This window comes from Sturnus vulgaris, unplaced genomic scaffold (assembly GCF_052056855.1).
Source record: "Sturnus vulgaris isolate bStuVul1 unplaced genomic scaffold, bStuVul1.hap1 Scaffold_84, whole genome shotgun sequence".
NCBI classification, from domain to species: domain Eukaryota; kingdom Metazoa; phylum Chordata; class Aves; order Passeriformes; family Sturnidae; genus Sturnus; species Sturnus vulgaris.
In genome coordinates this window covers 854478-925283 of record NW_028276728.1, presented here as the reverse complement: position 1 = coordinate 925283, position 70806 = coordinate 854478, and the positions used below count along the sequence as shown (strand labels likewise).

The 70806-nt window shown below is 49.3% G+C and overlaps 3 protein-coding genes across 3 annotated transcripts; 2 read left to right on the top strand and 1 right to left on the bottom strand.

Moving 5' to 3' along the window:
* Nucleotides 1-31919: 31919 nt before the first annotated feature.
* Nucleotides 31920-33427, bottom strand: LOC148217426 (serine/threonine-protein kinase pim-1-like). The gene is made up of 3 exons (XM_088158622.1): nucleotides 33278-33427; nucleotides 32510-32560; nucleotides 31920-32315 (listed from the first exon to the last, which is right to left on the bottom strand). The coding sequence occupies exons 1-3, from the start codon at nucleotides 33425-33427 to the stop codon at nucleotides 31920-31922; spliced, it is 597 nt and encodes a 198-aa protein (XP_088014748.1).
* Nucleotides 33428-46076: 12649 nt separating this feature from the next.
* On the top strand, nucleotides 46077-47009 carry LOC148217425 (olfactory receptor 14A16-like). The gene has a single exon (XM_088158621.1). It carries the CDS (start codon nucleotides 46077-46079, stop codon nucleotides 47007-47009), a length of 933 nt encoding a protein of 310 aa, XP_088014747.1.
* A 3491-nt stretch (nucleotides 47010-50500) lies between these two features.
* LOC148217424 (serine/threonine-protein kinase pim-1-like) lies at nucleotides 50501-53144 on the top strand. Its single transcript, XM_088158620.1, is given in 7 exon segments — nucleotides 50501-50919; nucleotides 51043-51505; nucleotides 51597-51647; nucleotides 51987-52240; nucleotides 52242-52348; nucleotides 52741-52917; nucleotides 53041-53144. Coding segments are annotated over 7 exon segments (1575 nt in total).
* The last annotated feature ends 17662 nt before the right edge of the window (nucleotides 53145-70806 follow it).

Genomic DNA, 70806 nt, shown 5'->3' with positions numbered 1-70806 from the left:
ATGCAGCAACGATACCAGCAGCTGCCAAGAGGGATCCCAAGGGGAAACCTGCATTGAGCAGGGGCTGTCCCCAGAAGAAAAGAGCAGTCACCAGGAAGCACACCAGGGGGAAGCCTGCATTGAGCAGGGGCTGTCCCCCTCCGAAACCAACATCTACCCTGAAGAGTGCCATGAGGAAAGGTGCTCTGGGCAGGATCTCTCAGAACCAGAAGAAGATGGAGATGGAGTCAGCGTCCTGGAGCTGTGTGAAGAGCAGGCAGAGCGAGAGCGCAGATGGGCAGGTCTCTCAGCAGGCGGGTTCCCTGGGGCCTGTCACGATCCGCTATTAATGCAGAGCAGGGGTCGTGATGGTTCTTTTGATCTCAAAGGTGCAAACAGGCAAAATGCAGGGGACAAAATCAGTTTATTCAACAACAGCAAATCAGTTTAGTCAACAACAGCAATGCATTTCATCAAATGCCAACAATTCAGTTACGGTAAAGGGGAGAGGTACAGGATAAGGAAAGGGGAAGGAAAGGAAGGGATGGGAGAATAGCTACCAACAGACGAGACGGGCGTCCTCACGGGTCATCCCATAGACGAGTCCTCGTCTGTGGGGAGATCTCAGGGGTCTTCATCAGTGGAGAGATCTCAAAGGGTCTTTTCCAGAGGGTCGCTCTTTTATAGTCCTTCTCCAAAGCGAGTGGCCTCTAGCCAAAAGGTGGGAAGATTTATGGACCATTGTGTGGTGCTGCAGGAGACAGGTACGGACAAGCAGTCCTCAGTTGATGCAACACAGTCTCTGGTTGGTGCCAGGACAGCACGGTCCAGTGAACACAATACACCAGCACACAGTCATGAGCATCCACCTTGGCCAGGCCAGTAAACCATTGTTTGGAGTCAGCCTGGGTGGGGTCCTCGAGGTCTCCTTGCGACGGTCGGGAGGCAAAGTCGAGGGGAACTTCGGACCGACCCTTACACCACCCCGTGACTCACGATCGTCGTCAAGGGCGCCCTTTTGTAGAGTTGTAGTGAAGTACTCAGTTGTGATGTCTTCAGGACTTGTCCCCATTGGTAGCATATCCCGGAAAAAACAGAGACAGGAGAGTAGGAAAAAGATAAGGGACAGGATAAGGAAAAGGAGAAAAGGGAAAACAAAACAGATTAATTATGTTCAATTTTGTTGATTGCTAACGACTTCAAACAATTTGTTCAATTTTTGATTAGAAATAAATCAATTTTTAAAGCAAGTTTTTGATTAACCAATTCTCAATTCTTTAAATTTTTTCAGTATTGATTAGAAATAAATCAATTTTTAAAGCAAGTTTTTGATTAAACAATTCTAATTAAAAAAAAAATATTCATTTTTTTTATTTTATCTGAAACCTTGTGTCAATAACCCTGGGGATGTCAACAATAGCCGATCTGGGTATATCTGTCACAGATGCCAATTGTGTTAATCGTTTCGTTATTCTCCAAGTCATGATGTATAGAATTGCTGACAAAACAAAACCAATTAAAACTAAAATCAAGAGAACAATGGTGGGATGACACCATTTGTTCAGGACACCTGTAGCAGTAGGTGACCACCCAAATAGAGTATCCCAGCACCTGTGTTCAGCATCTGTCTTTACACTTTCCAAAACACAATGTATATTTCCACATTGTGATGAACAGCTATTAGAGTTTTCTGTTCGTTTTTCTTGATCTTCTCCAAAATTTCGATCAGATCTTGGTGGAGCAACAATTGCTTCACCAGAGAGAGGTTCATTCCAATTGGAGTGGGCAATAGATGGTGGATCAGTGTGTAATTTGACTGCAAAAGATGGTGAGAAGTAACTGGGGCTACATAGGAAATATCACATCCTGAAATCCTAGTAAAGTTGCAGACACAAAAGTTTGAATGATTTTTAGTATTCAGTACCACATTTTCTATAAAAACACTATCACAAGCAGTTCTAAAGCATGCACATCCATTGCCTATATATACTAATACAGTTTCAGGAATCTCATTTGGATGGATTTCAAAGTTACAAACATTCTGTTCTGTGTCCAAGCAGATATCTTGAGCTCTGATTGCATTACTTTCACAGATAAACCCTTGTTGTTCCCGGACAATGCAAGTTTCCAAATTAACAGTTTGCCACCTCCCACCAATTTGACAGGCCCATTCCCTATGCTCGAAAGGATAGAGAATAGCACCATCATGATTCAACCCCAATGCAATGATGGGGAATATTGAATGCACTGAAGCATTACGAATCGTCAGTACAAAGGCTGTGGCAATGTTTGTGCTGGGATCATAGGTAAAATTTACTAAGTTCCACCAGGACTGGAATTCTTTTTCAAAATCAGTGGCACTGTCCCAGACTATTTTTCGGATTTCAGTGGGAAAAGTGCCTTCCTCACCTTCTCTTATAATTAAGGCAGCAACTGACTGTATCCACAACTGGGCCTGGATACAACTGAGAGCCAAAGAGATGTTATTTTGAGTAGCACCAAGGGCATCGATTATCAATTTGTGGTCATTTACGTTTACCTTTTCCCAACTTGGTAATATGTTTGATAACAACCATTGTTGGGTCCCCAAAGCTGTTAAGGCTGTTTGCAGGCGCTGTTGTAATTTGGTTACATCTCCAGCTGTGGTAGCCAATTTATTCATTAGTACTTCTGAATCGATGCTATTCAAAATTCCCAATCCTGTTCCCACAACACCGGTTATGTCTGTTACCATTCGTTTTTTAGAAGGATTTCGTTTCCGCAGCCAGGTTGTCCATCCCTCAAAAGAAGTCTGTAGAAAGGGTGAACAAGCTGGTTGAACTTCTGAGACATTATTTTGCATCAATAATTTGATTTGTTTGAGAGACCATGCCGGATTAAACAATATTTGTTGTTGGCCAGTTTTTCTAATTACATAAGGTCCAAATTGAAAAATCGTAGGGCTTAGCACAACCGGTGGTTGGGTAGTAGGTGTTACAACATTAACATCAAGTTCTCCCCAGTATTTTGTATCATTTTTTCCACACATGATTTTATAGGAAAATTGTACAGCAGTTAGGTTTAGCCAACAGTCTTGCTTTTGGGTTTTGCAATATAAAGTCCAGCCATGAGATCCTATGCCATAACTGTATGCAGGTTCGGTGAGGGATCCAGTTGCTAATTTACAAGTTACTGCGACATCATCACCTTGTGTCACCATGAAAGGAGGAAAAACCTTGTTTTTGTCATCCAACACTAAGGGGGGTGCTTCTTCATGTCCCTCGGTGTTCTTCTGTGAAAAGTAAACACAAACAGAGTCTGCCTCCAGGAGGCAGGAGATTAAAATGATGGAACTATCCAGTGTGTAGCGTGGACTGGAATTCTGTTAACTTCCCAATCATTTTGCTGCTGAAAAGAAGGCCACTCTGTACCTCCTTTAAACACAGCATAGGAGTCAGTGTAGATGTAAACAAGAGAGATATTCTGTACCTCAAGTTGGAAAACACTCCAAACAACTGTCAGCTCACCGGTCTGAGAGCTGCCTTCTCCCTCAGTAATAATTTGTTCATCAGCAGAAGTGGGGAGGGCTACTGCCCTGTATTTCCCCACCTTTCCCTCTCGTTTGGCAGAAGCATAAGTGAACCAAGAATTTGCTGATTGTTCAGGGGAGAAAGGAGTGGCTACTTTACTTACCAAGGCAGGTTTGTCATGGCTATTTGCCAAGCTCTCAGTTTCTTGTATTGCCAGATTTTTTACAGCTCTTTCTATCACTAAGAAGATGTTACAGTAATGTTTTATCTGGGCATACCACTTCCCAACTGAGGATCTCTGGGCCACCCCGTCAGGGGGAGGGGTCTCAATAGTGACTGTGGTGTGTTTTCTCCAGAACACTAATAATTCTAGAGCCTGTTGGATCTCTTTCTTGGATTCAGGCAATTTAATTTGATCCAGAGAGGTTAGAGTATCAGGTGGAATATATGTCATACTTCCTTTCCACCAAATTCCCAAAAACTTCACATCCTGAGAAGGTTTTTGAATTTTCTCTGAGGAAATTTGCAAATCAGGGTTTTCCAAATGAGAGATTATTTTTTGTTTGGTATCCCCCACTACTTTTATTTCATCCCCTCCCACCAGAATATCATCAATGTATTGATAGACAGCTGTATTGTCAGGTTTGGGTATCTTTTCTAATTCCTGGGCTAAAGTGTGGTGGGCTGAAGTGGGGGAATGTTCAGACCCTTGGGAAAGCCCAGTGCAGGTGTACTTCTTTGGCTCAACTCCAGAGCCTGTGGAGGAGATTGATTTGGTGCATTGTTCAGAACTTGTGGAGAAGTTTGCTCTGGTACACTGCCCAGAACCTGTGGAGAAGGTTGCTCGGGGGGTGCATCACTGATATAATCATATTCTATTTTAATCACAGGTTTCAAGTTGGGGCAGCAATGTTCCCCACAATTTTTCATCAAACTTGGGTCTTTTGGAGAGTACATTGGATTAATGTGAATAGCTTCCTTCTCCTGTGTTCCTTTTGGTGAATCAGCACGTTTTGAATTTTCATCCCATTCTTCTCTTAAGGCAGCTTTTAACAAATTATTTTCATCTCGCAACAAATGGTTCTCATTCCTTTCTTGATCTAATTGTTTTTGCAAAATTTGAACAAGATTTTGTAGAGAGTCTATAATTGTTCTTTCCTCATTTCTGCGCTCAGAGTGAGTTTCTATAGCTGCCGTAAGACAAGCTCCTAAAACCGAGCAGAGCATGGTTTTATCTTTGCCCAGTTTGAACTTTGACTCATGTTGCAAAGAATATGTTCTATCAATCACATTCTCCAGATTAAACCAATTATTGTTCACCCATTCCTCCCCACCTTGGGACGGTCTGGCGCTATACTTGGCTAATAGAGCATAAAATGCAGTTTTATCTGTTACAGTGGAATTCTCAGTCATTTTGTGAAGGGATAAGTAAAAACCACAACAGGGAGGTCTATTGCTTAAGTTACCACACACAAGGAAACAGCTTCCGCTGTGTGCCCCCCTTCGCTTCCCTGTGTGGGTGAAGAGACCAAACTACTTGGGAGGCACTCCTTAGTTACAAAACACCAGGTTGTCTCTTCACTGCACCAAGTAGTCAAACATCATAAAAAACAACAACAACAACAACAACAACAGCAACAACAACAACAACAACAGTGTCCCACCTTTTGCACCAGTAGATCTTTTGTGAAATTCTGACGACAGAACCCTCAAGCGAGTCTGGGCATGCTCCACACCAAGGTGTCTGCAGTCTGCGGGAAATCAGAAAAACCCCCCTTGCTTTCTAGACAGGCTCACCCATCCAAGGCGGCCAGCTAGGTGCGGCTGGAGTAAGACTTCCTTCCCCTGATACAGACTACAGACAACCTTGCATCCCTTCTGTCTGCCAGAAAATCCTGTCCGTGACGCCAGTTTAATGTCACGATCCGCTATTAATGCAGAGCGGGGGTCGTGATGGTTCTTTTGATCTCAAAGGTGCAAACAGGCAAAATGCAGGGGACAAAATCAGTTTATTCAACAACAGAAAATCAGTTTAGTCAACAACAGCAATGCATTTCATCAAATGCCAACAATTCAGTTACGGTAAAGGGGAGAGGTACAGGATAAGGAAAGGGGAAGGAAAGGAAGGGATGGGAGAATAGCTACCAACAGACGAGACGGGCGTCCTCACGGGTCATCCGATAGACGAGTCCTCGTCCGTGGGGAGATCTCAGGGGTCTTCATCAGTGGAGAGATCTCAAAGGGTCTTTTCCAGAGGGTCGCTCTTTTATAGTCCTTCTCCAAAGCGAGTGGCCTCTAGCCAAAAGGTGGGAAGATTTATGGACCATTGTGTGGTGCTGCAGGAGACAGGTACGGTCAAGCAGTCCTCAGTTGATGCAACACAGTCTCTGGTTGGTGCCACGACAGCACAGTCCAGTGAACACAATACACCAGCACACAGTCATGAGCATCCACCTGGCCCGGCCAGTAAACCATTGTTTGGAGTCAGCCTGGGTGGGGTCCTCGAGGTCTCCTTGCAACGGTCGGGAGGCAAAATCGAGGGGAACTTCGGACCGACCCTTACACTGACCACACCTATTACGTTAATTGGGTCATGGTTGGAGGCAGAGACGACATGAACTCTCAGTTACCCATATGACAAAAGCTTTCTTTATTGTTCAGGACCCTTCTGAAATCGAGGGTTTGAATGTCCTGGATATACCCATGTGATTGGTTGAGGTCTCAACACAGCCATTTCCCTGGCCAAGGATGCATCTGCACTTAGGGTTCAATGAATTGGCTGGGATCCTTTGTACGTGTTCAAATCCATCTGATCATTGCCCACCCAGGGACCTGTTTACTTCTAGGCTGGTGTGAAAAGGACCAAGATGATGATACACACAGAAACAGCATGAAAACACCAAGGTCAGACAAAAGGAAGAGTCAGATCCCAGATGAAGGAAGAAAGAGAGTCATGGAGTGAAATTTTCTCTTTTTAAGTACGGAGAAGAGACTCTTGTTTCCCTATAACTCATAGATATTATGGCGTGGATGTGAATGTTTTAACTGTAGATATGAGCAGAGGCATTTGTGCTAAAGTGAGCAGATGTTGAAATGGCTGTGATCCCATCAGTTTGAATTGAGAAGAGAAGATTCTGCTGCCCCCCGGAGGAGGAGGAGGAGCAGAAGAAGAAGAAGAAGAAGAAGAAGAAGAAGAAGAAGAAGAAGAAGAAGAAGAACAAGAACAAGAACAAGAACAAGAACAAGAACAAGAACAAGAACAAGAACAAGAACAAGGAGGAAGACTTCTGTTTTCAAAGATGAAAAGAGCTTTTGTTCAAACTGTTATAATCCTTAAATTGTGCCCCATAAGTTAATATGGTCCTCAATAATGCTTGTGGAGAAATCTCCATAGACTGAAGAGAGAAGTCTCCACTCCCAAGTAAATTAGTGAAATATTTTTTTAAAAAAGATGGCAAACTGACTGAATTGTTTCTGTACATTGTCAGAGAGAAACAAAAGATGTTATGGGGGTAGGTGGAGTGTTCTAAAAGTTTTATTCTGAGTTTTATTATTTTTTCCTATAGTTTCCAATAATAAAGTTTTTCTTAGTACTCTTTAAAGTTTGAGCCTGTTTTGCCTTCCTCCTAATCACATCTCACGGCAGGAAATGAGTAAATAATTCTAATGGGTGCAATGGCAATTTAGCCAGCGCTAGACTCATAAATTGGTATATTGTCTGGGAATTCTTCAATTGGCAAACCAAAACCACTACACTGGGGAAGGGAGGTGACAGAATCCCCCTGGGAGGGACAGGTCCCCATCCAGCCCCCTGGGCACCCTGGGACCTGCGGGGATTGGGGACACCGTGGTGAGGGGTGGGCAAAGGGGTGGGCACAGGGGGTCCTGGGGTGTCCTCGAGAGGGACCACAGATGTCTCTGCCCTTGGCAGGGCCAAGTGGGATGTGACTGAGCTGGAGGCGGCCGGGGGTGCCCCGGGGGTGTCCCTGCTGTGCCACAGCCCCCAGGCCTTGGACAGTTCCCAGGTGAGACCCCCATGGCACCCCCGGGGGTCTGGGGGGCCGGGACTGTGCAGGGCCCCATCCCCAAGAGGGAAACACAGCCCTGCCACCCATGGGGACAGTGACACAGGGACGGGCACAGCCCTGGGGCTGCCAGGGGCACCTGTGGGGCAGGAGGGGTTTGGGGGCTCCCGGGGGTCTCCACCTCTCTGAGCCCAGTGGTCGCTCCACAGCCGCGCTCCAGCCAGGATTCCAAGCGGTGCCAGGTCCATTGGGATGAGGACAGACACCTGTGGCTGTCGGGGGTGGCTCAGAGGTTCTGCAGGCTGCGGGAGCTGCTGGGCACCTCCAGGCACTGGGGGCTGCAGGCACAGGGGCCCAAATGCACTTGGAGATCGCCCTTCCCCCACGCCACAAAGGTGACACTGGGGATGTCCCAGAGAGGGTGCAGTGACCTCAGAGAATGGCTGTGATGTCACAGAGGGGCTGTGTCATCACAGAGTGGGTTATGTGAGGTCATTGATCACCTATGGCATGATAGAGGGGACTGTGTGACATCACACGGTGGTGGTGTGACATCAGAGAGCCAGCTGTGACATCACAGGGTAAGTTGTGGCATTACAGAGCAGGCTGTGACTTCACATGGAAGACTCTCACATCATAGAGGGAGGCAGAATGACATCACAGAGTGGGCCATGAGATCACGGAGTGGGCTGTGACAGAGTGCAGCTGTGTTACATCAGAGTGCAGAGACATCACAGAGCAGGCTGTGACATCAGCAGGGCTGTGTGACATCCCAGGGGGATGCCTGAGGTCACTGGGCTGGTCACTCTGCCCCAGCCCCCCCTCACAGTTCCCCCCCAGAGAAGTCTCCCCTGCTGCTCGTGCCCAGCAGGGTCCCCTGTTCCCCTGGGTCCCCCCTGGCCCAGCTCTGCAGCCTCCCCCAAGGATGTTCCACAAATCAACCCCAGAGCCTGACACGGGGACAAGGGGCCAGGGCTGTGTGACCAGGACATCAAGGCCGTGGATTATCCAGGTCACTGGGGCCTGGTTTGGGTTGCCCAGGGCAGGAAAGATGTCTGGCAGCTGGAGCAGGGTGAGGGAAGGGCCTCCAAGGTGGGGCTGGAGCCCTTTGGCTGTGAGGAGAGGCTGAGGGAGCTGGGCTTGTCCAGCCCGGAGCAGGGAAGGCTGAGGGGCTCCTCATGCCAGCAAGGACAGGAGGAGTTAAAATGAGTCAGGCTGCTTTCAGCATTTCCTCAACACCAAAAGCAGCATGAACTCCCTTTCCCCAGCCATCACTGAAAGCTTTGCAAATAGAACATTCTTCAAGCTGTTTTAACTGCACTCCAGGCAGAGCAGGCTGGTACAACACCTTGATTGTGTTTATATCTATTATAGGATCATCTTTGCCTAAAATTGATTTTGTACAGAAATCTCTTCTGGTTGGTGGATGTGTCACATGCTGCTGGGATGTCTCACATTGTTGAGGGAGGAGTTTCAATGTCCGTTTTTGGACATCAATTCTGTGATTTTACTTTTATTTTTTTTAACAATGAAGAGAATCTTTTGCTTTCCTCTTAAGTCTTACCAGTTCCTGACCCCAAAGGACACAAACCTGATGAGGCTGTGGGGATCAGGGGCAGGGCACAGCCAGGGATTTGGGGTGGTTGTGAGCCCAGGGCAGGTCCCAGCCCTTGGCCTTGCTGAACCTCATCCAATTGTCCTGGGCCCATGGCTCCAGCCTGTCCAGATCCCTCTGCAGAGCTTCCTGCCCTGCAGCACAGCCACACTCCCACCCAGCTTGGCCTCACCTGGACACTGACTGAGGGTGTCCTCCATGGCCTCGTCCACATCAGCAACAAAGAGATTTCACTGCCCTGGCCCCAACCCTGAGCCCTGGGCACAGCCCTGGATGTGGCTCCATTGCCCAGCACTCCTTGGGCCTGCCCATCCAGCCAGATTTCTGCCCAGGGAACAGATGCTGCACAGGCTGTGGGATCAAGTTCCTGTGAGCCCAGAAGATTGGCATTAGTGCAGCTGTAGCTGTGCACAAGAGAGCTCTTCAGCCACTTTCTCTCTTTTCCTCCCTCTGGCCATGCAGGGAGCTCGGGACTTCAGCGTGTGACTCGAGTGTGCAAAGAGCAAATCTGGGCAGAATCGGGGCAGGGAGGGTTTGGGACATCTTGGGATCTGTGCTGGGCACAGAACGTGTTTTCCATTGCTCTGAGACTGTCTGCTGTGGAAAGTGGATGAAATATCCAGCAGAGGAATGACTTTTGTTTGTTATGGAGCTGTGCCTTCCCTTGTTTTGTTTGCTGACAATAAATGAAGATCCCTCTGTGTCTGGGGCAGCTCCTTCTGCAAGGAAAGCAGGTGGGAGTTGGTGCCAAGGAGCTGAAAGCTGCAGGCACAGCCTGGGGTGCAGGAAGCTCAGATTTGCACAAGGCTGCTCTGAGTGCCAGGGGTTGGATGGGGGAAATGGTGGGGTGGGGGTAGGGACAGAGTGTGATTGATTGTCAGCCATAAAGGGTCTTGATTTTTATATGTGTTTAGACTTCATTAGGAGGTTTTGGGGATCAATATCAACAGGAGATTGCTGATACCAATGTACTAACAGGCAAAGAAAACAAAACAATTTTTTCTATATTGTTTTCAATATAGTATATTCTCTTTGAATGGACTTCTGAAATCTTTCGAATTAACCACAGAAGTATTGAAGATTTGAATTATTCCCAGGAGCTTATTTTATTTGGGTGTTTTGAACAAATGTTAATTAGTCGTTTTCACTGAACTTCTCAACTGAAGACCTCAAGAAAGAAGAGGCCTCTGGAGTAGTGAAATTCATCAGCAACCTCCAAGTGGCTGAGGATCCATCCTCATCAGAGCAGCAATGAACAGAAATGGGCACAGCTTTGTGGCTGCCCCAGCTTTGGGATGGGCCCTGGGCCTGGAGCAGGAGCAGTTCTGGAGGGCCCCAAGGCCGGGGCTGTTGTGCTGGCCTGGGCAGATGGGATGGCAGGAGGGGCTGCAGAGCTGTCAGGAGCTGAGGGAGAGGGGAGCAGGGCACCCAGGGAGCCTCCTTTTGCCTTGGCCAAGCAGCTTGGCCATGGCTGGGGCTGAGTCCTCTCTGAGCTGCAGCTGCTGCTGTGCCCTTGGCAGGGGCTGAGGCCGTGGGGCCACTGCCCAGAGCCCCCTGGCCTGAGCAGAGCTGTGGGGCCAGAGCCGGCTGGGCTGTGCTGGGGAGAGGCCCTTGGTGCTGCACAGAGCTCAGGGCAGCTGGCACAGCTTGCAGGGAGCTGGGCTGGCCTGAGAGAGCCTGCCAGAGAAAGCAGCAGTGTCCATGTCAGCCTGGCTGAGCGGGCAGGGGCACGACTCAGCCCAGGCCTTGTGGGGCAGGGCCAGCGCCTGGGCAAGGCATTGCAAACAGGCAAGTGGCCCAGAGAGGAGGCTGCTCTGTGCCCTTGGTGGCATGCACAGAGCAGGGAGGGGGCCCAGGACATTTGTCAGCGCCAGCCTCTGTCCCCAGCCCTTGCCAGCCCTGGCTGCTGAGCCCAGCTTTGGCCTGGGCTGAGTTTGGCTGTGGCCCAGCTCCATCCTCCTGCGGGGCTCAGGGCCTGTTGCCGGCCATGGCCAGCCCTGCCCGGCCTCTGTGCTGGCCCAGAGCCCGGCAGAGCCCGGGGCAGGGCTGTCAGTGCAGGCCCACAGGTGCCACGGGCTGTGCAGGAGCTGGCAGAGGCTGCCCAGCAGGGAGGCCATGGGGCACAGAGCCCCAGGGCTGCTGTGGGCACCACGGCTGCACCTCCAGCTCCAGAGGAGATGGGACAGATGGGAGCAGAGACAAATCATTCCTGCTGCATTCTTAATGTGTTCGCATATACAGGTGACCTGCATCCATATGTAGAGGAAGTGCTTTGTTTCAGATAACACTGGTAGAGTTATAAGAATATTATTTATCTGAAACATTTATTTTATTCACACAGTGAGAAACAAAGACACATAAAATCAGAACAGCATCTGAATTTTGCAGATGATGAGTGACTCACTGATGTTCAAACCTGTTTAAATACTTCCCTCAGGGCTTCCTTGAGAGGAGACCACCACAGTCTAAGACCAGCCAGAGTTGTCTGTCCTGGCAGCTTTTGAATAGGAGAACATTTGCATTTAGGGAATTTTTCAGGGGAAGTATCAGTTTTGGCTGTGGTTACCTTGAAAGATGGATGGCTCTTCTCCACAGGAAGGAAAGCACAAGGTCCCAGTTTTCCAGGGTCTGGAGGTCAGCCTGACCTGTCAGGAGGCCCCTAGGAAGTGAAACCATTCATGGGCCCTTGGTTCCATGAAGCCCCACAGTGTCACAATGGCCCCTTTCTTCCATGAGACCCTGCAGGGTCACAATGGCCCTTTGGGTCCATGGGGCCCCACAGTGAGCTCTGTGCTCAGGAGCTCATCCCAGCCCTGCATCCAGGGATTCCCAGGGGATGTTACTCTCTGGGAACTCCAGAACAGCTGCAGGTGTTTGTGCTCACTGGGTTTATGTCCCCTCACACACACACAGGGTGTTCAGGGTTGTGCAATGTCCCTGCACTGCAAACACAGACTCCTGACCTGGTCACTTGATGTCCCTCCAGGGAGGGAAGAACAACCTCTGTGCCCTGGGGTGAGAGGCCACTGCTGGGAGCGGCGCTGGCTTTGCCAGGGCACTGCTGGGACAGCCCCACCCTGAACACTGCCACACTTGTGCTGGTCACTGCTGCTCTCCTCTCCAGGGCGCTGTGCTGGGAACATCCATGAGAGCAAACTGGGAAGGCGATTGAAGCTTTCAGGCCCTGCACTGGGGAGTTGCCCTTGCATGATGGAAATGCTGTTGCAGAGCCCAGCTCTGTCCCTGCAGTGCCCACGGCCTGTCCCTGCCTGCAGTCCCTGGACAGTCACACAGCAGGACTGGGGCTGAGGTGAGAGAGCCCTGAGGCCTTAAACCAGCCCAGGGGCTCTGAAGGGGAATGTGGAAGAGAAGGATGGGGAGGTTATGGAGCAGAAGCCCTGGGGCTGCCAGGCAGTGAGGAGCACTGGGGTTCCCTTTTCACCCCAGCTCAGCCCAGAGGCACCGACCCTGCAGCTCCAGAGAAGTCAGAGAGGAAAGGTGTCAGGGGAGCATGGCAATACAGAGTTCTTTAATTTGTGTAAGCACATGGGTAGTATAGCTCCTGGCTTATACAGTCTCTGGGTTTGCTGGAAGGACAAACACTGAATTAAACATTGTAATGTCAAAGACTTCAGTACAAACAAACTGTCAGTAGTGTAACGCCTGTTTGAGCACCGAAACATACAGGACATAGAGTGAGAATACATGTAACAAAACCACAGCTATGCAGCAGGATGAGAGTTTATTGCTTCTGAGCAGCATTCAATAAAATTTTCCTCAGGCCATCCTTGAGCTCCTGGTTCCTCAGGCTGTAGATGAGAGGATTCAGGGCTGGAGACACCACCGAGTACAGAACTGACAGGGCCAGATCCAGGGATGGGGAGGAGATGGAGGGGGGCTTCAGGTAGGCAAACATGATAGTGCTGAGGAACAGGGAGACCACAGCCAGGTGAGGGAGGCAGGTGGAAAAGGCTTTGTGCCGTCCCTGCTCAGAGGGGATCCTCAGCACAGCCCTGAAGATCTGCACATAGGAGAAAACAATGAACACAAAACAGCCAAATACAAAACAGGCAGTAACAGCAAGGAGCCCAAGTTCCCTGAGATAGGATTTGGAGCAGGAGAGCTTGAGGATCTGGGGGACCTCACAGAAGAACTGGCCCAGGGCATTGCCATGGCACAGGGGCAGGGAAAATGTATTGGCCGTGTGCAGCAGAGCATTGAGAAAGCCACTGGCCCAGGCAGCTGCTGCCATGTGGGCACAAGCTCTGCTGCCCAGGAGGGTCCCGTAGTGCAGGGGTTTGCAGATGGACACGTAGCGGTCGTAGCTCATGATGGTCAGGAGGAAATACTCTGTGGAAAAGAAAAAGGTAAAGAAAAAGAGCTGTGTAGCACATCCTGCAAAGGTGATGATTCTGGTGTCCCAGAGGGAATTGTGCATGGCTTTGGGGACAGTGGTGCAGATGGAGCCCAGGTCAGTGAGGGCCAGGTTGAGCAGGAAGAAGAACATGGGGGTGTGCAGGTGGTGGCCGCAGGCTACGGCGCTGATGATGAGGCCGTTGGCCAGGAGGGCAGCCAGGGAGATGGCCAGGAAGAGGCAGAAGTGCAGGAGCTGCAGCTGCCGCGTGTCTGCCAATGGCAGCAGGAGGAAGTGGCTGATGGAGCTGCTGTTGGACATTTCTTCACTCTGGGCATGGGGGACTGTTGAAAGAAAACATTGACAAGCTTGGACAGGTTTCCATTTGTGAATCCCATGGTATTTTCTTACATATTCACTGAAAATTCTCTTGGGGGCAATTTCACTTTCCTTTTTCTTTTTTGTTTTGACTTCAGCTTTTTGCTGCTGAGTTACTGCCTCATCTTCAGCATTGCTCTCAGACTGAACACTGTGAAGCCCAGAGAGAAAACAGGGCTCCCTGTGCCCCAGTACAGTCACACCTGCTGATGACACACAGGTGCCGTTTGCTCATTACACCTGCCACTATTTCAGGGTGACCTCAGTTAAAACATATTTGAAAATAAAGTGGACTTTTTGACAACTCATGCTTAAAAATTGTTTTCTTCAAACCCTGTCTCTTTCCTTGTGCAGATGGACAGGTAGGGATACAAATGTTTGCTCTGGCTCTCTGCTGCCTGCAGTTGTGCCTACTGGGAGCTCTTTCTCTCTATCCAAGCCTTGTCCCTGCCATTGCTCCCAGATCCCAGCCCAGCCCTGGGGGCTCAGCTCTGCCCTGCACACCCCTCCCAGCACAGGGCACTGCCCAGGGCCATCTCCCTGCCAGCAGGGCCTTAAGGGCAGCTCACACAAACTGAGATGCTGCAAGCCAAGGTGCTGCTGCTGCTGTCTGTAGGCACAGGAGGGTGAGGAGGCACTTTGTGAGGGAGATGGGAGGCAGATGTGCTGATGGCCAGGGGGACAGTGCAGGAGTGTCAGTGACACAGACACACCTGACAGCCCCTTTGCCTTGCCTTGAGGAGAAAGCTGAGAGCAGCCCTGGCCATGCAGCACCATCTCCACAGCAGGAGGAATCTGCCCTGATGGGGGTAGCTCCTTGCACCTCCAACTTCTCCCCACAGTCCATTGGGAGCTGCCAGGCAGGCTGAGAGCTGTCCCTGGCAGGTGGCACATGGCCTGGGCTGGCCAAGAGCCCTGAGGGCTGCAGGAGCTGCTGTGCAGGACAGCCCTGGGCAGCCCTGGCTGCAGCCCCAGCTTCAGCCCCTGCAGCCGTCCCTGGCAGCAGGAGCCGTCCTGCCCTGTCCCTCTGACGGTGCCCAGGGCAGACCCGCTCTGCAGCACATCCTCATCTCCCTCCTCCTCTGTCTCAGAGAAACTGGGAGAGTCCTCCTGACACATTCTCCAGGCTGTGGGCTGTGCTGGCTCCAGGAGATCCCTCCAGGAGCACAGGGGACATTGCCCTGCACCCACACACTCACCATGTCGAGGGCTGTGAAGATGTTTCCCCAAGTGCAGTCTCAGCTCAATGTCTTCCCAGTCCTGATTGCCTTTGGCCTGTCTGTGCCTGGCTCCTGTCCCCTCAGTGCCTGCAGGCAGTGCCCTCAGCCCTGCTGGGCTGGGAGAGGAGCTGCTCCTCAGCAGAAATGTCTTTATGAAGCTTTTCTTGGTTGCCAGGAGCTGCCTTTGTGCCAGGAGCCCAGCCCAGCTCATCAGCACAGACACAGCACAAGGACTTTAATGACCCTCTCAGGGCTTTGGTGCTGAGTCCCTGGACATCAGTCCCTGAGAGAGAGCTTTAGAAACCTCTCAAGAACTCAAATTCAGCTTTAAACTCCAAAGTTTCTTGAAGTTTTAATGGGTCTCAGTGAGGGACACAACTCAGAAAGTGTCCCCAGGTTCCAGTTAGAGCTGGAGGCAGTGATCACAGGTGGGGACAAACAAGGGAAAGATGTCTCTGATGCTGAGCAAACTTGAATGTGTTTCAGGAATCCAAAAGGCCAAGGGTTGAGCCCCAGCCCCTGGCAAGGCAGATCCTGTCCCTCCCTCATTGCTCAGGGCTCTTCCCGGCCCACTGGGCTCTGGCCATGTGCAATGCCAAGGGCAGCACCATGGGGCGGCCCCTGCCAGGCTGCTGAGCAGGGACAAGGAGGCAATGAGGCCCCAGCACAGCAAGGTTCACTTGTCCCCTGCTGGCCTCAGGCCCAGGGCCAGCCTGCATGGCCCAAGTGCTGCAGGAGTTGGCTGTGTCAGGGCCTTTCAGCTGCTGCCCATCCCTGTGCCCTCTGCAGCCCAGGCTGTCCTACGGTGTCCATGCCCTGCGCCTCTGTCCCTGCAGGCTGTCGTCATCCCCCGGCTGCCCCACCTCGCTGGCCCCTTCCTTTGCTGACAGCTCTGCCTCCTGCCTGCCTCTGCCTGGACACACAAAGCCTTGGCCTTGATGCCAAAAGGGGTAATTCAAGTTTTACTGTCCCTGTGAACTTTAACCAGAGGAACAAGGCATGCAGGGGCTGCTTTCCCTGCAGGGACTGCCAGAAGAGAAGAAGAAGACATCTGGCTCATGGGGGCGGTGACAGAAGAAACAAGGATTGAATTGGGAGATTGGGGTGGGTTTTATAGGAATGGGTAAATTGTAATACATGTGTAATGACTGAATATACGCCACACACTTAGAGAATAATGTGTGCATGTAACGTTAGGAGTTATCCCACATTGGACCTCAGGCCTGAAAAAAATGATGTCCTTTTTAACATCAAATTAGTGTTAAGGAGTCTTATTCTGATATTTTGGAGATTTGGTGACAGTTGGGACTCACAGAATTAAGGAGTCAAATATTCCACTATGGAACCTCAAGGAACAAAGGGGCCTTTTGACACTGTGGGAGCTCATGGAACCAAAATCCTTTTTGACAGAATGGGACCACATGGAACTTATGGTCCACTGTGACACGGCAGATCCAGGGAGACCTTTGTGACACTGAGAAACCTCCTGTAACCAAAAGTCCATTGTGACAGAGAAAGGCCTCATGGAACCAAGGGGCCATTGTGACACTGCAGATCCAAGGAGGCCATGGTGACACTGTGGAACCTCCTGCAACCATGGGTGCATTGTGACACTGTGGGGCCTCACAGAGCCAAGGAGTCCAATGTGACACTGCAGAACCTCACAGAACCAAGGTGACCATGTTATAGCACAGAACCTCATGGAACAAAGGGTCCATGGTGACACTGCAGAATTATTGCTGAGAGTATGAAAGCTCATGGAACCAGAAGTTCATTGTGACCAAGGGGCCATTGTGACACTGTGGATCCAAGGAGACCATTGTGACACTGAGGAACCTCAAGGAACCAAAGATCCATTGTTACACTGTGGGGACTCATGGAACCAAAGGTCCATTTTGACATTGCAGGGCCTCATGGAACAATGGAGACTATTATGAAAACGAATCACAGAGGCAATGAAGTTTGGAAAGACATTTGAAATCATCATGTCCAACCTAACATCACCTCATCAACTAAACCATGGCTCTGTGTGCCACGTGCAGTCTGTTTTTAAATGCCACCAGAGACAGTGACTCCAGCACCTCCCTGGGCAGAAGATTCCAGTGCCAAATCACTCTCTGAGTGAAGAATTTTTCTCCTGATGTCAAACCTAAACTCCCCCTGGCTCATCTTCAGACTGTGTCCTCTCACTATGTCAGTGGTTGCCTGGGAGAAGAGACTGACCCCCACCTGACTACAACCTCTGTTCAGGGAGTTGTAGAGAGTCCCACTGGAGACCATTGTAGCCATTGGGGCCATTGTAGCACAGCAAGGCCTCATGGAATCACAGGGACCACAGTGACAGTGTGGGGCTCCATGGGAAGAAGGGACCATTCTGACACTGTGGAACCAAGGAGATTTTTGTTGCAGTCCAGGGCATCATGGTACAAAGGAGACCATTTTTACAGTTTGAGGCTTTCTGAAAGTCAAGAGCTATTGGGGCATTTTGGAAACAAGGGGACCCTAGTGACACTGTGGGGTCTCATGGAATCAATGATCTGTTGTGACACTGCAGGGCCCTATGGAATCATGGAGACTATTGTGACACTACAGGGGATGCCTTGGAGTGGCTACCTAGAACAGAGGCTAGACAAGGTTAAGAGAATAAAGTGAGTATTTATTACAGGCCTTCAATAGATTCACCTTGGGCAGTGTAAAGCCTCCCAGAGGCTACACCCAAGATGGACAGTGGTGATGAGTTTTTCAGACAGATTTAAGTTTGGTTCATTTGGTATCAGAGGTTAATCCTCCAATTACAGCTTTAGGTCATGAAGCCATATTCCCTCAGTTTTCTCAGCCCTGAACTCACTTTTGTTGATATTTTTCAGAGCCTGAGGCTGTAGGGTGTCCTTAAGTTTCAGGCCTAGAGGAATTGTTTTGTCTGACCACAATGTGAAGACAGTTAACTAACATTTTGTATGGAGTTTAGAGTTATGCACTATTGAATATAAGATTTGAAAAATATAAAGGCTAAAATCTTAAGGCATCACAGGCCTCATTGAACCAAGGGGCCACTGTGACACTTTGTGGCCTCATGGAACCAAGGAGACCCTTCTGACATTGTGAGTCCCCACGGAACCAAGGGTCCAGTGGGATACTGTGGCACCAAGGAGACCCCTGTGACACTGCAAGGGCTCATGGAAACAAGGGACCATTGTGACATTGTGCAGCCCCAGTGAAACAAGAGGCCAGTGTGACACAGCTGGGCCTCATGGAACCAAGGATCCAATATGACACAACCATGGTGGCACTGCAGGACCACATGGATCCAAGGGAACAGGTAACAGGTCTGCTTGGCTTGGCCTGACTGGTCCAACTGCCCTTGGCATCTTGAGGGTCTCTTCTAATGTGCCCCTGAAACCCTGGCCTTTCCTTCACATGGAAAAGAACTGTCCTTCTCATCCAGGCACCCCTTGCCAAAATGAGATTTCCCCCTCCAAAAGTCTCAATATCTGTGATTGCTCCCAAACAAAAGTTGCCATTTCCAACATTCTGGCTGCCCTTGGCTTCCTTAGGGCTGGGTCTCACTGGTCTTCAAACACTGTGGCTCCATGCTTTCCTTCCTATGGAAAAGAACCATCCCTCCTGTACAGGTACCCATGGCGAAAATTGGTGCTTTTCCTCCAGAATTCCTATCTGCAAGGGTTTCTCCCAGACAGAAACTGCCAGGACAGTCATATCTGTCTGGCCTTTGCCTCTGGTGGCTGCAGTTCCTGAGGCCATGAAACACGGGGGATTCATGGATTCCTTCCTGTGGAGACCATGGTGAAACTGTGGGGCCCCATGGAGAACCATGGAGACCATTGTGACACTGTGGGGCGTTCTGAAATGAAAGGGCCATTGTGACACTGTGGGGACACCAGGGATCCAAGAGATTATTGTGACACTGTGGTGACCCTGTGGAACCACGGACATTATTGTGGCACTGCTGGGCTGTATGGAAGCAAGGCACCATTTTGACACTGTGGGATCTCATGGAACCAAGGACATCACTGTGGCCCTGCTGGGCCGCATGGTGCCAAGGGCCCAGTGTGAAGCAGCAGGGCTTTGTGGAACCAAGAGGCCACTGTTGCATTCCAGGGCCTGGTGCAGCCCAAGGGCCCTTGTGATCCTGCAGGGCACCGTGGATCCATGGAGACCATTGTGGCATTGCAAGGCCCCACGGAATCATGGAGACCATTGTGACACTGTGGGGAACCAAATGGCCATTGTGACCCTGCAGGGCCTCATGGCAGCAAGGGACCATTGTGACACTTCAGAAGCAAGGAGAGCATTGTGGAAGTCTGAAGCCCCATGGAATTAAGGCGAGAGCTCAGGAGATAAAACCCACTCGTGTCAGCTGAGCTGTGTGACTCTGCAGGGCCAGGACGTTCCAGCAGGTGTGTGCTGCTGTGCCAGTTCCCTGGCAGGGATCTCAGACAGGCAGGGGCAGCACTGAGGAGCTTGGTCTGTGGCCTTGGTGGCATGGCCAGTGTGAGAAGGTGCCCCAGGGCTTTGAGCATCCCTCCAGCCTCTTCCATCAGCCACTTCCAGACCTGGGCTCTCACCCCAGTGTCTTGGTCTATTTGTTCTGTGCTTATCTCCTTCCTCCTGCCCATTTCAGCACTGCTCTAGGGGCAGCATCAGCCCTGCCCGGGCTCCCTCCTCACCCAGCCCTTGGCAGAGCCCAGAGCAGGGCTCTCTGTGACCCCTGGCACAGGATGTGGGTGCTGGGACTGGACACTGAGGTGTGGAGTGGACACTCTGGTGGGGAACATTTGCCCACCCAAAACACTCCCTGTGCTGTGCCGTGTCTGATGAGGGGATGTGGGGCCTGTGCTGGCCAGGGGGGCTGTGCTGCCTCAGGGACAAATGACAGGCATGAGCCACAGCACAACGACCAGGAGGTGGAAGTGAGGACAAGCTACAGAGGAGGAATTCAGAAATCTGCCCTGAGCGTGTGTTCATGTGTTCAGGAAAGGCAAAGCCCAGCTGGAGCTGATGGAGGCTGCAGGCAACACCCAGAGCAAACTCAATTCATGGCTGTGTTAGAATTCAAAATGCAAGGGTCTGTAAGCCAAAGCTTAGAATTAAACACAGTTAAGTAGAGATAGCTTTAGCTTTGGAATTTAAGATCTAGAAGAAATAAAGGTACTTACAAAGGGAACAAGAAGTTTTAGAGTGCAGCAATGTAAGTTTGTGTGTCAGGATATAATTGGCTAAGAAAGTTCACTCTGTATTATGGGTCAGTAAGGCGAAATATCTTAGTATTGAATTAGAAACCTAAATATCTCTGTTAACAGTGTTTTATTGGTTAATAAATCCTGAAAAGACCTTGTAGCCATAAGTCTTCTGACTTCTAAGCCATGCTGTGAACATCTGTAAGACAAACTTACCCTTTCTGCCTGGATAGAAAATTAAAAAAATAAATCACACATTCTAAAGCAACTCAGAAGTCCTGTCTCTCTGTTTCATTCAGAAAAGAAAAAATCCCCACCAAAAAATTGTAACATAAAAATAATAAGCCCACACTTTAAAAACAAGTCTTAAAAAATAAACTCACATTTTAAAAATATATTGTAAATACAATAAACCCACACCTGGGGACACTTTCTCAGTCATGTCCCTCAGGGGGACCCTTTAGAACTTCAGGAAACTTTGGACTCTGAATCTGACTTTGAATTCTTGAGAGGTTTCTTTTCCTCCTTTACCCTATTTTTGCCTACCTGACATCATTGTCATCAATGTTCTGCTCTAATTCAACCCTTGGGAGACTTTCTCCTTCATATTTATCAGTGGGACTCACTAAAAGTAAGAGAAACTTTGGAGTTTGAATCTGTCTTTGAATTCTTGAGAGGTTTCTTCAGCTCCCTCTCAGGGACTGATGTTCAGGGCCTCAGCCCCAACCCCGAGAGGGTCATTAAAGTCCTTGTGCTGTGTCTGTGCTGCTGAGCTGGGCTGGGCTCCTGGCAAGGGCAGCACTGCAGAGAGAGCCAATCTTTCCAAAATATTATTTGGAGCTCCTTGGCAGCACCAAATGCACCACGGGGCTCACTGGGATCAAGCAAGTCCTGACAAACAATGGTTCTGCAATGATTTCCCTTTGGTCCAGTGCAGTTCATTAGGAAGGTTTTCAACACCAGATATGGAGAAATATTAGAAAGAGCTTCTTAAAAATATCCATTCCTATTTTCAAGGGCGTATTTTATTACTGTTCTCTTTAGAGCAGAGGTGATTGCAGCATTCTGTGATTGATGTTGATCCAGGGTCTCTCCTCAGAAGGTCTGGCAAAGAGGAGTTTTGTATTTTTGGTTTTTTTAAAGCAATCTAAAACTCCTAATATTCCCCTGTGCAAACAGACACACCCCTCAGGTGTGTGCCAGCCCAAGGTTCCACCAAAACCACTGCAGAGCTGCCCTGGGCCAGCTGTGAGGGTGGATGTTGGGGCTACACAGAGACACACTGAGGACATTCCAGGATGTACTGGGAGTGATACTGGGCCATACTGGGGCAAACTGGGGATAATGTGAGTAATACTTGGACAAACTAGGGACACTGGGAACACTGTGGGGAAGTCTGGCAGACACTGGCACATACTGTGGATGACACTGGGGGGAACTGGAAGGGACTGGGCATGAACTAAGTTGTACTGGGAGAGACTGGAGAGTACTGGTAGGGCCTCGAGGGGCAGTGGGAATGGACTGGGCTGTGTTAGGGATGAACTGGGCTGTACAGGAAGGGTCTGGTGGTGCACTGGGATTCTACTGGGCTGTACTGGGGATGAACTGGGCTGTACTGGGAAGGCTTGAATGGTCTGTTCCTGCCTACGCCGCCTCCCATTTGTCGAGGCTCCCGCCCATCATCGCCCGCAGCCAATCAGCTCCAGAGTCGTGGCATCATGGGCGGTGCCTAGACTCGACGCCATCTTTTCTTTTTGCCTATAACTCCCATCATGCCCCACACACCAGTTGAGCCCCATTGGAGCCGGGAGTAAAACACCCATCATGCACCGCGCTCCCCAGCACCCCGGTATCTGCCTCCGACATGTCCCGTAAGTGTCCCCCAGAGCCTCCAGGATTCCTAAGGTCCCCCTCAGCGCCCATTCGGGACCACCCCAAAAGCATCCCCAGATCCTATGGAAGCTCCCAACCCCACAGATTCCTGTTACAGTCACTTCTGGGAGTTCAACTTCTGTCATTCCCTGGGTCCCCCAGACTCCCTCAGAACACAGGTCTGTGCCTAAAACTCCTGCCCTTCCCTGCGCCCTAAAGAGCCCGGTTAGAGCTTCCCAAGCTCCCCCCAAGTGCTCCCAAACCGTTCACGTTCCCTCCTAAGCACCTCAAGTTGCGACTTGGACGCAAAAGTGTCCCCCAGGTGCCTTCCGGGACCCCCAAACATCCACTTCCAGGACTACAGCTCCCATCATGCTCTGCGGTTCCCATAGAGTGCTATTGCATCTGTGACTTCATCTCCCATCATGCACCGCGCCCCACCAAGAGACATTGTAGCTGCACCTACAACTCCCATGATGCTCCGCGGCCCTATTGAACCGTGTTATACCTGTGCCTACAACTCCCATCATCCCCTGCGCCCCAGAGAGCCCCTTTAGAGCCCCCCAAGTGCCCGCCCGGACCCCAAATGGCCCCAGATTCCCCTCCCTGACCCCCAAGTGCCCCCTGGACCCCCAAGAGCTCCCCTGGACTCCAAAGTTTCTGTCAGAATCCTTAAGTGACCACCTGGCTTCCTGAAGTGTCCTCCAGACCCTCAAGTTCTCTCTAAATTCCCTCCCCAGACCCAAAACTTCCTGAAATATAACCCAGAACATATCTTCATGGGCCCCAAAGTGGCCCTGTTTTATCCTGTCTGTGAAAATGATTAAAAAGATGACAAAGGGATTAAAATAGGATTAATTATCATAAACAGGGAGAAATCAATGGCCAATAGTGATCAATTAATTAATGAAGTGAATTGCGTTACTTAGAATGAATGACCATTAATTTTTCTGATTGCTAAAAATGCATAGATTTTTTCATATAAATAGAAAAATTAGGTATAAAAAAGTAATAATAGTATTATAAAAATAAAAGCATAATTATACTTTTATGACTTAATTAAATTACAATATTACTAATAAATTTATAGAGGGGTTTTTATGTTTTAGGATGGCAGTCCCAGCTAGGCAATGTCAGTCATGGTGAGGCTGGGGGTGAGGAGCAGCTTGTCCAAACAGGGTTGGCCTGCAAGGGGCTCATTCTTCTGCAAGCCCAGACCTCCTAAGGAGACATTCAGCACCAAGATCACTTAAGGAATGCTTCAGTCAGCCCTTCTCTGAACTGAAAAATAAAAATAATATGCCCTTGATTAAAACCAAAATTCCTTCTCTTCTCACTGGCAAGGCAAGCTCTGTCTCCTGCTGTTCACAAACAGAGAAGGGCTGGAGGGAGATGTGGTGCTCAGAAGCTGTTTGGGGTACAGTGACCATGAAATAATGCAGTTTTTTAATATTCTGTGAAAGAAGGATGGTCATCAACAAAACATCTACACTGGACCTACAGAGAGCAGACTTTGGCCTATTCAGAATGCAGAATTGGGGATAATTGAATTGGGTTTTTTCAAGGGGAACAGCTCTTAAAGGATTCCAGGAAGAATGGAGACACTTCAAGAAAGGAATCTTGAAGGAGCAGAAGCAGCCTGTCCCTCACTTTCCTCACAGATGAAAGTGAGCTAGAGAGGAAAATAACTGGCCTGGCTAGGCAGGGAGCTTTTACCAGGAAGTCATGGAGAAAATAAGGTGCATTACCTTTGGACAGAGGAGCAGTCAACTCAGGAAACATTTAGAGAAGTTGTTAGGGCATGCAGAAAGAAAATCAGAGGTGAAAGCTCAAATGAGGACTTAACCTGGCTGCTTCTGTGAAGGATAACAAAAATGATTTTATAAATGCATTAATGGCAAAAGGAGAACCACAGAAAATCTCCATTCCTTTTTGGGGGGAGGGATGTGGTTACCAAAGATGAGGAAAAGGCTGAAGTATTCAACCCCTTCTTTGCCTGTCTTTTCAACAATAAGACAGGCTGTCCTCAGGACAAGTGTTCTCCTGAGCTGGTAGATGGGGACAGGGAGCAGAACCGACCCCTGGAATCCAGGGGGAAGCAGCTGGGGACCTGCTGAGCCACTCAGATGCTCACAGGTGTCTCTGGGACCAGATGGGATCCATCCCAGGGGGATGAGGGAGCTGCTGGATGAGCTCCCCAAGGTGCTCTCCATCATTTCTCATCAGTGCTGGCTCAGCAGGGAGGTGCCAGAGGACTGGAGGTGCCAATGTGAGCCCATCCCCAAGAAGGGCTGGAAGGAGGATGTGGGGAACTGCAGGCCTGTCAGCCTGACCTGGGTGCCTGGTGAGGTGATGGAACAGATCACCTTGAGTGCCATCACAGGGCACCTCCAGGATGGCTGAGGGATCAGAGCCAGCCAGCGTGGATTTCAATATCTGCATTGATGATCTGGATGAGGGCATGGAGTGCAGCTTCAGGAAATGTGCAGATGGCACCAAGCTGGGTGTGAGTGAGGATGTGCTGGAGGGTAGGAGGGCTCTGCAGAGGGACCTGGACAGGCTGGATCCAGGGCTCAAATCCAACAAGGTGAGGTTTAACAAGACCAAGTGCTGGGTCCTGCACTTTGGCCACAACAACCCCTGCAGTGCTCCAGGCTGGGGACTGAGTGGCTGGACAGCAGCCAGGCAGAAAGGGACCTGGGGACACTGATGGACAGCAGGCTGGACATGAGCCAGCAGTGTGCCCAGGTGGCCAAGAAGGCCAACGGCTCCTGGCCTGGATCAGGAATGGTGTGGCCAGCAGGAGCAGGGCAGTGATTCTTCCCCTGTGCTCAGCACTGGTTTGGCAGCACCTCGAGTGCTGTGTCCAGTTCTGGGCCCCCAATTTAGGAAGAACATGGAGGGTCTGGAGTGAGTCCAGAGAAGGGCAACAAGGCTGGTGAGGGGTGTGGAACACAAGTCCTGTGAAGAGCAGCTGAGGGAGCTGGGGATGTTTATCCTGGAGAAGAGGAGGCTCAGGGAGACAAGGTGGTGTCAGGGAACAGGTTGGACTTGATGATCTCCAAGGTCTTTTCCAGCCTGGCTGATTCTGTGATTCTCTGAAACCACCCCTGGAGCAGGTGCAGGATGAGCCCTGAGCCTCCTCTTCAGCAGGTCCAGCAGCCCAGGTCCCTCAGCTTCTCCACACAGCCCCAAAGCCCATCCTGTCAGTCCTGCAGAGCCTCCCCAGCCCCTCCTCATTGCCCACAACAGGGAGCCCCACACCCAGACACAGCAGCCCAGATGTGCTCCCCTGGCCTGTGGTGCCTCTGGCAAGGGAGCAGCACGAGGCACTGCAGGACCCTGCAGACAATTCCTGCAGCACTTGGAGGATGATCCTGCTTCCCAAGGGACGTTCCCATGGTGCCAGTTCAGGAACTGAAATGGGGAGTGGGGCCAGAGAGGAAAGGGCAAACAGGGATGAGCTGTTTGTAGAGAAGGGAACAGGGGTGGGCAAGAGCAAGAAATGTGGATCAGGAAAGAGGAAAGAAAGCAAAGGTGAAGAAGGAACTGCTCAGGGCAGTTGAAGGCATATACAGCAATAAGGCAGATAGGCAGAATAAAAACGACAATATAAGAATAAATAAAAAGTAGAAGTAGAAGAACAGCTAGGGGAACAAGAAGAAGCACATAAGAAGAAATAGTTATAATAAGAAGAAAATTAATAATAATAGGAAGAAGGATTATAGAAATACGATGATGAAGAAATAGTGGTAGTAGTAAAAATAATAATAATTTTAAGCATAGACGTAAGAAGAATAATATAGAGAATAAGAAGAATAAGAAGTAGAAGAAGAGGAGGAGGAGGAATACGAAGAAATAGAACTAGGAGGAAATAATTATAATAAATATAATAAAGTAATGATGATAATACTAATTTCTATTAATGTTATCAAGTTAAAATGCACATCCACACATCTTCTAGAGTCACAGTATAGTCTGGCTTCAGAAGGAACTCAAAAATCCTCTCCTGAATAAAGAGGCTGAGACCAGCCCAGCCCAGCCCTCCTTCACCTGACTGCAGCTTTGGCCTGGGACTTGAGCTGCCAAACAGCACCTGAGGTACCATAAAGGTGACACCACTGATCAATTCTCTCTGCTCTAGGGACAAGGACACAGCACTGAGGCAGGAGAATGTATCCCAAGAAAGCCAAAGCCAGCAGCTGTGCTGAAAATCAGCTTGGGCCAGGCTGGGGCTGGGGGAGGCCGTAGCCCACAGGCTCATCTGCTGAGGCCACCTTTGCACACACTGCCCACAGCCAGCCAGGGAGGACGAGAGTTCTGGGGCTGTGGGGGAACCTCTGCTCACAGGCACTCAACACCCATCCTCCCTCACACAAACTGGCTCCGCTGGAAAATGCCCAGCCCGGGAAGGCCACATCCACGGCACATGGCCGTGAGGGACACCTGAGGAGGGGCCAGAATCCATCCCAGAGCCCCAAAGCGCTGCCCAGACTCACTGCTGAGGCCTTGCAGCAGAGCACTGCTCCTGATGCAAAGGGATGCAGCAGAGCCAGAGGCTGCTGCCAGAGCCTGTGTCAGACTTGTCCCTGCCAGGGGAGGAACCTGGGCCTTCCCCCCTGGCCCAAGAGTGTATGGACCCCCAGAACTCCGTGTTTGTGGGGCACCCTGAGCACCAAGAAGACAGAGATGTAGAGCATCCACACTATGCCACTGGGATCCATCTCCAAGGGATCTGGGGATGGTCTCCATCAGGGAGCAGAATTCCATTGGGATCCACAGAGTGCTGAGGTTTTCTACTTCATCTGGCTCTGTCACTCTCTTTCTCTCCCCCCACCTCTATTCCATTTTGGTTTTTCTCTCTCTGTCATTGTCTCTGCCTCTCATTTGCTCTTCAATAAAACCCATCCTATTGACTTTGGCACATGGTCTCATTTGCACCCTAACTGAGGCAGAGCCATTTCTGATCATTTCAATCAGTGGATCAGAACACGGGGCTGGAAGCCCTCCAGTCTGGCTGCTGCTCCATGCCACTTCCAGGGCCTTGGGCTGCTGAAGGGCTGCTGGGCTGGGCCCTTTGTGACACAGGGGTGTTCTATCGGGTTCCTGGGTGATGAGGGACATTCTGTTGTCCTGGTGACATGGCACAGCCCCAACCTGCAGGGCTATAGAAGGGGTCCAGGGCCCTGCGCTGCCCAGTGCCAGGAGTGCCACTCACTCAGGAGGAAGCAGCTCCCGGGATCTCTGTGTGCCAGACGTTCTGCACTGCACATGGAGCACGAAAACGTGAAGCCCAGCTCCAAAGCAGCCAGCCCCATGGCCAGCAGGCTGGAAGAGCAGGCCCTCAGCGGGCAGGGGCTGGCAGCAGGTGACAGCTCAGGCCTGGTAACATGCAGCAATGATACCAGCAGCTGCCAAGAGGGATCCCAAGGGGAAAGCTGCATTGGGCAGGTGCTTCTCCCAGAAGAAACCAGCACTTACCAGCAAGAGTCCCAAGGACAAGCCTGCACTGGGCAGCAGCTCTCCCCTGCACAAATCTGCAGCGACCATGAGGTCTCCAACTGGGATGAATGTGTCCAGGAAGAGGTGTCCCACAGCCATGTCAGCAGCTACCAAGAACTGTCAGACTGGCAAGAATGGATCAAGCAAGAGCTTTCCCATACGGAAGACTCCGTTGAGCAGGAGGTGTCCAGAGGAAGTGGTTATGGAACCTGTTCCACCAGCAAATCAGGCTGTAGTCCCACCCTTGATCCTTCGGGAGCTGGCAGACACGAAAACACACATTTTGGGGTTGAAAATCTTCTGAAACATCTAAAAAAGGTAGTAATAGGAAAAGGAGTGACTGACATTGTACAATCAATAGTGAGCAAATGTGAAATCTCCTGTAAAAACAACCCTGACATGAGGAAAGCAGATGTATTAGGAGTGACAAAGGTGGGGGATCTTCCTGGAGATTACTGGCAAATAGGTTTTGCAGAGTTACCACACAAAGAGGGATACTGGTACCTACTGGTATGAGTTGACACCTTCAATGGATGGCCAGAGGCTTACCCCTGTCGCAATAACAAATGCCAGGAAGTGGTGAAAATTTTGTTCAATCACAGAATTCCAAGGTTTGGGATTTCCTTGGGGATGTCATCAGATAGGGAACCACACTTCATTGCAGCAGTAGTTAAAGAGGTTAGCTGGATTTGGGGAATGACTTGGGATCTGCATACACCTTACTGACCCCAAGCGAGTAGTGAAGTTGAATGTGTTAATGGGACTCTCAAAACACAAATTAGCAAACTTTGTCAGGAAACATCCATGACATTGGTTCAAGCCTTGCCTAAAGCTTTACTGAGAATCCAGATACAACCGAGACAGAGGGATAACATCAGTCCTATGAAATATTGTATGGCAGACCTTATCAAATTCCACTTATTGCAGGTGAAATTCACGTGAAGGGGAGACTTGATTTACAGAGGTATCTGATGGCTTTAGGTTCCACTTTGCAGAAGCTCCAGAATTACATCGTGCTATCCAGAGCCATAGGACTGGACACACCTGCACATCCCTTCCAGCCTGGGAACTGGGTCTATATTAAGTAATGGGACAGTGATCCTCTACAAGCCAAGTGGAGAGGACCATCCCAAGTTCTGCTGACCACCCTCGCTGCAGTCAAAGTTGCTGGCAAAGGACCCTGGATTCACTACTCCAGAGTTAAGAAAGCTTCTGCCCCTGAAACAACTGTAAAACCAGAAACTGATGCAGACAAAAATATTCTTTAAATGATTCCTCTTCTGTGCATAAAGAACTATTCATGATAATAGTTACTTTTCTTTGCCTGACTGTGCCTGACTGTAAAAGACACTATTACAGTTAGATATTTATTACTGTTCATTGTTGTTTATTATTATTATTGCTAGTGTTAATTCATTCCTGTTAGATACTTATCTATTATTAGATATTTACTGGTAGATATGTACTGCTATTAGATACTTATCCATTGTTAGATATGTATTTACTATTAGATATTTATCTGTTGTTAGTTACTTGCTATTGTTAGATAAATTGTTAGATCTATTGTTAGATCTGTTATTAAATACCTATTATTAGTAGATATTTAGAATAGAGACTTGACAAGGTAAAGGCCTTGTCAAGCCTCTGAAGGAGGAAATGATGCCTTGGAGTTTAGCTTTTCTATTTTTCACATTCTCTGCTGTTTAATGTGTAACTCTGAAACTTCATCTTAGGTGTTAGTGGGTTCTCTTCACAGGTAGTTAGAAAAACAATCCCTTCCCAGCTAGAAAATCAAGCTCACACATTACCCCAAAGAAGCACAAACAACGTGGAAGGGAAGGGGGCAATGCAGAGGGCTGAGACTTCATAACCCTGGGCTGTGGTTGGACAATTGACCCCAATGTGCAGACGAACCAAAACTTATCAAAGTGTAAAACTCATGACCAGGACCCGCCTTGGATTTGCCTTGGGTGGAGCCCCGGCCAGGCTCTTGCTCTGCCCAAAGTGTATCCTTTCAATAAAACCCGATTTGATTCCTTTTGCTCTGCCTGCTCTCTGTTCCAGCTCAGCCTTCCCAGGCATCATCAGTAGCAAGTTAACCTCAGGAGGAACAGGATAAATCCTTGTATGCTAAGGCACCTGCTTGTGACTTCATCTTACTGCTGGCAACCAGGAATCAGGATACTTGAATATTGACAGTGACTCTGGTCCCAATAATTCAGCGTTTCAGATCACCACTATCACTAACAGTAGTGCCCTTGCTAGACAGTGCCCTGGGGCAGTTTCTAGCCTGAGTCATTTTCACCTGCAGCTGGATGAAATACAGCTTAACTTCAAACAAGACAGAGGCTGATTTACAGCAGCCAGAAGTGTAGCTATATATTTCAAATATCTTTTCAACACTAAATAATAAATAATAAAATAAATAAATAAAATAAATAACTAAATGCCTATATTTTTCTAGGCTTCCTTGAATGTGCAGAGTCTACAAAAATTCAGATCATACAAATTGCAGTACCAGAGAAAATTGTTCCAGCTGCCTCCTCATTCATTCATTCAACTTAGTCATCCAAAACACGCCAGGAAGACTGTACAGGTGCCATAAGTATCTTTATTTTTCAAGGCTGTATCCTGCCTGGTCATTGACAGAGATTCTGTGACAGTTGCTTGCATTGTCCATAAATATAGAAACCAGTAGTTTCTGGTTTCTCTTCTGGTCCTTTGTGAGAGTATGTGTGCATCACTGCCCCTGGAAGAATGGCTATCTCCCAGTGCATCTCAGTTTCTTTCCTGTAAGTCATTACAAGGATATCTCTTCAGGGAATTATGTGGACACCTGGAAAAAAAAAGAAAAGAAAAGAAAAAAAAAAGAGTATATTCTCTGGTACATGTTGTAGCTACAATCTGCTTCAACTTTGTGCTACAATGAGCTAGCTAGATTAGAAACTGAAAAAATGATAGGGAAAAATGAGAGAGATAATTTATACAAGCCAGAAACAGTGTAGAAGTAAACCTAGAAAAAAAGAAGACAGTTTTGAGGAAAAGCAAAGAAGAAAAATACCTGTTATGAGTGAGACACAGACTCAGACTGACAGGGATAATGAATCATTTATTCAAAGAAATGAGCTGGTTTTATACACTTTTTCAAGGCACAGTATTTCCTTATATGGCAATTCCCACTCCATGACCTATCTCATGTTGCCATGTCAGCAACTCGCTTTCTTAATGTCCTTCTATGGGGTGACCACATGTAATTCACCCATCTGTCAGCTTCTGGCACACTCCTCTGCCATAGGGCTCTGCCTGTGACACCTCCTGCCCAGGTCAGGCAGAGACAAGCTGCTCTGTGCTGCTCTGTGCTCCTCTGTGCTGCTCTGTGCTGCCCTGTGCTGCCCTGTGCTGCCCTGTGCTGCCCTGTGCTGCCCTGTGCTGCCCTGTGCTCCTCTGTGCTGCCCTGTGCTGCCCTGTGCTGCCCTGTGCTGCCCTGTGCTCCTCTGTGCTCCTCTGTGCTGCCCTGTGCTGCTCTGTGCTGCTCTGTGCTGCCCTGTGCTGCTCTGTGCTCCTCTGTGCTGCCCTGTGCTGCTCTGTGCTGCTCTGTGCTGCCCTGTGCTGCCCTGTGCTCCTCTGTGCTGCCCTGTGCTGCTCTGTGCTGCCATGTGCTTCTGCAGGTGCATTCCACAGCCCACAGCTCAACTCCATCCCATCCCTTCCCAGAAATACAGGTTAGAAAGAAGGGACAGACAAGATTTGTATGTTACCGTATGGACTAGAAATCCTGAATATTAGAATATAAAGTGTATAAACCATAATAGTAGTAGTAATGCTAAGGCTTGAAGACTGCAGTCCCCAGAGTAGGCCCTGGGAAACTAACTTAAGAATGTGCTGTGCTGAGAGCATGCAGAACCGTTAGTGATAAGGTTAAAGTATAAACATAAATAAAATACTGGTGGTGGGCAGTGGCATAAGAGAGAGATTGAGGGGGAGAACACTATAGTCCTAAGGCAGTGGCGCCAGAGAGAGATTGAGGAGGAGAACACTATAGTCCTAAGATAAGCAACCATGTAGGATTTATGACGCCAAAATGCTATCTTCAAGGTGAATGTATCTACAGAAGAATGTGTACTTCTGCACATAAACCATTTGTAAAAAGGGTATAAAAAACCCTCTAAAAAGGGAACCAGCGGGATCCTGACTTGGGACGCGAGTCCGCAGGTCCCCGGGCCCTGAATAAAGCACCGCATAAACTGACACTCTGTTAGTTTGTGTTTTACTTGGGGTTTCGGGCAGCAGGCTCACCTGCAAAGTGAGTGTAGGCTGTGTCCTGCAGGCAGGTGCCACAGCCAAAGTCCATCAGTTTTGCCTGCCCGGTGGCCAGGTCAGCCAGGACATTCTGTGGTTTGATGTCCCTGTGCAGGACCCCGCAGCTGGTGCAGTGCCACACGGCCTCCAGCACCTGCCGGAACAGCTCCTGAATCACCTCCTCGGACAGGAGCCCCCGTGTCCGAATGAAATGCTGCAGGTCCTGACACTGTTCCAGGTGCTCCAGCACCATCACGATGTTGTTGGGGAGCTCAAGCCACTCCAGTAGCTGGATGACACCAGGGAATTCAGTGGACACCTTGTCCAACAGCACGATCTCCAGGGGTGCCCTGGTGCCGTCGGGCTGCTGGAGGACCACGATGCCGTCAGCGGGGCTGATGCTGTGCCAGGGCTCGGGAACCCTCACCCAGCCTGGGATGCTCTGCTGGCACCACGCCCGCTCTCTCTCGAGGCGTCCTGGCAGCTTCAGCCCTGCCGGGGCTCGGCTCATCCCTGCCCGGCACGTCCCGGCTTCTCCCGCTGGCCTCGCTCACTCACCAGCTCGCCCCAGTGCTGGACGCAATTCCGTGGCACCCTTTTGATGGCCACCTGCAAGCCAAGGGCAGCAGCGGGCTGAGCTCCCGCCCACCCTGCCGAGCCCCATCCTCCTTCTCCCGCGCCCTCCTCCTCCTCCTGTGCCCCCGCCGGCCCCGCCGCTCCCCGGGCGCCGTCCGAGAGCCGCGTCGCCGCCCAGACGCTGCCGAAGCCCCAGCAGCGAACCCAGCCGGTTCTGCTCCTTCAGGCCCTGCTGCGCCTTCCCTGCCGGCGAGACGCGGCTGTCAGCGCTCGGCCCGGGGCCAGGAACGGCCCCCGAGCGCCCCTCAGCCGCCCGGGCCGGGAGGCCCCAGGCGTTCGCTCTGTGGAGCGGGACAGCGGCGGAGCTCAGGCCGGGGCAGCCGCAGCGGAGGCGGCGGGAGCGGCAGTGCCCTGTGTGTCCTCCGCGGGCCCCGGGAGGAGCCGGGGCCGGGGCCGGGCCGGGCCAGGCGGAGCCAGAGGGAGGCGATGCCGCCCCAGCCCCAGGCACTGATGCCCGCCCAGCAGCGGCACCGCCAGTACGGGCAGAGCCGGGCGGAGGCGAGACCGCGGCGGGACGGACGGGACGGGGACGGGGCCAGGGCAGCCCCGCCTGGGGCCAGGAGCATGGCCCGGCCCGGAATAAGAAGAGGGACGCCGGGGAGCTGGGAGGTGGCAGGGGTAGAGCAGAAACAAAAAGCGGGAGAGGATGTGGGACAGCGGGAAAGGGAGATGAGGAACAAGAGAAGGGACGCAGAGGGTCTCTGGAATCGCTGCTCTTCTGCCGCTGCCAAAGAGCCAGGAGCGTTTATCCACGTATCCGTGTGTCCATTCCCCATGTGTTTCTTCCCCGTGTGTTCGTTCCCCGTGTGTCCTTTCCCAGTTCTGCCCCTCGTGCCCCATAGCCGAGCCCCGCTCCCCTAGGGGCAGCACGGGCCTCTCCGCTTCTTCCTCTCACACTCACGCCAAAAACACCGTCTTGTGTAGCTTCTTCCTCACTAGCTTCGCTCTTCTATTTCTGGCAATCTTGCAACTTGTCCCTCGTGCTCGCATGCCCCGGGCGCTATCCCGCCCGCTCGCCCCGCGCTGCAGTCTGTTCCTCACAAGCAAGCAAAGCGCTGTCCGCACTTTCCCCTGGAGCAGAGCAAAGTGCCGAAGGAGGAGCCTGCCAGCGCCAGGCAGAGCCAGCCCCGTGGGAGGGCAGAGCAGCACATGAGGAGCGAGACATGCAGCCCTTGCGGGGCAGCGCTGCTCTCCGGCCGCTCGGGGTGGGCAGCGGCTGTTCCTATTTTCTTGTTCAGTTCCGAGTGAAAATTGGAGACTGCCGAAAGGAGGATTAAAATAAAAGGATCAAACTGCTATTTTTGCCCAGTTAGGATGCCAGTCTGATATAGCAGCTCAGCTTTCAGCTGCCTGCCTCCTCCCTGCCAATCCAGCCCTTTCAACCTGGAGCAAAGGCCCTCTCTGCAAAGAAACTGCTGGCTACTTTATTTGTCCTGCTGTTCATCGACACAGCTAGAAAAGCACACTAGTTTGGATCCTGAACCTGTCAAAACACGTGAACTTTGCCATATTAAGTCAAGACACAGAGCCTTGACCCCTGCACAATATCCTAGGAATCACCTTTGTTGCTGCTGTGTATTGTCACTGCTGAGGGTGAAATACTGTGAGAGCACATGCCCTGTCTCTAGATCCCATAGCTGACCAAAGCACTATGCTCTAAAATCTTGCATTTGCAGGTTTTTGGTGTCTCCAGCATTGCTTTCAAAGCCAAAAAGGGAAAAGGCAAACTGTGTGTAGCTAATGATAGTGCAGAGTGCATGAAACTTGCTAAGTCCTAGGTGTTCAAGATAAGATCCGTTTGGAATGACTGTGATGTAGAACCAGTGCAACACAGAAAAAGGAAGCATATAAGGAAAGGAATTAATAGTATATGTGAACATCTTGGGTTGTTTCTTTCCATTTTCATTTCACTTCTGGAAAGCTCTTCTTCTTCTCGAGAATCTTCTCCACAGAGATGTTTTCTCTTTCCAAGAACCTTTCCTGGAGAACGAGGTGCAGCTCCTGTCACAAGATGTTCCACCAACTGCAGCTTCTCTTGGCTTTCCACACTGTGAGTGCAGCACGATTTTGGCAGCAAAGCAGGATAAATGTTTTGAGAACTTAACAACTTGTCCTTTCTTTTCCTTGTGGGCTGGGGAGTTGTGCCATGGGTAAGGTTTTCATTGTTACTCTTCTAACCTAAGAAAACAGGAGGTGGTACCAGGAGGTGGAATTGTTAGGGAATGCAACCCTGACTGAATGCAGGGAAAGGATCTCCAGAGCCTGGAGCCAGAAGTGGAGAGTTGTGTGATAATCATTCCAACACCCCGATGGACTTCTTGACAGTGATCTAGAACATGAAAATGGGCTGACAGAGGGAGTTGGTTTCTGTGTTCAGTTTAGCTGATTCTACATCTCTTGCACTGGTGTAAATCAAGAGTACCATCAGTTCATGATAAGCACCAGAACAAGCTGGACCTCTCTGAGGAGATGACTGAAAGAACCTGAAAAGGAGAAATGCAGGGAATGAACTTTGTCTGTAAGAGCGGTAATTGTTTTTCCTAAAAATTTCCAATTTGTTCCCTCTGCTTTTGTCCTTTATAGCAAGGCTACTTGCATCCCAGATTCCCCATGAGAAGCCTGAGCTTGTGGAAGTGCCTGAAAGATGCCGTGTTCCTCTGCAGGGACACTCAGGCTGAAACAGGAGCCTGAGGCCTGTGTGGGGAAGCCTCCTGGGAGCTGGAATTTGTGCCGTGCTGGGAGAGGAGGAGCAGGGGGAGAAGGCTGGGCGCTGTGTGGCAGGAGCAGGAGGTTTGGGCTCAGGACATTCCGCCTGCGCCGCTGCCCCGCAATGGGCGGCCGTGCCCGGGGCTCTGGGCCTGGCCCCGCGTGCGCTGAGCTCCCGACACTGCGGGAGCTGCCCGGGCTGGGCTCAGGATCCCGCTGGGGCTGGGCAGCAGGCTGGGCTCCCACTGGCATCAGCAGCAGCTGGAAATACCTCTGGGCATCTCCATTTCCTGCTGCTGGGAAGAAGGAACAGTGAAGCTAGTCAAGAAGTTCTGGTTTCTCTTTGTCCTGGTGGATTTTTTCATTTTATTTGACGCTCTAGAGGCAATTTGTGTAATGGCCTCTGTCAGCTGATCCTATTTCGGCAGCACCAGCAACAGAGCTGTGTTTCAGTGCTGCAAATGTGGCCTGTGTGGCTTTAATTCTCCTTGACTTTGTGCTCAGGGCCTTGTGAGATCGGCTGCTCATGATGCCTGCAATAAATAGCCTGAGTTCCCTGTCACAAAGCACTCTGGGTAGCACTTATCGAAAAAGGCATTTGCAATATTAAGGATAAAATTTAAGTGGTAAACAGAAGAGGGGCAAGAGCAGGCATGATCTACAGTTCTCAAGGCAAAGGCAACAACAGCCTCCTGCTGTCAGCTCAGGGTGAGTAAAAGAGGGCTGAAAGCAGCGCTGGGACCCGACCCTTTCTTTCTCTGCAGGCTGGGTCAGGGCAGCACAGGCGGGCCCTGAGGAATCAGGGCTGGGTGTGGGTGATTGTTGCTGTACTCCAGAATTGCCCTGGACAAAGGCCTTGGAAGCCAAGGCAGGAGCAGGTGGGAAGGGGCCGGCGCTGCTGCTGCTCCTGCCCGGGAGCCCCGGCTGGGCCGGGCCGGCGCCCACTGCGCTGCGGCTGCTGCTGCTGCCAGAGCCGGGCGGGACTCGGGGACAGGGAATGGACACGGGGGGACAGCAAAGGCCTTGGGGGCTGCAGGGATGTTGGTGCTGGGGCAGCGCCAGCACAGAGCTTCAGCCTGCAATGAACCCCGAGGGAAACGCTGGGGAAAGGCTCCATTTCAGCCTTTCTTGACTCATTGCTGTGAAAGGACTGAAATAAAAGGGGAACAAGCAGGGCCCGACCCCTTCTCCTTTGGGAGGAGCCATGAGGGGCTGTGAGGAGCCATGAGGGGCCGTGAGGGGCCATGAGGGGTCAGGAGGGGCTGTGAGGGGCCATGAGGGGCCATGGGAGGCCAGGCACCTCATGGAACAAAGGGTCCATTGTAACACTGTGGAAGCAAGGAGATTGTTTGCTAAAGGTCATGGAACTAAAAGTCCATTGTGACATTGTGGGGCCTCAGGGAACCATGGAGACCAGTATGGCACTTCAAGACCCACTGGAACCAAGGGGCCATTGTGACACTCCAGGGCCTTGTATAACCAAGGGGTCATTGTAGCACGTCAGGGCCTCATGGAATCAAGGGGATCGTAGTGACACTGTGGGGCTCTATGGGGACACTCTCAGTCTGTGAAACCAAGGATACCATTGTTACACATTGTGACACCAAAGGGCCCTTGTGAACTGCAGGACCTTGTGGAACCCATGAGACCATTGTGACATGGCAGGGCCTCACGGAACCAAGGGGCCATTGTGACAGTACAGGGCTCCATGGAACTAAGAATTCATGTCACAGAGAGTGGCCCAATGGAATCAAGGTGCCATTCCATACTTCAGGGCTTCATGGAACCAAGGTGCCATTGTGAGACTGCAGAACCAAAAGAGACCATTGTGACACTGTGGGGCCTCATGGAATCCTGGAGACCATTCTGACACTTTGGGTCCCATGGAAGCAAGGGGCCATTGTGACACCACAGGGCCTCCTGGATCCAAGGCAACCATTGTGACACTGGAGGGTCTCATGGGCACAAGGGGCCACTATATGACACTATGGGTCTCCATGGAAGCAAGGGGACAGTGACACAGCCAGGCCTTGTGGAAGCAAGGGGCCATTCTGGCATGTGCAGTCCCATGGAACCAAGGAAACCATTTTGACACTGCAAGGCCTCATGGAAGCAAGGGACCATTGTTCCACAGCAGAGCCAAGGAGACCATTGTGATACTGCTGGGCCTCATGGACACAAAGATCTGTTGTGATGCTATGGGGCCTCATGGAACCAAGGGAGAATTGTGATGCTGCAGGGTCCCTAGGATCCAAGAACATGGAACAGATCTGGTTAACTTGGCCTCCTAAGGGCCACCTGAGTGGTCCAGCTAACACTGGAATGTTGAGGGTCGCTTCTCATCTGCCCTTAAAAACTTGGCATTCAATGCTTTCCTTCCTGTGGGAAAGAGATGTCCTTTAAATCCATGGCTTCATGGCCAAAACTAGGATTCCTCCTCCAAATTTGATTATGTCCTTGGATTGTTCCCATATGAAACCTGCCAGGATAGAAAGCTCTGTCTGGCCTTGGTCTCTTGGGGGCCACCTTACATCTGCTTTTAAAATACTGAAAGGCCTTGCTTTTCTTCCCATGGAGAAAAGCATCTTTCACGTTCAGGGCTCCATGGTCAAAATTGAGATTCTGCCTCCAAAATTCCTTATAACCAAGGATAGCTCCCAGACAAAACTGTCAGATTCCCTTGGCTTCCTAGAGGGACAGATCTCATCTGCCTTTGAAACACTGGGGTGTCTGCCTTTTCCTTCCTATGGAGAAGAATTGTCATTCCAATCCAGGGATCCACAGCTGAAATGGAATTCCACACGCAGAACTCCACAAATATCCAAGAGTTGCTTTCAGACAAAAGATGCAAGGACAGACAGGTCAGGTTTGTCTTGGCCTCTGGTGAGTGATTCTGATCCGCCTTCAAAGCCCTGGGGTTCTGTGGTTTCCTCCCTACAGAAAAGAACTGTCATTCATGTCCAGGTACCCATGGCCTCAAGCACATGTGCACTGTATAGGGATCAAGTTCTCTGCTTAGTGGAGTGGAGTCTGAGGACAGCAGAGGAGAGCCCTGGGAGTGTTTCAAGGACGGTTTCAAAGATGGTGGATCCTATGGAAATAGTAGAGAATTCCCTGAAAAAGAAAGAATTAATGCCAGGTGCTGCTGGGGAGGTCCAGACTGAACCCAAGGAGCAAGGAAATTCTCTCCCAGGGCAGGGCTGTGGTGCAACGTGTCCCCCAGAAGGAGTCTGGAGCAGCCCAAGGCTCTGTGTGTCCAGGCAGAGGCAGGCAGGAGGCAGAGCTGTCAGCAAAGGAAGGGGCCAGCGAGGTGGGGCAGCCGGGGGATGACGACAGCCTGCAGGGACAGAGGCGCAGGGCATGGACACCGTAGGACAGCCTGGGCTGCAGAGGGCACAGGGATGGGCAGCAGCTGAAAGGCCCTGACACAGCCAACTCCTGCAGCACTTGGGCCATGCAGGCTGGCCCTGGGCCTGAGGCCAGCAGGGGACAAGTGAGCCTTGCTGTGCTGGGGCCTCATTGCCTCCTTGTCCCTGCTCAGCAGCCTGGCAGGGGCCGCCCCATGGTGCTGCCCTTGGCATTGCACATGGCCAGAGCCCAGTGGGCCGGGAAGAGCCCTGAGCAATGAGGGAGGGACAGGATCTGCCTTGCCAGGGGCTGGGGCTCAATAAGACAAAATATTTAATATTGAATTAGAAACATAAATATCTCTGTTGACAGTGTTTTATTGGTTAATAAATCCTGAAAAGCCAGTGAAAACATAAGTTTTGTGATTTCTAAGCCATGCTGTGAACATCTGTAAGACCACCTTACCCTTTCTGCCTGAATAGAAAATAAAAAACATAAGCTACACTTTCTAAAGGAACTCAGAAGTCCCATCTCTGTGCTTCACTTGGAAAAAGAAAAAATCCCCATCAAAATTGTAATGTAAAAAAAATAAGCTCACACTTTAAAAATATATTAAAAAAACAATAAACCCACACTTTAAAAATATAACATAAAAAGAATAAAGCCACACTTGGGGACACTTTCTCAGTCATGTCCCTCAGTGGGATCCATTAGAACTTCAGGAAACTTTGGACTTTGAAATCTTCAGAGGTTTCTTTTCCTCCTTTACCCTATTTTTGCCTACCTGACATCATTGTCATCAATTTTCTGCCCTAATTCAACCCTTGGGAGACTTTCTCCTTCATGTTTATCAGTAGGACTCACTAAAAGTAAGAGGAACTTTGGAGTTTGAATCTGACTTTGAATTCTTGAGAGGTTTCTTCAGCCTCCTCTCAGGGACTGATGTTCAGGGACTCAGCCCCAACCCCGAGAGGGTCATTAAAGTCCTTGTGCTGTGTCTGTGCTGCTGAGCTGGGCTGGGCTCCTGGCAAGGGCAGCACTGCAGAGAGAGAGCCAATCTTTCCAAAATATTATTTGGAGCTCCTTGGCAGCACCAAATGCACCACGGGGCTCACTGGGATCAAGCAAGTCCTGACAAACCATGGCTCTGCCTTGATTTCCATCTGGTCCAGTGCAGTTCACTATGATGGTTTTCAGCTCCAGTTATGGAGGAATATTTCAAAGAGCTGCTAAGATGTACACATTCCTATTTTCAAGGGTGTATTTTATTACTCTTCTCTTTACAGATGAGATGATTGCAGCATTCTGTGATTGATATTGTCAGGTCTGGCCTGCTCAGAGAAGCTGTGCCTTGAGGTCTGACCCAGTGTAGATAACCTTGCTCCACATTCCCCAACCCCATCCTGTCTGTCCTCACTCACCTGGCACCTGCTTTGCTTGGAGAACTGACTGCACTCAGCCAAACAGGTGTTTTCTTCCTTCTCTTTTTTTGAAGCAATCTAAAACTCCTGGATTTCCACATTACAAACAGACACCTTCCCTTAGCTTGTGCCAGCCCAAGGTGGACCATGCAGGTTCCCTTTCCCCAAGGCAGAACTCTGCAAGGAGTATTTTAAACCCCTGGACTCCCTGTTTCCACAAGTCCTTACTGTTGTCATCATAAACACTTGGTTCTGTGAGGTTCCATACTGTCACAGTGGAGATTTGGGTCCATGGTGTCACAATGCTCTTTTTGGTTCCATCAGGCCTTGATCTGTCACAATGGACTTTTGGTTCCATGAGGTTCTGTACTCAACAATGGTCTCTGGAGTTCCAAAGTGTCACAGCAGACCCTTGGTTCTATGAGGTTCATTGGTGTCACCATGGTCTCCTTGGTTCCAGGACCCACCACAATGTCACAACAGAGCCTTGGTTCCATGAGGTTCCTGCAGCAGGTCTTCCCCTATGGCCCAGCAGAGCTCATCTGTTCTGTCCATCAGCTGGGACATCACTCAGGACTTCTTCCCCCTCTCAGGAATTGCTGAGATAACCCAGGCCGGACATCTGTCCTGTCCTGAGTTCTCTCTGGTGCCAGGGAGGTGGAATTCCCAGCTGACCATGAACATCTTGCCTTGAGAGCAGACTGAAGGGAGATGAGCCTTGAATTTCTGAGGGACACACACTTCACTTTACAAACTAGAAAAGCTACACAAAACTTTCACCAAGCAGAAATCTTCTGCATAGTCCCTGGAAACAGGTAGGGCTTCTCTCCCAATTCTGGATGCATCTTTGTGGTTCCTTTTCTGGGAGCTGAGTGAAAGGGCTCCATGTGTACTCCCTCATCAGTTTGGTGCTGAGTTACATTGACTCCTGAGCTCTGCTATTTCTTCACTAGCTATAATATAGGGAACTTGATTGTGCACTGTGTTTGTATCTACCTGTACTTCTTTTGTTTATCCTGTGCAGTCAGTAGTCCATTTAAAGTCTCTTGTCTGTTAATCTTGAGTCCATTCAGTGAATAATTCATTTTATAATAGACCTAATCAGCCATTCTAAAGAACATGAGAGCAACAGAAATTTGGGGTGCAGGTCACCTGAAGCAGAGCTACTGCCAGAAACCTGAGTATAAGGCAGGACTTCCACTCTGTTCAAAACATTGTATTTAAAAACAAAAACGAGAATATCTTTTTTACCATCTATTCTCTTCATGATTATACATTGATATCAGCAATCTACAATTGATATTGATCCCAAGAACCTCCTAATGCAGTCTGAACAGAGATGAAAATCAAGACCCTTTATGGCTGACAATCAATCACACTTTGTCCTTGCCCCTACCCCACCATTTCCCTCATCCAACCCCTTGGACTCAGAGCAGCCTTGTGCAAATCTGAGCTTTCTCCACCCCACGCTTTGAAGCAAAAATCAAATGGTTCAGAGCTTAGCTGAGGGATAGAAGCTGTACGTATCATGATTAGAGTAAAAGCATGCAGAAAGTGATTCCATGAGGTCCCACACTCTCACATAACCCCTTAGTTCCATGGGCCCTGCAGTGTCACAAGGGTCTCCTTGGTTCAGGGGTGCCTGTGGCAGGACGTCCACCCACCCCTACCACAGACAGTTGGTGCATAAAGAGATAACCCGGGCTGAGAGACCCAGCAAGGGATCATCTCTGGGGCCAAAAGGGCTCAGGCCTCAGCTCAGAATCAACATCTTAGTCTGGAAAGCAGATGTAGGAAGAGATAAAAGAAATATTCTTGACTGAGAGACACTGTTTTACAAACTGTAAAAGACATACGAGTTATCACAGAAGCAGAAGCCACCACACGCACACCCTGGAGGTGTAAAGGGCTTCTTCTTGTAGTTTGCACACAGATTCCACAGTAACTTCCCTGGGGATTGAGGGAAAGGATCTTGATGTGAGACTCCACCAACAATTGGATGGTAAGATACAATGAATCCTAAGTTATATTAAGTCTTGGCTAGCTGCAATATTAAGAGGTACATTTAACCTCATGTAGTATATACCTGCTAGAAGTCTCTTTTTGTCCTTATTCCTGTGTAGTATTAATTTAAGTCTTTTATCTGTTAGTTTTCTGTCTATTAAATAAAAATTCATTCTATAATAGACCGAATCAGCATTTATTAAAGATATTGCAAATGAGAGTGAATTTTTGGGTGCTGACCACCTCAATAAAGACACTGCCTGCTGCCAGAGGCCTGGGCAAAGGGCAGGGACTTACCTAAACCCCCACAATTGCCCCTGGTAACCGTGCCACACAGTGCCACAACTACCCCTTGGCCCAACAGTGCCCTGTAGTGTCACAATGGACTCCTTGGTTCCATGGGGCTACAAAGTGTCACAATGGCCCCTTTGTTCAATGAGGCCTGTTGTGTCACAGTATCTCCATGATTCCATAAGGCTCTGCAATGTCACAACAGACCATTGGTTCCATGACAACCCAAAGTGTCACAGTGGCCTCTTGGTCCCATTGAGCCTCACAGTGTCACTAAGTTCCCCTTGGTTTCACAAGGCCCTGCAGTGCCACAATGTCCTTTGTTTAGACGAGGCCCCACAGTGTCATCATGACCTCCATGGTTCCATGAGGCTCCACTGCTTCAAAATGGTGCCATGATGCCCTGTAGTGTAACAAAGGTCTCCTTGGTTCCATGATGTCAGAATGGACCCTTCATCCCATGGAGCCTCACAGTGTCACTGTGGTCCCCTTGATTCCATGAGGCCCTGCTGTGTTACAATGGCCCCTTGGTTGAACAAGGCTCTGCAGTGTCACAATGGTCCCTTGGATCCAGTGGGTCCCAAAGAGTCACCATAGTCTCCATTGTTCCACGAGGCCCTGCAGTGTCATAATGGACCTTCATTTCCATAAAGGCCTGCTGTGACACAATTGGCCTCTTGGTTCCATGAGGCTTGGCACAATCAGAATGGGCCCTTTGTTTCATGGAGCACCACAGTATCAGAATGGACCCCTTGGTTCCACAGAGTCCCCAAGTGTAACAATGGACCCTTTGTTCCATGAGGTTCTGCAGTGTCACCATGGACTCCATGGTTCTGTCAGGCCCAGGTGTGTCACAATGGCCCCTTGGTTCCATGAAGCCTTTCTCTGTTACAATGGAATTTTGGTTCCAGGAGTTTCTGTGGTGTCACAATGGTCTCCATGGATCTGCACTATCACAGTGGACCATCAGTGCCATTGGACTCTGCTGTGACCAAATGGATTTTGGTTCCATGCAGCCCCACAATGTCAAAATGGTCCCTTGGTTCCATGGGATTCTGCTGTGTCAAAATACATCCTTTGTGCCATGAGGTTCCACAATGTCACAGTTGACTCCTTGGGTGTGAGTCCACATCGCCACCAAATCTTCAAAATATCACAATAAGACTCCTTAACACTAATCTGGTCTTAAATAGGGCATCATTTATTCAGGCCTGAGGTCCAGCAGGGGAAAACATCAAACCTTATATAGACATATGATGCCAAAAGCATGTTGCTCATATGCAGTTGCTACATGTGTATTAGAATTTACCCATTTCCAAGAAACCCAAACCAAGTTCCCACATTCAGTCCTTGTTTTTTCTATCACTGCAGCCTTGAGCCAGATGTCTTCTTCTCTTCCAAACATCCTTGCAGGGAAAGCAGCCCCTCAATTACCTTCGTTCTCTACTAAATTGCACAGGCACAGTAAAACTTGAATAAACGTTTTTGGTATTAAGGCCAAGGCTTTGTGTGTCCAGGCAGAGGCAGGCAGGAGGCAGAGCTGTCAGCAAAGGAAGGGGCCAGCGAGGTGGGGCAGCCGGGGGATGACGACAGCCTGCAGGGACAGAGGCGCAGGGCATGGACACCGTAGGACAGCCTGGGCTGCAGAGGCCACAGGGATGGGCAGCAGCTGAAAGGCCCTGACACAGCCAACTCCTGCAGCACTTGGGCCATGCAGGCTGGCCCTGGGCCTGAGGCCAGCAGGGGACAAGTGAGCCTTGCTGTGCTGGGGCCTCATTGCCTCCTTGTCCCTGCTCAGCAGCCTGGCAGGGGCTGCCCCATGGTGCTGCCCTTGGCATTGCACATGGCCAGAGCCCAGTGGGCCGGGAAGAGCCCTGAGCAATGAGGGAGGGACAGGATCTGCCTTGCCAGGGGCTGGGGCTCAGCCCTTGGCCCTTTGGATTCCTGAAACACATCCAGGTTTGCTCAGCATCAGAGACATCTTTCCCTTCTTTGTCCCCACCTGTGATCACTGCCTCCAGCTGCAACTGGAACCTGGGGACACTTCCTGAGTCATGTCCCTCACTGAGACTCATTAAAACTTCAAGAAACTTTGGAGTTTGAAGCTGACTTTGAGTTCTTGAGAGGTTGCCAAAGCTCCCTCTCAGGGACTGATGTTCAGGGACTCAGCACCAAAGCCCTGAGAGGGTCATTAAAGTCCTTGTGCTGTGTCTGTGCTGCTGAGCTGGGCTGGGCTCCTGGCACAAAGGCAGCTCCTCTTGGCAACCAAGAAAAGCTTCAAAAAGACATTTCTGCTGAGGAGCAGCTCCTCTCCCAGCCCAGCAGGGCTGAGGGCACTGCCTGCAGGCACTGAGGGGACAGGAGCCAGGCACAGACAGGCCAAAGGCAATCGGGACTGGGAAGACATTGAGCTGAGACTGCACTTGGGGAAACATCTTCACAGCCCTGGACATGGTGAGTGTGTGGGTGCAGGGCAATGTCCCCTGTGCTCCTGGAGGGATCTCCTGGTGCCAGCACAGCCCACAGCCTGGAGAATGTGTCAGGAGCACTCTCTCAGTTTCTCTGAGACAGAGGAGGAGGAGGAGGAGGAAGATGAGGATGTGCTGCAGAGCGGGGCTGCCCTGGGCACCGTCAGAGGGACAGGGCAGGACGGCTCCTGCTGCCAGGGACGGCTGCAGGGGCTGAAGCTGGGGCTGCAGCCAGGGCTGCCCAGGGCTGTCCTGCACAGCAGCTCCTGCAGCCCTCAGGGCTCTTGGCCAGCCCAGGCCATGTGCCACCTGCCAGGGACAGCTCTCAGCCTGCCTGGCAGCTCCCCATGGACTGTGGGGAGAAGTTGGAGGTGCAAGGAGCCACCCCCATCAGGGCAGATTCCTCCTGCTGTGGAGATGGTGCTGCATGGCCAGGGCTGCTCTCAGCTTTCTCCTCAAGGCAAGGCAAAGGGGCTGTCAGCTGTGTCTGTGTCACTGACACTCCTGCACTGTCCCACTGGCCATCAGCACATCTGCCTCCCATCTCCCTCACAAAGTGCCTCCTCTCCCTCCTGTGCCTACAGACAGCAGCAGCAGCACCTTGGCTTGCAGCATCTCAGTTTGTGTGAGCTGCCCTTAAGGCCCTGCTGGCAGGGAGATGGCCCTGGGCAGTGCCCTGTGCTGGCAGGGGTGTGCAGGGCAGAGCTGAGCCCCCAGGGCTGGGCTGGGATCTGGGCGCAATGGCAGGGACAAGGCTTGGATAGAGAGAAAGAGCTCCCAGTAGGCACAACTGCAGGCAGCAGAGAGCCAAAGCAGACCAGGGTATCCCTCAAAGTTCGGCTGCATGAGGACAGAGAGAAGGGTTTGGAGAAAACAATTTTTAAGCATGAGTTGTCAAAAAGTCCACTTTATTTTCAAATATGTTTTAACTGAGGTCACCCTGAAATAGTGGCAGGTGTAATGAGCAAACGGCACCTGTGTGTCACCAGCAGGTCTGAATGCAGTGGGGCACAGGGAGCCCTGTTTCCTCTCTGGGCTTCCCAGTGTTCAGTCTGAGAAAATGCTGAAGATGAGGCAGTAACTCAGCAGCAAAAAGCTGAACTCAAAAATAAAAAGAAAAAGGAAAGTGAAATTTCCCCAAAGAGAATTTTCAGTGAATATGTAAGAAAATAGCATAGGATTCACCAATGGAAACCTGCCCCAGCTTGTCAATGTTTTCTTTCAACAGTCCACCATGCCCAGAGTGAAGAAATGTCCAACAGCAGCTCCATCAGCCACTTCCTCCTGCTGCCATTGGCAGACACGCGGCAGCTGCAGCTCCTGCACTTCTGCCTCTTCCTGGCCATCTCCCTGGCTGCCCTCCTGGCCAACGGCCTCATCATCAGCGCCGTAGCCTGCGGCCACCACCTGCACACCCCCATGTTCTTCTTCCTGCTCAACCTGGCCCTCAGCGACCTGGGCTCCATCTGCACCACTGTCCCCAAAGCCATGCACAATTCCCTCTGGGACACCAGACACATCTCCTACTCAGGATGTGCTGCTCAGGTATTTCTCATGTTCTTCTTTTTTGGAGCAGAGTATTTCCTCCTGACCATCATGTGCTACGACCGCTACGTGTCCATCTGCAAACCCCTGCACTACGGGACCCTCCTGGGCAGCAGAGCTTGTGCCCACATGGCAGCAGCTGCCTGGGCCAGTGGCTTTCTCAATGCTCTGCTGCACACGGCCAATACATTTTCCCTGCCCCTGTGCCATGGCAATGCCCTGGGCCAGTTCTTCTGTGAAATCCCACACATCCTCAAGCTGTCCTGCTCAAATTCCTACCTCAGAGAACTTGGACTTCTTGTGCTAAGTGCTTTTCTATATTTTGGTTGTTTTGTGTTCATGGTTTTCTCCTATGTGCAGATCTTCAGGGCTGTGCTGAGGATCCCCTCTGAGCAGGGACGGCACAAAGCCTTTTCCACCTGCCTCCCTCACCTGGCCGTGGTCTCCCTGTTCCTCAGCACAGGCACATTTGCCTACCTGAAGCCCCCCTCCATCTCCTCCCCATCCCTGGATCTGGCAGTGTCAGTTCTGTACTCAGTGGTGCCTCCAGCCCTGAACCCTCTCATCTATAGCCTGAGGAACCAGGAGCTCAAGGATGGCCTGAGGAAAATTATCATGAATGCTGTTCAGAAACAATAAACTGTTCATCTTCTGCATAGCTCTTGTTGTGTTAGATTCATGCTTAATTTGTGTCCTGTATTTTTTGCTGCTGACACTGTTGTTATACTATTGAGAATTTGTTTGCCCAGAAATCCTTTGCTGTACAATGTTTAATTCAGTGTTTGCCCTTCTAGCAAACCCAGAGACTGTATAACCCAGGAGCTATACTACCCATGTGCTTACACCAAATAAAGAACTCTGTATTGCCATGCTCCCCTGACACCTTTCCTCTCTGACTTCTCTGGAGCTGCAGGGTCGGTGCCTCTGGGCAGAGCTGGGGTGAAAAGGGAACCCCAGTGCTCCTCACTGCCTGGCAGCCCCAGGGCTTCTGCTCCAGAGCCTCCCCATCCTTCTCTTCCATACTCCCCTTCAAAGCCCCTGGGCTGGTTTAAGGCCTCAGGGCTCTCTCAGCTCAGTCCCAGTCCTGCTGTGTGACTGTCCAGGGACTGCAGGCAGGGACAGGCCGTGGGCACTGCAGGGACAGAGCTGGGCTCTGCAACAACATTTCCATCATGCAAGGGCATCTCCCCAGTGCAGGGCCTGAAAGCTTCAATTGCCTTCCCAGTTTGCTCTCATGGATGTTCCCGACACAGCGCCCTGGAGAGGAGAGCAGCAGTGACCAGCACAAGTGTGGCAGTGTTCAGGGTGGGGCTGTCCCAGCAGTGCCCTGGCAAAGCCAGCGCCGCTCCCAGCAGTGGCCTCTCACCCCAGGGCACAGAGGTTGTTCTTCCCTCCCTGGAGGGACATCAAGTGACCGGGTCAGGAGTCTGTGTTTGCAGTGCAGGGACATTGCACAGCCCTGAACATCCTGTGTGTGTGAGGGGACATGAAACCAGTGAACACAAACACCTTCAGCTGTTCTGGAGTTCCCAGAGAGTAACATCCCCTGGGAACCCCTGGATGCAGGGCTGGGATGAGCTCCTGTGCCCAGAGCTCCCTGTGTCCATCCCTCTGGCCGTGGGGCACCTCGGGCAGGGCACGGTGACACCCGCAGGGCTGAGTCCCGTGCCAGGCTCTGGCAGTGGCAGCAGAGCCCAGGGAGCCCCTGCCCATGCTGCAATGAACTCTGTGTGTGTGTGTGTGTGCGCCAGGGAAGGACTCGTGTCCCTGGACACCCCTGGGGCTGTGAGCAGGGTGTGAACTCGGGCTGTAGCCTCGGCTGCTCTCAGTAGCAGAGTGCAGCCCATGACACTTGGGACAGCCATGGTGCCACCCTGCTCTGCAGCACTGTGGCTCCTGCAGCCGCCTCTGTGCATTGCCCTGCCCCAGCTGTGCTACTTGCCGGCGCGATGGCTTCCAGGCGTGGTCACTGCCTGGTGTGCAGCAGGAAGCAGGTGAGAGCAACATGGCCCGTGGTGGCCCAAGCCACCTGACTCGTGGGTTCCTTGAGAGGGGGCTCTGAGCGCAAGGCTGATGGCTCCCTCTTGGCGATTTCCAGATGATGGAAGCCAAGCAGGTGAGGCAGAAGGCTGCCTTGCCTGAACAGACAACTTCTCTGGGAAAGAGCATGGAAAAGGAAGCAGTGTGCCCCGTGGAATCCAGGCCAGGAGAAGAATACACAGATGCCTCTTGTCACTGTAGGAAGAAATCTGGTGTGGTAAAAGCTCAAGTGGAGATGCAGGTGGCTAGAAATAAAAACGGGGGGGCACAATAACGAGTGTTTTATAACACATTAATGGGAAAAAACATTGTAGGAATGACATCGTCCCCTTCCAGGATGTGGATAGTCACTTCTCAAACAAGGACAGAGACACAGTACAGATGTTTCATGCCTTTTTTGCCTCTGTCTTCAACACTCATCCCACCCTTTGATGCCTTAAGTTTTAGCTTTTGTATTTTGCAAGTTCTGTACTGCCTTCGTGTGTAACTCTGAATTTCATATCAAGTTCTCTTCACAGTTTAGTCCGACAAAACAATCCTTTTCCAGCCTGAGAACCAAGGACACCACTGCAGCTTCAGGCCCAAGAGTGTAAACAACAGCGAACTGAAGAAAGCAATCTGGGAGGAAGGAACTTCATGACCTGAAGCTGTCATTGGACAATGAACCCCAAGAATGGAAATGGACCTAAACTTAGAAAAGTGTGAATACCTGTGACCGCTCCTCCACCTTGCGTCCATCCTGGGTAGAGCCACGGCCGGGCTCTTACACTGCCCAAGGTGTAACCTTCGAAGGCCTTTTAATAAACACCTCCTTGATTCCCTTAACACTGTCCAGCCTCTGTTCCCGGCAGCCTCTCCTAGGCATCGCCTTCCCAGTGGAAAACATTGCATCGTACCAAGGGACACTGCAAAGTCCTTGAAGATGGCAAGCCCTGCTCAGCAGAATGCAAACCACCCGCTGTGTTTGATCCACAGCATTCCCTTGCAAACGCAACACGTACCAGCTAATGAGAAGAAAGAAACTGTATGGCAGTCAAAACCAGAGCAGTGGGAGCACCATGAACGCTCCTTGGCAAATCCTGATTTATTTAGAGCAGAGGCACTGCAGATGTCAGTGAGCTGCTAACAAAAATCTCTTCCTGCCTTTGACAGCCAGTTCAGGAGAGCTCCCCAGAAACAGAGGAACTTCAACTCCTTTTGTCTCTGGAGGATCTACTTGGGCACAGAGTGGTGGGTGTTTCCAGTTGGGAACGCTGCAGCATCCTGGGAGCAGTGGGCTGGACACTGCTGGCACCAGCACTCCTCCTCACATGCCACGGGCTCCAGGGAGCGATTCATCGCAACGGGCTGAGCTCCTGTTCTTACTTCCAGGCTTCTCACTTCCAGGCTTTCTCTGGCCACGTGCATCTTCAGCCATGAGCCGCTCTGCGGATCCCTGCAGCGGGTGGGGCTGTGACGGCACAAAGGGGCTGAGCGCTGGCGTGAGGCAGGGCTGTGATGTGCTGGCCACAGCACTGTGACATCTCCATGCTGGCACTATATAAGACAGGCCAGCAGTCGCAGCTGCCAGTGCAGTCGTGATGGGACGTGCCAGAGCCATGGGTGATGGCGACGTGCCAATGACTGCGCTTCTCCTGCTGCTGGCCACTGCGGCTGTCTGCTGGGCCATTGGCCACTGGCAACCACGGTGGTGGCAGACAAGGAGACCAAAGAGGAGCAAGTGCCCCATGGTCCAGCCCAGAGGCTCAAGGAGGAACCCAGGAACCCCTGTGGCTCCTGGGTCATCCAGGCCTCGGGCGACCCCTCGCAAGCGCCCATGGGCTCCCGTGAGCCCCCTGGGCAGCCCCTGCAGCTGAGGCCCCTTTGTGGCCGTGGCCCATGAGCTGCAGGATCTGATGCTGTTGCTCTGGGATGGCGAGGGGACACATACGCCACTCTACGGTGGGATGTGGCAGGCCCTGTGGAAGGAACTGGAGGAGCTGGTGAAGCGAGGCCACCTGCCCCGCTGTGGCTCGTCCAGCTCCTCAGGAAGCCTCCATCACCCCAAGAGGCTTCTCCCCATCCCTGGGAGAGCCTCAACCCTTGCAAGGATGGCACACCAGCGGACACATGCCATCCTTGCGGGGACCTCAGGCCATCAGAGAGCCTCCATCCTGCCAGGAGCCTCTGCAATCTCTGACAGCCTCCATCCCTTGCAGAGGCGCAGTGAGACCTCTCTGCCTGCGGACAGTGCAGAGCCCGTGGACAGGTCTCCCAGCTCCCTGGGCGTCAAGAACACAGGCACAACCCTGACCATAGACGGGACCGGGGAAAGCCCAGAAGTCCCAGTGGGAGCCCAGCCCGAACCAGGGGAGGCTTCACAGGAGCAGCTGGCGGAGCACCGAGCATCCCGGGGACAGCCTGAGCCTGGAGGTGGAGACGACCCTCGAGACACCAGGGGGGTTCCTCCATCTCCAGGAAGCTGGCCCAAGACAGCCTTCGACCACCACAAAGGCCTCTCTAATAGCGGGTAAGATGTGCCTGGGAGCTGTCTGAGGCTGTCCCGGGGCTCTTGAGGGGCATGCCCAGGCCAGGCCAGGGCCCCTGAGAGCAGCCTAGTCCCTGGCTGCTTCCAGTGCCTCCCATGCCAAAGGATTCAGAGGCTTCAAAAAGCCCTGTCTGCTTTGCAGCTGCTCCTGGAACCCCCCTCTGTGATGCCTTGGGCTGTAGCCCCGGCTGTCCTCAACATCACAGTGCAGCCCGTGACGCCGGGGCCAACGACAGTGCTGCCCTGCCCTGCTGCACCGTGGCCCCTGCAGCCACCTCTGTGCCCTGCCCTGCCCCAGCTGTGCCACTCGCCACCCCAACGGCTGCCCCGCGGTGGCTGCAGCCCGGCGTGCAGCAGGAAGCAGGTGAGAGCAGCGTGGCCCTCTCTGGCCCAGCCTGCCTGCCTGGCGGACATTTGGAGGGGGGGCCCTGGGCATGAGGCTGATGGCTCGCTCTTGGCACCAGGGCAAAAGAAGCAGCTGCAGGAGCTGTACCAGCTGGCCCCGCAGCTGGGACGTGGCAGTTTTGGCACCGTTTTCTCGGGCATGCGCCTCTTGGATGGGAGCCCAGTGAGTGGCTGAGAAGGCCGGGCGTGAGAGGAGGGACAGGGTGGGGAGGGGCAGGGTTTGATCTCATCCCCCCTCTCTCGATGGTTTGCAGGTGGCCATAAAACGTGTGGCCCAGGAGAGCATCCTGCAGTGGGACGAGCTGGTGTGTGAGCGGGTCCAGAGGGACAGGGCAGGGCGGGGCGGGGTGGGGCCGGCAGGGATAAGCCCGGGACCCTGGCAGTGGCAGGTTGGGGATGGCAGGCTGAGCGGGGCGGGGTGGGCGTGGGCTCCGCGCGCGAGTCAGCGCATTGCAGGCCTGGGGATGCCAGAGATCGGTGGTGGGGCTGTGCAAGAGGCACCTCCCAAGCATCCCCTGGGGCTTGGCAGGAAGCCCAAGCACCAGGGGGGCTGCCTGGGGTGGGCACTGGGGCATCCCAGCCAGAGGACACCTCATCTAGTGGGCAGCATCAGGCCTGCTGGAGGCATTGTCTCCTCCTCACAGCCCGACGGCACCCGTGTTCCCTTGGAGATCGTGTTGATGGAGAAGGTGGGGTCTGGCTGCCGCTCCATCATCCAGCTGCTTGACTGGTTTGAGCTGCCTGACAGCTTCCTGCTGGTGATGGAGCATCCCGAGGCATCGCAGGATCTCCTGCAGTTCCTGCAGGAGCAGGGGTTCCTCAGAGAGGAGGTGGTGTGCTGGCTCTTCCACCAGGTGCTGGAGGCCGTGTGGCACTGCACCGCCTGCAGCGTCCTGCACCATCAAGCCAGAGAACCTCCTGGTGGACCCGGAGCGTCACGAGCTGAAGCTCATTGACTTTGGTTGTGGCACCTTCCTCCAGGAGCAGGCCTACACACAATTTGCCAGTGAACCCCCAGCCTGGGCCCTGCTGCCAGTGCCAGGCACTGCACGGCCCCATTCCCTCCCGGGCAGCGGGCTGCGGCCTTCAACCGGCTGCCCTGTGGCAAGGATGTCACGTGTCCCAGGAGCCAGCTGCTGGCCCTGCCCACAGAGCGGGGCTGCAAAAGCTGGGCCCCGGCCCCTCGGCCTGCCTGGCCCACAAGGGTGTGGGCTGCTCCGCTGGCCTTCTTCACCTTGCAGAATGGTTTCTTGGCTTTGGCCAGATGGTTGGGGGACGTGGGCTGGCCTGCAGGGGAAGTCAGAGCCGCCAGCGCAGCCGCTGCCTCAGCCAGGAGGCCGGCGCCAGGCTCTGGAAGGCAGCGGCCTGCGCCTGCACAGCGCCGCCTGTCTCCCCTAGGAACACGCGCGTACAGCCCACCCGAGTGGATCGGCCTTGGCTGCTACCAGGGCCGTTCAGCCACCGTCTGGTCCCTGGGTGTGCTGCTGTATGAAATGGTGTGTGGGACCCTCCCCTTCAGGAACAACCGCCACATCGTGTTGGGGCAGCTCTTCTTCGGGCTGCAGCTCTCCCGAGGTTGGTATCTGGCCTGACGAAGGCAGGCTTTGGCAGATGGCAGCGCGCAGCCCGGCGTGGCCCTGGCGCAGCTGGGCAGGAGCCTTCTGCAAGTGACCGTCACTTTCTGGCTTCTCTCCCCAGAGTGCGAACATCTGATCTTCTGGTGTTTGTCCAAGCACCCCGCGGACAGGCCAGAGCTGGAGCAGATCTTCTGGCACCCTTGGGTGTGGGGCGGGCGTTTCTGACGCCTTGCTGGAGCCCCTGCAGCACCCAGTTCCCACGTCCCACGCAGGACCCAAAAAATAAAAAAAAACACAAACCCATTGCGGAGTGTCAAGTCTGCTCCTTGTCAGCAGCTTCAGCTAAAGAAAGCTCTTGGGAAAAGGGCTAATCCCTCAGGTGCTCCCTTCAGCCTTCTTCAAGCTTTCCAGGCCTTTCCTTCAGCATGGTAACTTTGTGTCTTCCAGCACAGGCTGGAGCACAGCTAGGAGGGCCTTTAACAAGACAAGAAAGGCAACACTGAAGCAACAGCTGTCCTTTCAAGCCCAGGCGCCCACTTGGGCGTCTCCTGAAGTGAAACAAGGGAGGGCTCTGTGTGCATTCCAAGGGCCAGGGCCTGGCAGGGACAAAGATGTTGCTCTGCTACCAAAGCTGGGAGAAGAGCCAGAAGCACCAAAACGTCATTTCACCCTGAGCCCTGATGAACTCATGCTCTTTCTTTCCCTCAAATCGCCAGCACGCAAATGCAGGCCAGGCCTCGTGGCTCGTGGCAGAGCCTTCTTCCTCCCCAGGGAGCCTCCTGGCAATAAGGGGGGAGCTCCCCTCAGCCCAGGACTCACCAGCTCAGGGCCCCTAGAGCCGAGCCGCCGGCTGAGCCCCCCGTGCCCTGAGCCAAGTGGGCATTGGGCCCATCCTGGCCACGGCCACAGCCAATGCAGCGAGGTTCACACCTCTGACAAGAGGAACAGGGCCAGCAAAACCTCAGCCCGGGCCATGAGGAGAGCAGACTTCAGGCTCTAAGGTCCCTGGGGAAAATGTATTTGAATGTGCTGGCGCCCATCAGGGCTGGTGACTTTTGAAACATCACCTCCTATGGGCGCAGGGGCAGGCCATTCCCAGCTGTCGGAAGCCGAGCAGGCGAGGCACCAGGCTGCCTTGCCTGAACAGGCATCTTCTCTGGGATGGAAAAGGAAGCAGTGTGCCCCGTGGAACCCAGGCCACGAGAAGAATACACAGGTGCTTCTTGTCACTGTAGGGAGAAATCTGGTGTGGTGAGAGCTCAACTGGAGATGCAGGTGGCCAGAAATAAAAACGGGGCACGGGGGAGCACAATAAAGAGTGTTTTAAAACACGTTAATGGGAAAAAACACTGTAGAAACAACATCGCCCCCTTCCAGGTTGTGGATGGTCACTTCACAAACAAGGACAGACACACTACAGGTATTTCAAAGGCATTCTTTGCCTCTGTTTCATGAGTTCCTTGCCTCTGTCTCCAACACTCATCCCTCCCTTTGATGTCACAAGTCCCACGGGCACCCCACGCAGCTGCGGCCCCTTCGATGCTGCTGCTGTGGGATGGTCATGGGACTCGTGTGCTCTTCTACTCTGGGATGTGCAGGCCTTCTGTTAAGAACGGTGCAGTTGGTCAAGCTGGGGCTCCTGCTCCGCTCTAGCTCATCCAGCTCCTCAGGAAGCCTTCATCCCTTCAAGGGCCTGACTGACATTGACATCACTGCTGCACTTCAACTTATCTTGGTAGGAAATCCACTTTCTTCCTTCATCAAAATTGAGAAAAAACTCTAAACTTTAGTGAAATTCAGCATTGCTTTTTGCAACCAAGCATGTACTGGATGGGGCTGAAGAAGTTCTTTAGTGTATATTGCCTAACACCCCTTCTCTTAAATGTTGCATCAATAACTTTAAAACTAAGGAAAAATAAACATAAAAGGAAAAGAAAATGATGATTAATTATTTTAGAATTACTTTTAAAAGAAATCTTCCTGCTGGCATGAACATATTGGAAAAGTTTTGAGTACTGTTTCCCAGTTTTAAAATTGTTGAATCACTCTGAAGACAGCAGTTATTGAAGTAATGTCAAGACACGAACAGGTTGCCCAGAGAAGCTGTGAGTGCTCTATCTCTGGAAATATTCAAGGTCAGTAGGGACAGGGCACTGAGAATCCTAGTCTAATAGAAGGTGACCCTGTCTATGCCAGGTACTTGGAACAAGATGATCTTCTAACCCAAATCGTACCAAGGTTCTACGAAGATCTGGGCCTGGTGAAGTCAGCAAGTAGAAACAGACCTGTTACATCCTGCCTCTGAGGGGGTAGTGAAGGCATGTGTTGTCTACAAACATGAGCAGCTGAGCTTGCTGCCACAACAACCATATTGATTTCAGAATTATTTTTGCTTTATATTTTATATTTTTACATATTTTAATACATATTTTATATATAAATATTTTAAAATCTATTTTCTATCTTTTGCTTCATAGATATTCATAGCTCTATTGTTGTATAGTTATATAGTTTCTTAGCTAGCCCCAGTACTCCTTCCTACCCTGATGGGTAGAAAGACAAAACACATTCCAGAGGCTCCAAGCTGGGGCATCCAAGGCCCTTCTCCTATCTTGGTTCTTCCTGGGAGCCTAGGTTGAAACCAGCTCTTTGAGAAACATTTCACAAGCAAAGTTTAGTTGCTATCAAAATGGAGGCTACAGTAAAAGGTGAAACCAAAAGGGGAAATTACTTCACTATTTGTGTCTCTAACTGGGTATTTTTTCCAATTATGCTAATTTTCTAAACATAAAACTGTATTTATCCCATGTGAGAGTAGGCATTTTCCATATCTGCCCCTTGGAGGCCCCCAGTAAAGACCAGCTTTTATATGACCTCTTACAGGAATATTGTCTCAAAAGTATGTTGTTTTATTTCTAGGTCTTTAAGGTATCAATGTTTATTCTGCATCCAGAGGCTCAGCAGGGCCTGTAGCTAAGTAATAGTATTTAGACTGAGTAATAAAGGACAGCAACATTCTTAGTTGTGCCTGGTTTGTCCCCTCTGTTTGCATAAGTACACCCTGCATTTGAGTGCTTTATCATCTGTGTGCTGTGCTGATGGATGATGGAGCCCAACACTGAGCATCCAGTGCTGCTACCAAACTGGAATAGACTTGTCCAGACTTTCTGCACTCCAAAGATTTTCATTTAGAGCTCATAGCACATGCTTCTTCTGGACCCCCGAGGTCTCCTACGGTCTGCTGCTGAGCACAGGGCTGGCTTGGATGCACTTTGAATCTACAGAACCGCTTTGGGCTGGAACACAGGCTCAGGATGTGCTCAAATATAAATGCCACCAGACTGCAGAAGCATCAACGAACTCTTCAATAGGATGTGAAGGAAAAACAATCAATCTGAATGTTCAGCAGCTGTTCACAGAATCGAATATCCAGAGAGGGCCACACGTACAACATCTGAGAAGATTTTGTGAGGAAAGCGCAACATCTACCTGCAAATGCCAGTAAAGCATTCCCATCCATTGGATTATATCTGATACTCTAGAAATGTTTCAAGTCTGATCTCACAGAAGTGGTTCTATTTTTTGTAAAAAAATCACAGTTCACAGTCTAATATTGGACCTCAATACTTTCCTCTGGATATTCTGGAATAATGTCTGATTTCTCCTGGTACGTGAAAGGAACAGCACATTATGGACAGCTTCTTCATGCCCAGAATGCTCCCAAAAAGCTCAGAGGATAGTTTGACAAAAACTACATGCAACTAGTCTATTTTTTAACATGGGAAATTAGCACTCAAGTTCATATATGGCTGTCTGATGTCATGTGATTTGTGGTTTTTACTAATACTATCTTGTCAACAAATGTCATAAGGCACAGAGATAAGGAGCCATGCAGACCACCTGAATTAGAATTAGACAACAAATGTAATAGAAAAAACCTAAATCCCATTTTTAAGATACAGAAGAACCACCAGACCGAGTTCAGGCAGTAAGTCAATGTCTCAGCAGCAGAATTCAAATGGTGAGAACAAGTGTGAAAGGCTCTCACTGATATCTTCCCTTATTCACCCACAAAGTACCAGGGGGTGCTCCCAACTCAGGGTTGGTACTAAGGACAACCTCCTGCCCAGTGTCCTGGAGGGACTTCAGTACACTATTCCAAAAACATAAGCAACCAATCTTCATGATGTGTGAACCTTCCTCCTCGGGAGCAGGAGTAAACTGCTGCACGAGTGGAACTACAAAGGCACATTGCAAGATGACAGGAAGATGACGGTAGCATGACACAGCCCATTACAGAAGTCACTGCTAGTAAAAACCCAAACCATAGGTGAGCAAGGAGCCCAGCCCATGAAACAGACACACAAATGAGTAGCTGAAAAAGAGGCCCAAGCACAGCGGCCATTGTGGCCAGAGGCAGGTGTAGAACAGCAGCTCAGAGACTGCAGCTGAGTGACTGTCATAGTCAGGGAGCTGCGAGTGCCAACCATACCTGAATGCTGCTGCCAAGGGACAGACAACTAACACATGGACAGAGACACAGCAGGCTAGCGTGCAAAACTCCTAGCCATCAAGTGATAAAAACTAAACAGAGAAACCCCACTGACCAAAAATCCCCAAACCAAGCCCAAAAATAAACACTGAAGTAAGAGAAGCTGTGGAGTCTGTGTTTCATACTTGCAGGCGGGCTAAATAATGATTGCATGTCTGGTCCTATTTTCTGTTATTACCCACTCTGTTGTAAAGGACACATCTCAGAGAAAGGGAAGATCCCAGGCCAGGATGACGGCACTTGGCATTCGTGGGCAGATGGCAATGTAGATGTAACTAGAGAGGACAAATGAAAAACCTCCCAAAGAAGAATGCAGTGCTGAGAAAATCCTTCATCAGCTTTGAAAATACAGTTGAGAATCTGGATGTTTGCTTCAAAAGCCAGGGTGCTGGAAGGACAACGGAGGCAGCGAGGACTCAGTGGTCCAGCAACAGACTAAGCCTTTGTCATCCCTTGCCATAGAACCCTCTGGGTAAAGCAGCTGAGCAAATTATAGGAAAAAGAAGGTAACTGTGCTTGTTTAAAATAAAGAGGTTGCAACAAGAGTGTAATTTGGAGGGACTAGCAGAGGAACAAAGGGTTTGGAATAGACACCATGAAGTCCATCTGCTGCCATTAGGTTTGACTGCTAGCTGTTGACTAATTGATAAAAAGTTCCATCATTAAGTAGCTAGTTTAGATTTAGATACATGCAGTCCTCTCAGTTTATTATCTAATGTGAAATACTCAGATGAGTAGACACAAACAGAAATGTTATGTTCCCTACAGCTCACAAAATCAAATGCCTTTCAGTTCCAGGCTTTCATTCATAGTCTTTCTTCCACCTGGTGGCAAGGCACAGATCCAAAATACAGTACAGCTTGCACCAGATGTTGGCACTCATGCAAGCCTAATTTTGGCAAGCAGGGGAAGAGTCAGGGCATTGAGATGCTGTGGCAGTCAATCTGGTGTTGGCTTGTTGCCTTGAGAGCATGGCACAATTTCATGTGTGTGTGTGTGTCAGCTCCAGATACCTCTCCCAGTTATTTTATGTTCTTTAAAGCAAAGCAAGTCTCCAGCTGTTATAGTGTGAGAAGCAAACTTTCAGCAACAAAATGAGTGTATCTGATAGAGAAATATGTAGAAATATTTGAACTTGCAGAGTCTGAAACTATCTCTGCATATCAATACATTGTGCACTTCAGCCTGATTCAGATGGGCAGCAATTTAGATGACAATGATGACGTTTTAATGACAAGTATTTCTAATTTCGGATTTTATTGAGTGCAGTGTTGAGTCAAGATAGAACTTGAACATTTTTACAACAAAATTGACTTCAACAATACTACAAACTCCAAATTGTTAGCCTATCAAAAACCCACATGAAATGATGCTCAAGTAGTGCTGATGTTTGAATTAACAGCATCATGAAAAAGCAGCTACAGATTACAAACTGAAGCGAGCAAACTCAATTGCTAAACACAGATCATGTGCTGCTTTATTATTTGGCTCTTCCCTCTTGAGTATCCTGGATTGAATAGAGCAACTTCAATTCAGCTGTGGCTGACATGAAGCTAAATAGTATTGCAGTGCTACAAAAATCAGGGGAAAAAGCAAGCAAAGTATCATAAAATGAAGAGCTGAACAATATTTCTCTAATTCAGAGCTGAGAGAATGGAGGGAAGAAATGAAAGACTACCTGCTGCACATGTAAGGGGTAGGGAATTAACTAAAGGCATTATATGGACATATGGCAAGGGCAGTTACAAGGCATGCCTGAAGCCTGGGTAAGCATTCAGGTGCTAACATGGCAGGAGGTCATGATTTGTTGGTCTCTCAAATTTTGATGCTGCAATACTCACTGAAACTTTGTTAAGTTCACTGGTAGCTATGCCTTAATTTCACTTGAGTTTAATATAACTCTAATTTCAATGGGATTCTAAGGGGATTGGCTCTCTAGAAAAAACATGGAGGGGAATTAAGATACTTCTGAGAGAAATCTTCATCTAACATGTCCTAGTTAGCAGAAGAGACACACACCCTCTTTCAGATATGCTGAAAAGCCTTATCCTGGGGCAACATGGCAATGACTCAGGAACACAGAGAAATCTTTTCAGATCATTGGATATGCCTTGCATTTTAATCACTTGATAGAGAAGACAGTCAGGAATCTGAACCCAGGATGAAGCAAAGTGTGGGGTGGGACTTTATTTGGCTCACTGGTCATGGATTAGTTAACTGAGGTGAAAAAAGATTCCAATAAGAGCTCATGTAATGCTACCAACACCAGTTCTATTTCCAGGTACATCAGAATTTTGCCTCAAATGAAGTCAGTAGTATGGCTCCATAGTTACCCTGGTCTAATTCAGTGAATCATTGGCTTTGTTACCAGGGAAACTGGCTGCTAGGAAAGGGTTGAGGTTTAGGATGAATATTCTCTGTTGTGGACAAGACAAGAAATATGTAATACTGGAATAGTGTGCATCAGTTGACAGAGGCCAGTATTTTCGTCTTTGAAAAGCTGCCCCTCTGAATTCAACTCCCTCTTTGATGATGACCAACAGGATGATATGAACTCTTTAGCTAAAAGTCACCTATGACAACTGTTGTACAAGCAAATGTACACAACTTTACAAACGACCTTAAAAATCACCAGCACCAGACATTGCCGTGTTTTACCTGCACTGAGCACTACTGTTGGATGCTTGAGCTGTCTCAGCTACCAATTCTAAGATTAGTTTTGAGTACATCACATCATTGTTTATCCAGCATATTTGACATCGAGTAATAGATCTCCATGCATTTATCTCTTTTTCTTAAGATTTTTTAATTAAGGCACCTAAGGAATCCATTTAAGCAGAAATTTGTCCCCAGAAACCCTACTAAAGATGTCCCTCATAGCAACAATTTCAAATGAGGTGATGGTGGCAGGCTGAGATCAGCATACATTCTTTTCATCTCTTCCTCTGCTTTTTCCCTGTTGTTGACCACTCTCTGAGAGGCACATGAATACCTTGTCTATACCTTTACCTTGTGTACAACACACAAAACCAGATCACCCAAAACACCTGACCTGAACAGTCTTGCTCCATGGAGGGAATGAAAGCCCATCTGACCTGGTGAGAGCTAGAAAAATCAGAAGCTTAAGGATAAGTGCATTAATAACCTCTAAGTAAACTCTATAGATATTTTAAATCCATATCAAAGATGTAGGCACTAGTTTTAGTTATACAACTATAACAGCAAGGATTTTGAAAGGAGTCTGATGGATTTGGAAATCCCTTATATCTGTGTTTTAAGTCACCAAGAGCATTTAAACACAGTAATGTTCACAGCTGATATATAAAGTCATATTTGTTAAACTTGTTTCTATTTTATGCTTGTGAACTGCATGTGCATAGAACAAAAACAGTTTTGAAAGTGCAATTTCAACAATATGCAGTAGGTTTTTTCCCACAATGTTTCAAAAAGGAGTCTACAAAACACAGAGGTCCATTAAAGTGTTTAGCATCTCCAAACAAGAAAGACAACCCCCTCCCCATATAAAATTTCAGCCTCTAAACTTAAGAGAAAACAGGAAAGGGCAAAAATCCATGCCTGCATACTGGATTCAGGGGTACATCTGTAAGAGTGTGTGCACAGTATGTGCACCCTGGGAAGCAGCTACTTAATTTAATTAGATGGATCTCTGTACTAGCAAATTATTCCTACCTGTGAAAATTCCAGAAGCCTTTGATCCACGATTCCAAGCAAAGGGGAAACAAGCTTATTACCTCCTCAGGCATTTCCCACACTGTCCTATGCTTTCCACAGGGGCCCCAATGTGATCAGCCCTTTGGAAAGGGGAATATACCTGGGCTGCAGGAGATGAAGAGCATTCCTCAGAAGGCAGTTTATCAACAGATGGCTTGTGGGGCTTGAAGCCTATGCAAAAGGAACAAACATTTCCCTTGTGATATATTTCCTCATGAATCTGTCAAGAATTGGTCTCCCCAGATCCCCTGGGAATGAGTTCTCTCTGGTAAAAAATCCAGGCCTTCAATTTTTGTCCTTACTGGACCAATAATCATGTCTAGAGGTGTTAATTCTTATGTTCAAAAAGGTCCGATTTCTTTAAAAATATGCCACAGTGCTACATAACAAAAGATCCTCTGTCCCACGATCCAAATGCCAAAAGAGGATGCTCAGGAAGGACTTCAAAAGAAGGAAATGACACTGTATTTCAAGGACTTTCACTATTTCCACAGCAACAGATCATCTCTGCACACATATAGGAGCCCTTGGTGGATTTCTCTGCCCTGAAAATGCCCTGCTTCCTATTGTTCCCACATGAAGTTTTAGCATCCCCAAAGCAATGAGCCTGCCAGCTACCATCTGACAGCATCAATATAGGCATCAAAGACTTTATACTGGCACTGCTAGTGAAAGGGATTGACAAATAACAGCTCCTCAGCAGCTGAAACAAGAACATGAAAAGAGGTTGATTTCAATAGATTTCTATCACATGCAATTGAAGGAAATCAAGGGTTCTGAACAACGAGAATGACTCTTTTAAAGCAACAATTAGAAGTCAGGCTCAGCTTTAGCTGTCTAAAAGTTACATGCCTAATCTAAATCATTATCATTTCTTTATGCTGTATCTATAGATAGGAATACATAGCAAGACAACTTGCTCCAGATGACAAGTCCAATCCTCCCTATGATAGCTGTTTTCTGGGAGTGTCTAGAGAATTCACATGAGCATATCTGTTCTCTCTTACTATTTGCTTTCTTCATTGAAAAAAAGAAAACCTAGATTACCTAAAATAATTCCAAAATTCCTCAAATATATGAGAAAAATTACAGACTTGTATCCTATTAAAACATTCCTTAAAATACTGCTCAAAAACCTATAGAATAAACCACTGGTTTATCAGAAGTATAAAGTTAGACAAAACCAACATAATTATCATTTATCTTGTTGCTAAAAGAAATGTCTGAAATCAGGAGTTTTTCTTTGAAGGGAAGATTACCCTTGGTTACTAAAGGAGAAATTTTAGAAGCCCACTGCTGGAGTAATGTTCATAATACCTTCACACCTCAATGGGTTCCCTTGAGTAATGCTGAGAACAGTTGGCTTCCCAGAAATACAATATCATCTTCCACCATTTAATTGGGCCCCTGAACTTGGTGGAACATTCAGGAGAGCTTGTCCAGGTGCTGCTTATTGGCATTCTAGGATCTATATATTTATACATTATTTATTTATAGCATACATTCTTATTTATAGCATTGGGTTTTCCTACACAGGCTTTTATTTATAATTACTCTCTTCTCCTTGATAGATATTTGCAACTCTTATTACAGCAATTTTGTAACAAAGCACATTACAGCTGAGTGTAAATCATCACACAAAATCAGAATCTTGGTTACTTCACACTAGAATAAAAGAAATCATTTTGCTCAAAAGTTAGGCTAATGTTATAATTCTCAGCACTTCAGGGTTTTTTTCCATCTTTCAAAACTATGAAAATATGTCTGAAAGTAAGTATTTTCTTTGATATACAGGGTCATTTCACCATACAGTGAGAAATGTCCAAAGGATATAACATCCAGATCACCTCAATACAAGGAAGGCTCAAGGTCTTTTTGCTTTGTTTGTATTCACCAAAGAGATTTTAAGATAAATGTATACCTTAAATATTTGCCTTTTGCTCTCTATGTGCTCACATTTGTAGCAACACAGTTGTTGTCATGCACATCTTAAAAAACACTTAGCTGATGAACACAAAAGTACAGAATCTATGGTGATAGCCTGTTATTCTGTTATTAAACAATGTTTATGCAGAAAATGGAGACTACCTTAGGTGACAGCAGGAAAGCCACCACACTTGGAAATTAAATAAACGTTGTGATATCCTGTACACTGACCATTAGAGAGAAACACTCATTTTTATGCCTGTATGGAAAAAACCCACCTACATTCATCACAGCAGCGGGTGCAGTTCAATTTGCACTTGCAAAGTTTTAAATTAGGACTTAATTTTCTAAAGCCAGACTAATTCTGCTGACAAAGTGACCTGAAAGAAGAGTTCAGCTGTTTTCTCAACTGGTCTGGATCCCATGGGTCAGATTCATTGTGTGCATGCCAGTTATCTCCCAATTGCCAAGCAGGAGGAAAGAAATCAGTCAGCCTATTGGGGTTATGGAGATGTGGCACATCCTGGATGAAGATGGCATGACTGTGTGAGCCAGATATCCCTCCTCCAGGTGATGGATCATCCAGCTGGGTGACCTCAGGCCCTCGTGTCTCCTTCCAGCTTAGGAAGCTTTATTTCTACCAGATAGTTACTGCACCACTGTGGCTGGACGTCCTCTCCCTCAACCTGGCCAGTGATGTGCACCAAGCTCTACTAAGCTCTTTTCTAGGATCATACAAGAGGTTCTTGCAATACGAATCAGGTTTACAGGCCACCTGTACTTTTGCAGGAATTCGTTGGTAAGATACTTTTATAGCATTTATATAACAATAAACAAGTGCTGAACTCTAACTGACAGACTGTTCAAGGTTCTTGTCTGCACTTTTAGTGCCCACACCAGATCACATTCCTCTTTCTCACTCGTCTTTTACACTTTGGAGTCATCACTTCTAGTCTCTTTCTCCAAAAACTCACTAGCATCTCTTTCTTGATCTAAAACAGAGTTGCAAAAGAGAACTACCTACTCCATCTATCAGCAAATCCCCTAACCACTTCTTTTCTATGTTGCTGCTTTTTCTTCTGAAACGAATGGGATTATTAAATGAAGATGGATTTCATCACCTCTTTGCCCCAGAAATCACTACATTTTACAAATTAAGTCAGAGGTCCACCTCATTGCAACTCATCCTTTCTAAGGAAGTGAGAGTGTACCTCGAGTGCTGCAGCCAGCTCTGGGGCTCCAGCACAGCAATAACATGGACCTGTTGGAGTGAGTCCAGAGGAGGCCACCACAATGAGCAGAAAGATGAAGCTCCTCTCCTACAAGGACAGGCTGAGAGAATTGGGTCTGTTCAGCCGCCAGAAGACGCATTGGGATGAGCTCACTGGGGCCTTCCAGAACATAAAGGGAGCCTTCAAGAAAGACGGAGAGAGACTTTTTACAAGGGTAGTGACAGGACAAAGGGGAATGGATTCAGACTAAAAGACAGTAGGTTTAATTTACATATTAGGAATTAGGAAGAAATACTTAACTCTGAGGCACTAAAACAGGTAGTCCAGAGAAGTTGTGGATGCCCCATCCCTGGAAGTGTTCAAGGCCAGGCTGGATACTCACTAGGGATATGTGATTTGGCATTATATATATTGATACATGATGAAAATTACTTAAGAATCACGATGATGACAAAGAAAACACACTAAGCTTTGGCAAAAGAAATAGCTGTAATTACAGAAATATCTGTAATGATCTTCGTTAGAAACCGTTTAAGATATATCACTAGCTACACAAGTACTAAGCAAGTACCACCTTCTATGATTCCACCAACCAAATGTCAGGACCGGGTTTCTTTCTCCTAAGAAGTTTAATGCTAAGTGTCCTTATGATCTTAGCATAGAAACTGCATGTGACCCTTGTGGAAATCAAACACATATGCACAAGAGGTGTTCAAGAACAGTGTCTGTTTACAGTACAAAGTCAATTCAGTTAAAGCTTAGAAGCATGTGAAGTCACTCAAGAAGAATTAGTTCATCCTATATTTTTCAAAAAGTGCACAATTTTTAGTTCAAAGAAATGAAAATCAAGAGCTTTATAAGAAAACTGAATTTTGATTCCAACAAATATTTTATGTGAGAGATAATTGGGCAATTAAATCTCCATCTTCAAGAAAACAGGCTCCCTAATTTTCTGTTTTGCTTACCCATGAAAAATGACAGATCCTAACCACAATGAATCACAGAGATGGAGTCTAGATACCATAGGAAAAGAAACAATCTTCTCTCTATTGACCAGCTGCACATTTTTTAAGGTGTAATAACAACCACACATATAAATTATTACTTTCTCTTATTCATCACACCCAACATCATGAAGAACACCAGAGATGTTCTTATACTGCATTTCTACTTTCAGGCACCAGAGGAATGAAGCCTTTGAGCAATGCCTATCACATCTGGAAAAGTAGGGCAAAAAGGATTCTTCCAAACTGAAAATCAGAAAGTCAGCTGGTTTTAAAACTTAGTATCTTCGATTTTAAAATGTTAAATAAGCTGCTAAGAAATTTACTATATGGGATGTGACTAGTACCTGGTGTAGAAGCTGTTCACATACACTTCTGTGACAATATTAATGATCCCAATTGTGTCAGAAGTGTGCAGTTCTATGTCTTCAGCCTCAAATTGAGTAATTCCTTTAGTTAAGGAGAACCCTGTTGCTATGGAGGCAGGCACAACATACAAATAAACACACTACGTCTCAGAAGGCCAATATCCCATTTCTTACAACAGCAGGCTGTCTTTTATACACTCTACAAAGTTTACACTTTATCCATTGGTTACAATAGATCAACACAAAGTTGATTGGTGTAAAGCCATCTATGCTTCTGTTTTCCACAAAACTTTTCTAAAAATACTTTTCCCAGCTCAGGTTTCTTCTTGCTTATCTTCTCCTCCTTCTTCTCTTCTTGGTCTCCAGGCCAATAGCCTTGGTCAGAGAATACTTCTCAAAACAAACCTCATTGATTAACCCTCTCTAGCCCACAGACCAGCTGTGGGTCCTACTCTAGAACCCCATCCTGTTACCTTGGGCAATTGTAGAAGTCAACACTAAACGATCAATTTTATCCATAATTCTGAAAGTACCAGTCAGGATTAATCTGTAATCATGACTTGTTGTTAGATCAGTATATGTCTGACTAATGCTTGGCTGCAGGAAGATTTATCACAAGTTCAGTTACATCTAATGCTTTCCCACTTATATTGCTCCCTGCAGAGCTAATCAGATCTCAACAGAAGTTTATGGGAAATTCAGCTACTAAAGTGACAGATATACAAATCTTGTCTGTCCCTTCTTTCTAACCTGTATTTCTGGGAAGGGATGGGATGGAGTTGAGCTATGGGCTGTGGAATGCACCTGCAGAAGCACATGGCAGCACAGAGCAGCACAGGGCAGCACAGGGCAGCACAGGGCAGCACAGGGCAGCACAGGGCAGCACAGAGCAGCACAGAGCAGCACAGGACAGCACAGGACAGCACAGGACAGCACAGAGGAGCACAGAGCAGCACAGAGCAGCACAGGGCAGCACAGGGCAGCACAGAGGAGCACAGAGGAGCACAGAGGAGCACAGGGCAGCACAGAGCAGCACAGAGCAGCACAGGGCAGCACAGAGGAGCACAGGGCAGCACAGGGCAGCACAGGGCAGCACAGGGCAGCACAGAGCAGCACAGAGCAGCACAGAGCAGCTTGTCTCTGCCTGACCTGGGCAGGAGGTGTCACAGGCAGAGCCCTATGGCAGAGGAGTGTGCCAGAAGCTGACACATGGGTGAATTACATGTGGTCACCCCATAGAAGGACATTTAGAAAGCGTGTTGCTGACATGGCAACATGAGATAGGTCATGGAGTGGGAATTGCCATATAAAGGAATACTGTGCCTTGAAAAAGTGTATAAAACCAGCTCATTTCTTTGAATAAATGATTCATATTCCCTGTCAGTCTGAGTCTGTGTCTCACTCATAACAGGTATTTTTCTCCCTTTCTTTGCTTTTCCTCAAAACAGTCTTCTTTTTTTTCTAGGTTTGCTTCTGCACTGGTTCTGGCTTGTATAAATTTTTCTTTTAGTTCCTCCTTTCTCGCATTTTTTCCCTATCATTTTTTCAGTTTCTAATCTAGCTAGCTCATTGTAGCACAAAGTTGAAGCAGATTGTAGCTACAATATGAACCAGAGAATATACTCTCTCTCTTTTTTTTTCTTTTCTTTTGTTTTTTTCCCAGGTGTCCACATAATTCCCTGAAGAGATATCCTTGTAATGACTTACAGGAGAGAAACTGAGATGCACTGGGAGATAGCCATTCTTCCAGGGGCAGTGATGCACACATACTCTCACAAAGGACCAGAAGAGAAACCAGAAACTACTGGTTTCTATATTTATGGACAGTGCAAGCAACTGTCACAGAATCTCTGTCAATGACCAGGCAGGATACAGCCTTGAAAAATAAAGATACTTATGGCACCTGTACAGTCTTCCTGGCGTGTTTTGGATGACTAAGTTGAATGAATGGATGAGGAGGCAGCTGGAACAATTTTCTCTGGTACTGCAATTTGTATGATCTGAATTTTTGTAGACTCTGCACATTCAAGGAAGCCTGGAAAAAGAAAGGCATTTAGTTATTTATTTTATTTATTTATTTTATTATTTATTATTTAGTGTTGAAAAGATATTTGAAATATATAGCTACACTTCTGGCTGCTGTAAATCAGCCTCTGTCTTGTTTGAAGTTAAGCTGTATTTCATCCAGCTGCAGGTGAAAATGACTCAGGCTAGAAACTGCCCCAGGGCACTGTCTAGCAAGGGCACTACTGTTAGTGATAGTGGTGATCTGAAACGCTGAATTATTGGGACCAGAGTCACTGTCAATATTCAAGTATCCTGATTCCTGGTTGCCAGCAGTAAGATGAAGTCACAAGCAGGTGCCTTAGCATACAAGGATTTATCCTGTTCCTCCTGAGGTTAACTTGCTACTGATGATGCCTGGGAAGGCTGAGCCGGAACAGAGAGCAGGCAGAGCAAAAGGAATCAAATCGGGTTTTATTGAAAGGATACACTTTGGGCAGTGCAAGAGCCTGGCCGGGGCTCCACCCAAGTCAAATCCAAGGCGGATCCTGGTCATGAGTTTTACACTTTGATAAGTTTTGGTTCGTCTGCACATTGGGGTCAATTGTCCAACCACAGCCCAGGGTTATGAAGTCTCAGCCCTCTGCATTGCCCCCTTCCCTTCCACGTTGTTTGTGCTTCTTTGGGGTAATGTGTGAGCTTGATTTTCTAGCTGGGAAGGGATTGTTTTTCTAACTACCTGTGAAGAGAACCTACTAACACCTAAGATGAAGTTTCAGAGTTACACATTAAACAGCAGAGAATGTGAAAAATAGAAAAGCTAAACTCCAAGGCATCATTTCCCCCTTCAGAGGCTTGACAAGGCCTTTACCTTGTCAAGTCTCTATTCTAAATATCTACTAATAATAGGTATTTAATAACAGATCTAACAATAGATCTAACAATTTATCTAACAATAACAAGTAACTAAGAACAGATAAATATCTAATAGTAAATACATATCTAACAATGGATAAGTATCTAATAACAGTACATATCTACCAGTAAATATCTAATAATAGATAAGTATCTAACAGGAATGAATTAACACTAGCAATAATAATAGTAAACAATAATGAACAGTAATAAATATCTAACTGTAATAGTGTCTTTTACAGTCAGGCACAGTCAGGCAAAGAAAAGTAATTATTATCATGAATAGTTCTTTATGCACAGAAGAGGAATCATTTAAAGAATATTTTTGTCTGCATCAGTTTCTGTTTTTACAGTTGTTTCAGGGGCAGAAGCTTTCTTAACTCTGGAGTAGTGAATCCAGGGTCCTTTGCCAGCAACTTTGACTGCAGCGAGGGTGGTCAGCAGCACTTGGGATGGTCCTCTCCACTTGGCTTGTAGAGGATCACTGTCCCATTACTTAATATAGACCCAGTTCCCAGGCTGGAAGGGATGTGCAGGTGTGTCCAGTCCTATGGCTCTGGATAGCACGATGTAATTCTGGAGCTTCTGCAAAGTGGAACCTAAAGCCATCAGATACCTCTGTAAATCAAGTCTCCCCTTCACATGAATTTCACCTGCAATAAGTGGAATTTGATAAGGTCTGCCATACAATATTTCATAGGGACTGATGTTATCCCTCTGTCTCGGTTGTATCTGGATTCTCAGTAAAGCTTTAGGCAAGGCTTGAACCAATGTCATGGATGTTTCCTGACAAAGTTTGCTAATTTGTGTTTTGAGAGTCCCATTCACACATTCAACTTCACTACTCGCTTGGGGTCAGTAAGGTGTATGCAGATCCCAAGTCATTCCCCAAATCCAGCTAACCTCTTTAACTACTGCTGCAATGAAGTGTGGTTTCCTATCTGATGACATCCCCAAGGAAATCCCAAACCTTGGAATTCTGTGATTGAACAAAATTTTCACCACTTCCTGGCATTTGTTATTGCGACAGGGGTAAGCCTCTGGCCATCCATTGAAGGTGTCAACTCATACCAGTAGGTACCAGTATCCCTCTTTGTGTGGTAACTCTGCAAAACCTATTTGCCAGTAATCTCCAGGAAGATCCCCCACCTTTGTCACTCCTAATACATCTGTTTTCCTCATGTCAGGGTTGTTTTTACAGGAGATTTCACATTTGCTCACTATTGATTGTACAATGTCAGTCACTCCTTTTCCTATTACTACCTTTTTTAGATGTTTCAGAAGATTTTCAACCCCAAAATGTGTGTTTTCGTGTCTGCCAGCTCCCGAAGGATCAAGGGTGGGACTACAGCCTGATTTGCTGGTGGAACAGGTTCCATAACCACTTCCTCTGGACACCTCCTGCTCAACGGAGTCTTCCTTATGGGAAAGCTCTTGCTTGATGCATTCTTGCCAGTCTGACAGTTCTTGGTAGCTGCTGACATGGCTGTGGGACACCTCTTCCTGGACACATTCATCCCAGTTGGAGACCTCAGGGTCGCTGCAGACTTGTGCAGGGGAGAGCTGCTGCCCAGTGCAGGCTTGTCCTTGGGACTCTTGCTGGTAAGTGCTGGTTTCTTCTGGGAGAAGCACCTGCCCAATGCAGGCTTCCCCTTGGGATCCCTCTTGGCAGCTGCTGGTATCGTTGCTGCATGTTACCAGGCCTGAGCTGTCACCTGCTGCCAGCCCCTGTCTGCTGAGGGCCTGGTCTTCCAGCCTGCTGGCCATGGGGCTGGCTGCTTTGGAGCTGGGCTTCACGTTTTCGTGCTCCATGTGCAGTGCAGAACGTCTGGCACACAGAGATCCCGGGAGCTGCTTCCTCCTGAGTGAGTGGCACTCCTGGCACTGGGCAGTGCAGGGCCCTGGGCCCCTTCTATAGCCCTGCAGGTTGGGGCTGTGCCATGTCACCAGGACAACAGAATGTCCCTCATCACCCAGGAACCCGATAGAACACCCCTGTGTCACAAAGGGCCCAGCCCAGCAGCCCTTCAGCAGCCCAAGGCCCTGGAAGTGGCATGGAGCAGCAGCCAGACTGGAGGGCTTCTAGCCCCTTGTTCTGATCCACTGATTGAAATGATCAGAAATGGCTCTGCCTCAGTTAGGGTGCAAATGAGA

Coding starts and splice junctions, on each gene's coding strand:
- LOC148217426 (XM_088158622.1), bottom strand. CDS start 33,427: ATGGGGCACGAGGGGCAGAACTGGGAAAGGACACACGGGGAACGAACA. Junction 32,561..33,277: donor CGATTCCAGAGACCCTCTGC/GTCCCTTCTCTT, acceptor CTTGGCTTGCAG/GTGGCCATCAAAAGGGTGCC. Junction 32,316..32,509: donor TCCAGCACTGGGGCGAGCTG/GTGAGTGAGCGA, acceptor GTCCTCCAGCAG/CCCGACGGCACCAGGGCACC.
- LOC148217425 (XM_088158621.1), top strand. CDS start 46,077: ATGTCCAACAGCAGCTCCATCAGCCACTTCCTCCTGCTGCCATTGGCA.